Source organism: Trachinotus anak, unplaced genomic scaffold (genome assembly GCF_046630095.1).
Source record: "Trachinotus anak isolate AG129_WGS33_773 ecotype Australia unplaced genomic scaffold, CSIRO_AGI_Tana_v1 ptg000021l, whole genome shotgun sequence".
Taxonomy (NCBI): Eukaryota; Metazoa; Chordata; class Actinopteri; order Carangiformes; family Carangidae; genus Trachinotus; species Trachinotus anak.
In genome coordinates, this window is record NW_027273872.1 from 28,872,922 (window position 1) to 28,944,231 (window position 71,310).

At 42.8% G+C, this 71,310-nt stretch overlaps 3 protein-coding genes, 2 long non-coding RNA genes and 1 other non-coding gene across 15 annotated transcripts; 1 reads left to right on the plus strand and 5 right to left on the minus strand.

Annotated features, from left to right (window-relative positions):
• Positions 1–6,650: 6,650 nt before the first annotated feature.
• Positions 6,651–19,178, plus strand: LOC139605773 (tectonic-1-like). Of its 7 annotated transcripts, none has more exons than XM_071457541.1 (14): positions 6,651–6,987; positions 7,384–7,501; positions 11,235–11,368; positions 11,553–11,704; positions 11,810–11,912; positions 12,827–12,939; positions 13,158–13,178; positions 14,221–14,355; positions 15,669–15,791; positions 16,879–16,967; positions 17,116–17,253; positions 17,346–17,499; positions 18,636–18,788; positions 18,868–19,178. In XM_071457541.1, exons 1-14 carry the CDS (start codon positions 6,690–6,692, stop codon positions 19,006–19,008), a joined length of 1,872 nt encoding a protein of 623 aa, XP_071313642.1. In that variant the 5' UTR covers positions 6,651–6,689; the 3' UTR covers positions 19,009–19,178. The 7 variants fall into 7 exon arrangements, with proteins under 7 accessions (XP_071313642.1, XP_071313644.1, XP_071313646.1 ...); XM_071457543.1 differs by having other exon boundaries at positions 18,636–18,767; XM_071457545.1 differs by having other exon boundaries at positions 18,636–18,725.
• Positions 19,179–19,217: 39 nt separating this feature from the next.
• Positions 19,218–25,620, minus strand: hvcn1 (hydrogen voltage-gated channel 1). 3 transcript variants are annotated; one of them, XM_071457551.1, is made up of 6 exons: positions 25,328–25,620; positions 23,295–23,482; positions 22,923–23,027; positions 22,246–22,477; positions 20,011–20,123; positions 19,218–19,567 (listed from the first exon to the last, which is right to left on the minus strand). In XM_071457551.1, the coding sequence occupies exons 2-6, from the start codon at positions 23,469–23,471 to the stop codon at positions 19,511–19,513; spliced, it is 684 nt and encodes a 227-aa protein (XP_071313652.1). In that variant the 5' UTR covers positions 23,472–23,482; positions 25,328–25,620; the 3' UTR covers positions 19,218–19,510. The 3 variants fall into 3 exon arrangements, with proteins under 3 accessions (XP_071313652.1, XP_071313650.1, XP_071313651.1); XM_071457549.1 differs by having other exon boundaries at positions 23,295–23,508; positions 25,328–25,546; XM_071457550.1 differs by having other exon boundaries at positions 23,295–23,508; positions 25,123–25,357.
• Positions 20,294–22,227, minus strand: LOC139605775 (uncharacterized). 2 transcript variants are annotated; one of them, XR_011684471.1, is made up of 2 exons: positions 21,597–22,227; positions 20,294–21,184 (listed from the first exon to the last, which is right to left on the minus strand). It is a non-coding gene; the product is annotated as an uncharacterized lncRNA (long non-coding RNA). The 2 variants fall into 2 exon arrangements; XR_011684470.1 differs by having other exon boundaries at positions 20,294–21,201.
• A 2,032-nt stretch (positions 25,621–27,652) lies between the features above and the next one.
• Positions 27,653–33,929, minus strand: LOC139606266 (uncharacterized). The gene is made up of 2 exons (XR_011684588.1): positions 31,015–33,929; positions 27,653–29,392 (listed from the first exon to the last, which is right to left on the minus strand). It is a non-coding gene; the product is annotated as an uncharacterized lncRNA (long non-coding RNA).
• A 4,649-nt stretch (positions 33,930–38,578) lies between these two features.
• cfap96 (cilia and flagella associated protein 96) lies at positions 38,579–46,296 on the minus strand. Its single transcript, XM_071457847.1, is given in 13 exon segments — positions 38,579–38,809; positions 39,050–39,112; positions 39,284–39,396; positions 40,012–40,080; positions 40,172–40,234; positions 41,692–42,912; positions 43,496–43,584; positions 43,586–43,660; positions 43,724–43,909; positions 44,250–44,325; positions 44,618–44,755; positions 45,209–45,434; positions 45,897–46,296. Coding segments are annotated over 8 exon segments (942 nt in total). The 5' UTR covers positions 45,994–46,296; the 3' UTR covers positions 38,579–38,809; positions 39,050–39,112; positions 39,284–39,396; positions 40,012–40,080; positions 40,172–40,234; positions 41,692–42,857.
• LOC139606457 (small nucleolar RNA SNORA74) lies at positions 39,637–39,836 on the minus strand. The gene has a single exon (XR_011684625.1). It is a non-coding gene; the product is annotated as a small nucleolar RNA SNORA74 (small nucleolar RNA).
• Positions 46,297–71,310: the final 25,014 nt, after the last annotated feature.

Sequence of the window (71,310 nt, forward strand, 5' to 3'; positions counted from 1 at the left end):
GTTAAACATCATCAGTCCAACATGAAAACAGATCTCCTCACAAGTCCACCTTTACAGCCTTGTTGTGTTTCTACTCGCTCTTACAAACTGCTGTTTCATGTGACCATAGTATAGTTGGTTTAGAGCCTAACATGAGCCTTTTACTACTGCTGGTTGTATTTAGGCTTCAAACATCATAAAGTGGAGTCATTAGTGAAGATTATCCTGCTGAACAAAACCTGTCAGGATCACAAACCGTTGCTAATTTTCTCTAATCATCCAAAACACAGTGGAGAAATCCTATTGGCTGTTTGTGGAGGGAACCAGGTGATGCTGCAGATCTGTATAGAGCTGTTGTGTTTTTTCACTTTCTGTTTTCTCGACACACTTAGGCCTCTCTGTGATGATGTGAGCATCCTGTAGGTTCATGTCCTGGTCACCAGCTTTAATTATCTCAGCTTCGTGTCTGAGAGTTGATGATGTTGATGATGTTTTGTCCCTCATGTTGTCATGGTGTAGGGGTCTAAATACTACATAACCCAGGAGCCTCAGCCACCTCTGACACTGACACTGAGGTCAGTCTGAAGTGAATTCAAAGACTTTGTTGTTACAGCTGAGAGCAGAAGAACCAGAGTCACTGATTCACCCACAGCTGAGCCATTAGCCATTAGCTCCACAGATAACAGAATTCTAAGCCATATGATTGGTGTTTCCTACCTTGGCAGGTGAGTATTTAGTCCACTGTGGTGATTACTGAACAGGAGAGTTTCATGTTGATCACAGTTAAGTCAGGGAAACATGAGGAGGACTTAAGCTTCAGGAACCAGTGGCATCCAGAATAAGTGCAGGAACAACACAACACTGACCCACAGGTGATTTAAAGTGTCTCATGTTTTATCATGTGAAGTGAACTCGTTCTTGTTCTGCTTGATACCTCAGAAATGTTCTCCTCTCCCTCAGTCTTCATGTTGTTTCTTTATCAAAGACGTTTTCTGTCTCATCTTTTGTCCTGATGATTCAACCAACAGGTGGAAGACATTCTGTCAGTCATTATTTTAATGCTGACAAATGTTTTCTGACTTGGGTTTGTTTCTGTGGCTGTGGGTCCTGTTATCATGATAACACTGACCTCACTGACTAACAGCAGGTGTAACGGAGCAGGAAACAGTCAGACCATCAGACACAGGTAAAACTGAACCTGAGTTGACCTGTGGTTCTGCTAATCATGTGTCTACCTGTGTCTTTGTCCTCTGTCCATGATGTCCAATCTACCCTTCATTCCTAACCTGTCACCAATAAAGGAATTAAAATTTAAAAAAAAAATATCTGAATGTTAAATTTCAACATAATTGTTCTTTATTGTCCCTGTCACTTAAACAAACACCAGAGCACCTGCTTCACATGAGGCAACAACTACATGTAATATATGTACACATATTGAATTTCCATGTATGACATAAAATACAAACATATATGTAAAAATTGTACATGAAACACATTAGAAATCAGAACAATTTCATATGTTGACATACAGGACTACCCAATATAAATATCTATGTTTATGTATAAATGCTTATATTGTAGACATATTTTACAATTAATATATATTTAATATATATCCATCCCAAAGCCTGTTAATATACAGTATGTTGAGAATATATATATTAGAATCCAAAAGTCTGAGACCACTTTCCCAGCATAGGAAGATAGACATGTTTAAAGTTAATGAAAAATTGATAAGAAAAGACATTTTATATGGATGTTGTTTTTATGGTTTTATGGTTTTTACCTTCTCTTTTGAAATGATTGTATGTTGGGTTAGTTTACAGTTTGGAGTCTGGACTCTAGATGAGCTCTGAGGGATGTGTAATAACCTCACTGTCTGTAGGTTTGTCTACAACCTGCCTCACTGTGTGTGGACCATCAGACACAGTAATGTTATTGTAACATCAAACACGACCAGAAGAGAGAGGTCAAACAAACTAATTTTGATTTTATAACAACTGATGATGCAGTTATTCCTTTTTCTGAGAATATCAATATCAAATTCATGAAACACTTTCTCATGAAGCAGCAGGTAGACAAGAAGTGATGTCACCACTGTGAACTGCAGAGGAGCTGTGAGTCAGAGGAAACAACCAGCTGTGTTCTTCTTAATGACCAAAGGATTTATTCAATAAGCCGTTTGCCTCTTAATTAATGTTCTAATTAGACTCCTTTTCTCTCCCACACACACACACACACACACACACACACACACACACACACACGCATAACACAAGTGAGGTGGTGACCTTGTGATAACCTGTGTGCTCATCGTTCAATGACCATGCCCTGCATCAGCACACACATACACACACACACACACACACACACACACACAGAGTGTACCGGGCACACAAACATACAAAGCATACTATCACACACACTTTGGTTTTGTGTGTCTGAACATTATCCACAGAGTCTCTGGTGGAATATACTTCATCAGTGGTCCGGCCCACGCCACATTAACGGCTGATCAAAATTAATTAATGTGTGTGAGGGGTGGGAGACACTGCAGGGGAGAGAGAGTCACAGGATCCATCAACCAACCAGAAAGAGGGATAGGTGGGGGAGTCAGAGGTCAACGAGCCAGAGTTAAATCAGGAGGACACAAAAAAGTGAGCTACCCCAGTGGATGTCAGTGTGTGTGTGCAGTGTGTGTGTGTGCGCAGTGTGTGTGTGTGTGTGTTCTATAAGAACGATACAGGTTAGAGTTTCAGTGAGAACATGTCTGTACAGATGTTCATGATTTAAAAACCAGCAGCTGTTGGTAAAGTGCAGGACAGTGACCCTCCAACACAGCTGGATAAACAACCTGTCAGGACACTGCTCTGTCACAGAAGCTGTTAGTAGCACTGTATGGTCACAAGGTTGTGTAGTGAGCAGTGAGAATGTGACCTCATGTCACCTTACATCACCTCACTTCACTGTATGTTACCTAACATCACCATATGTCACTGTACATCACTTCACGTCACCTCACACCACTGTCCGTTACCTTACGTTACTGTACGTCACCTTACATCACCGTACGTCAGCATATGTCACCTCACATTACCATACATCACCTTACATCACTGCACGTCACCGTACGTCACCTCACATCACCGTAAATCACTGTACGTCACCATCTCTGATGCAGATTTCTGTGTCTTCCAGCTCACTTTTTTCATTTAGTCTCAGACAGAGGGGCACTATCAGGAGAGACAAACTGTGGAAATGCTTTGGGCCCCCCAAGAGCAAAGGGGCCCTTGATTGCCCCGCATATTGGAATTTTTTAACCTCCCATCATGACATTATACAGTGCAGTGCTGCTGCCCCAAACCCCCCATGTGAAATGGTAAATGGACTGCTTATAAAGCGCTATTCCAGTCATACTGACCACTCAAAGCACTTTACAATGTGAGCCACATTCACCCATTCACACACACAGTCATACAGTGCTTACATCTACACATGGAGCACTTCTACCATTCACACACACTCATACACTGATGGAACAGCCAATTTGGGGTTCAGTGCCTTGCCCAAGGACACTTTGACATGTGGACTGGAGGAGCCGTAGGTCGAACCACCAACCTTCTGATAAAAGTTGATGACTACTCTACTTCCTGAGCCACAGCCATGTGGGGCCCCTGATGTGCTGTGTCATTTACAAATAGTCTATATATGGGGTGGGGGGTCTTTGATGGGTTTCTTTGCCTGGTCCCCCCATAGTCTAGGATCTCCAGTGATCTCAGAGCTCCATCAGTGGGACAGCTGTGTTTGTTTCTGATGAACTCGCACACAGTGTTAGCAGCTAGCTGCTGGACAGTTAGCAGCTAGCTTCTGGACAGTTAGCAACTACAGTCACCCGATGAAGCTCAAGTTGTACATAAAGAACAAGTGTTTGCTAACACATTCACTATAACATGTATAATGTCTACAATGGTACATATTATAACATCTATAATGTTACACACATACACACACACACAAACAAACACACAGTACACAATGAATGAATGTTGCTTTACTGTTCACAGTGGTTCTGCAGACTCACAGTTGCACTTTTGAGGACAGTGATTGGTGCTAATCAGTTGTGTATTGTTTGTACACTGTGATTGTGTGTTTGACGTCACAGTAAATGCGTCAATCATCTGATCATCTGAGCTCAACAGGATGAAAACCCTAAACCTGAAAACTGAACTCAAGTTTTTCCTGGTTGAAATTGCTCCTGTCTACATTTATACACTAGATTAATTAATGTTGAAACATGACAGAAAAGTATTTCTGAACAAACAAACAAACAAACAAACAAAAAGTGATAATGATTAAATTTTAAAGCAGCTATTTGTAAGTTTTCATACCTAACATTAGCATTGGCAGCTGTTTACTCACCAGTCTAGAAGAAATGTTGTGAGTTCAGCATCAACCTTCATTCTTTACTCACCAACATCTGTCTCCAGAGGTGGAGACAAACACCAATGTTAACTCTGCTGAAGTTAGCATGCTAACAGCTAGCTCCAGCCCGTCTCCTCACTGCAGCCTCCAGTCTGTTCTGAAGATGTAGCTGCTCAGAGGACGTGTTATAACCTCTGGTCTTATAAAGACAATGATGACTGAAGCTGTTGTGAGGTGACCATCACCACCAACTGCTGCTGACAAGAGCCAGGATCAGCCGCAATTTATTAATCAAACAACCAAACACTCTGTAGTTTCAGGATTTACTGCTTCTCTGTGTTTTATTTGACTGTAAGTGGAATATGTTCAGTTCTGGTTAGTTGAACATAGTGAGCACATTCCCTGGTGTTTTATAAACCAACTAGTGACTACTTTGAAAGACACAGCTCCATTCTACCAGCTTAGCTTAATTTCATGTCCTGCATTATATCTTAAGGTCTTTGTAGGGTTCTCACACATGTAATGCGATTTATTTCGGAACTAACCAATCAGCGTGAGTTCTGAAGCTGAAGTGGAAGTAGGAGGTCAACCTGCCCTGATGCTCCTGTGTTTATCTGTCCTTTTCTGCCATCTTGTGGACAAAGAGACACTTTGGGGATATATTTATAAAGAGGTTTGAGACTGCAGACAAACTGAAGTTACTGGATTCGAAACTGTTTTTGATTTGTTTGGATATTCAGATTAGTACTCACAGTACTGGATTATTTTCAGATACTTTTTATTAAAAACTGACAGAATGAGTGAAAACAAAGTTGGTTTTGATTAATTCATTTTATTCTAATTTAATTAATTTTACTTCATCAATTATAGTTCCTGTGGTGACAATGTAAGTTGTAACATAGTCTACAACCTGATCACAGGTAATGAATTCAGAAGGATCAGGAGTCAGGTCAGTTTAAACACATCTTTTCTAACTTTATTGGAACTACTTTTTGTGGGGAAATAAATAGTCACTAACTGTTTACAGTGAGGTCTGTTTTTAGTGATTTGGGTGAACTGACTTTTTAAAACCTGTAAACCTTCAATTCAGTCCAAACTGGTTTTAAAGTCAGAAATTGGAAAACAGACAAACAATATACCCATATGCAAGTCTTAACCTTCAAGTCTCAAGTCTTAACCTATAAGTCTCAAGTCTTAACCTCCAAGTCTGAAGCAAGTCTATAGTTACTGTGATAAGAATCAAGTTGTGTGGAGTCCTGCTCAAAGTCAAGACAAGTCTCAAGTCAGGAAATAATAAATTCTGATGATCTCCCCCAGATTCTACATTAAATCTGTTAAATATAGAGTTATAGAGTTTTACTTTGAACATGAATGAAAACTGTTGCAGCTGTTTACACCTGATATTTTCTTCTTACAATTATTATCATTCTTCTTATTATCGTTGCTTTTATTGCCTCCACCTTTTCACCTATGTTTATTTTTCAAAAAGTCCTGAACTGACCTGAACCAGACTTGGTGGAGGGCTGTGGGAGGGGTCAGAGATGACCTCATTACATGCTTGTGCAGATCTGGTTAAAGGAGTCGAGCCAGGACTTCACTGTATTTAATGTGTAGGATTATTTGGCCTTGGTGGAGGTGTGAACTCTGCTGAGTGTCATTCTAGTTATTACTGTCCCAATACATCTCTATGTGAAACCTGCTCTGTGCTCTGTTCTCTTTCCTCCTGTAATATACATGTTAGTGGTCTTGGACTCAGCCCCTTCCCATGAGAGCTGGTTTGTGTATTGGCCTCTGCTGGTCTGCTGTGTCCTAGTAGGTTGCCAGGTTTGTGAGCATCACTATGGAAATCATTTGTCACAAATATAATGTAATTTCTCAATATAAAAATATGGAAATATCTCTCTGAAGTCTTGGTCATTCTCAAGCCATGAAGACCAAGTCAAAGTCAAGTCAAGTCTTTTATTAGTGTCGGTCAAGCAAATCTTAAGTCCTCAGATTTGTAAGTTATGTCTGACTTTTTACCTGAAAGAAACGAATAATCATTTATATTTCCTATTTCCTGTTTTTCTTCTTTTATATGTAGAACTCATGGATGTATTATAAGAATATTATATTATAAGGTCTTATAATACATCCATGGTAGAACTGGGCAGATAAACATTAGTCTGTGGGAGCCGCTCTGTTCTCTCATGGACAGCAGGGGCAGTAATGTGTCATTAGCTGCTGTAAGAAAATAAAAGAAGAAGAAGAAAGAACAAGAACCATAGCAACTGTCAAACAAAAAAATGGCGGCCTCAGCTGCTGTGCTGTGGTCCTTACTTATCTTCTGTTTATTTCTCTCGTTTACTGTCGCGACTACAGACGAAAATTCATCGCGCTACACATTTAACACGACTGCGTCTGTTGACCGCAACGTGACGTACACAGTTACGCAGGGTTACGGTTATACAACCAGACAGCCTCCAGAGTCTGAGGTGACAGAACCGACGCCGAGCTACACCAGCACGGTGGAGTCCGGTCAGCCGAAACCAGCAGCGGAGCCGCTGCCCGCCTCCGGCCGCCTGCTCACTCCTGCTACTAACGGTAATCTGTCGATGAATGGGTTAGAGTTGGTTAACAATAGAGTTAACCCGGTATAAATACATTCTCAGGTCTTAATGTCGTTTTAAACAGCTAGCTAACCGAGGTCCACACTAAGCTAATGTGGTAGTTAGCTGTTGTATTGACGCAACTCGGGTTTCTTTACCAGCGACATAAATCAAAACCTGGACGTTCAGAAGTCTGTAGATGTTCGTTCACTGAGTTAAACAAGTTAAATATGGTTGAGATTAAATTAGAGTTAGTTCCAATTTCTCAGTAAATGTGTAGAAATATTCAGGCGTGTGGATGGATAGGAGTGTCCCCTCTAATCTCTTTCTGTGTGTGTGTGTGTGTGTGTGTGTGTGTGTGTGTGTGTGTGTGTGTGTGTATTTGTCTCAGTTGGCAGTGTGTGTCCCTGTGACCAGTACAGAGGTGTGTGTGACATCAACTGCTGCTGTGACGGAGACTGTGGTGAGGAGGTGGCTCTGTTCACCGGCTGCTCTGTAACCACGGTCAGGTGAGTGTCCCTGCTGAACACCAGGTATACAGTCACTGATACACAGCTGAAGGCTCGTGCTGCTGTTAGCCACACCTGTGTAGCAGGGTAGGAATTACACAGTGACCACGACGGTCTTGGACTTCCTACCCCCTGTAGCTGTCCTTGGAGCTTGGACTGGCTGTGTGTATGCAAGTGCCAGTGTCACACATCGCTGTGTACTAAATGTAATAAAGGTGTTGAAAATATACAGCCTGCTGTGTCTGTCCAGGACCCACTGTCCATAACTTAGTGGAACAAAATAGCTGCAAAACATCTGTGTAGAAGGAAAACAGAAAGCAGAGTTACAGGGTGGAGGTCTCTTCCTAAACTATGATCAAATATGAAAGAACTAAAGGCATGAATCTAATATAAACCTTTTTCAAATACAGCTCTGGGTCTTTCTGCAGCTGAGGTACATGAAGGTCAGTTCATTCAGTCTGGCTTCAGTTAAATAAGATTCATCAGCACAGTTCATCTGGTGTAAACTCGCTGTTTACAATATGTTTCCTTGAACATAGATTGCTGTTGTGATGTTTAAACAACTTGATCAGATGGATGACACTTCATCTGCTGTGTATCAGTATGAATCAGAATCAGAATCAGAATCAGTTTTATTGCCAAGTATGTTTTCACATACAAGGAATTTTTTCTGGTGATTGGTGCAATTGATCAGCAACAGTGGGGCTCTCTAGCCTTGTTGATAAGGCTGATAGCAGATGGGAAGAAGCTATTTTTGTGGCGAGAGGTTTTGGTCCTGAAGGACTGCAGCCTCCTGCCAGAGGGGAGTGTCACAAAGAGTTTGTGTCCAGGGTGGGAGGAGTCAGCTACAATCTTCCCTGCACGCCTCAGAGTCCTTGAGGCGTACAGGTCCTGGAGGGACGGAAGATTGCAGCCAATCACCTTCTCAGCAGAGTGGATGATACGCTGCAGTCTGTTATTGTCCCTCTCCGTGGCAGCAGCGTACCAGATGGTGATGGAGGAGGTGAGGATGGACTCAATGATGGAGGTGTAGAAGTTCACCATCATAGTCCTTGGCAGGTTGAACTTCTTCAATTGCCTCAGGAAATACATCCTCTGCTGAGCTTTTTTGATGAGGGAGCTGATGTTTAGCTCCCATTTGAGATCCTGTGTGATGGTGGTTCCCAAGAAGCGAAAATGCTCCACGGTAGCCACGGGGGAGTCACACAGGGAGATGGGGGTGGGTGGGGCTGGGCTCTTCCTGAAGTCCACTATCATTTCCACTGTCTTCAGAGCGTTTAGCTCTAGGTTGTTCTGCCTGCACCAGGTCACCAGACGGTCAGTCTCCCACCTGTAGGCAGACTCATCGCCATCAGAGATGAGTCCAATGAGAGTGGTGTCGTCTGCAAACTTCAGGAGCTTGACAGACTGATGGCTGGAGGTGCAGGTGTTGGTGTACAAGGAGAAGAGCAGAGGAGAAAGAACGCAGCCTTGTGGGGATCCAGTGCTGATGGTCTGGGAGTCAGACACGTGCTTTCCTAGCTTCACGTGCTGCCTCCTGTCAGACAGGAAGTCGGTGATCCACCTGCAGGTGGAGTCAGGCACGCTCAGCTGGGAGAGCTTGTCCTGCAGCAGAGCCGGGATGATGGTGTTGAAGGCAGAGCTGAAGTCCACAAACAGGATCCTGGCATAGGTCCCTGAGGAGTCCAGGTGCTGGAGGATGAAGTGGAGAGCCATGTTGACGGCGTCATCTACAGACCTGTTGGCTCTGTAGGCGAACTGCAGGGGGTCCAGGAGTGGGTCAGTGATGGATTTGAGGTGGGACAGGACAAGGTGCTCAAATGATTTCATGACCACAGAGGTCAGGGCAATGGGTCTGTAGTCATTTAGTCCTGTGGGCCTTGGTTTTTTGGGGACAGGGATGATGGTGGAGGATTTGAAGCAGGCTGGCACGTGGCAGGTCTCCAGTGAGGTGTTGAAGATGTCCGTGAACACTGGAGACAGCTGATCAGCACAGTGCTTCAGGGATGATGGAGAGACAGAGTCAGGACCGGCTGCTTTGCGGGGGTTCTGCTTCTTAAAAAGCCTGTTGACATCTCTCTCCAGGATAGAGAGAGAGGTTCCTTTGGTAGGGGAGGAGGGGGGCTTGTCCCACTGTCTTTCAAAGCGGCAGTAGAACTCATTCAGATCGTTGGCCAGACGGAAGTCGTTAGTGGAGTGGGGGGGTTTAGGTTTGTAGTTTGTGATCTTTCTGAGCCCTTTCCAGACAGAAGCAGAGTCATTGGCTGAGAACTGGAGCTGAAGTTTCTCAGAGTACAGACATTTAGCTTCTCTCACCGCCTTGCTAAACCTGTACTTGGACTCTTTAAACCTGTCCCTGTCCCCACTCCTGAAAGCTTCCTCCTTTTGCCTCCTGAGCTGACTGAGCTTAGCTGTGAACCAGGGTTTGTCATTGTTATAACTCACCCTGGTGCGTGATGGGATACAGCAGTCCTCACAGAAGCTGATGTATGACGTCACAGCCTCTGTGAACTCATCCAGACTGTTGGAAGCAGTCCTGAACACCTCCCAGTCAGTGCAGTCCAAACATGCCCGCAGATCCTCTATGGCTTCACTGCACCACTGCTTTGATGTCCTCGCAACAGGTTTACACAGTTTTAGTTTCTGCCTGTATGTGGGAATCAGGTGGACCATCACATGGTCAGAGTGGCCCAGTGCAGCCCGGGGGACGGCGTGATAAGCACCACTGATTGTGGTGTAACAGTGGTCCAGAGTGTTCCCCTCTCTGGTCGGGCAGTTAACAAACTGTCTGTATTTGGGCAGTTCGTGGTTGAGGTCACCTTTGTTAAAGTCACCAAGGACAATAACTACGGAGTCCGGGTTGGTCCGCTCCACACACAGTATCTGGTCGGCGAGCGCCCGCTGTGCCTCCTGCACGTTGGCCTGTGGTGGGATGTAAACACCGACCAGGATGAATGAGGTGAACTCACGGGGGGAGTAGAAGGGCCTGCAGTTTATGATGAAAGTCTCCAGGTCAGGAGAACAGTGCTGCAGGATCACTGTCACGTCTCTGCACCAGCCACTGTTAGCATAAAAGCAGATTCCTCCACCTTTCGTTTTGCCGGACAGCTCTGTGTCGCGATCCGCTCTGAAGAGCTGGAAGCCGGCCAGCTCCAGCGCAGAGTTCGGAATCGATCCACACAGCCACGTCTCTGTGAAGCACAGAACGGAAGATGAAGAAAAGTCTCTGTTCTTCTGCACCAGTAGCTGAGGTTCATCCAGCTTGTTGGGCAGTGAACGCACCTTGGAGAGAAAGATACCTGGGAGAGGTGTGCGGAGTCCGCGCCGGCGGAGACGCGCAAGCGCACCGGCACGTTTTCCTCTCCTCCGGCGTTTCACTGCGAGAGCAACGGTCAGTGCACCTCTGACCAAAATGTCCAATAATTCCACAGGTGAGTCGAGAAAAGTAGGAAAAAAATCCACTGGAGTTGTTTCTCTGATATTAATGAGCTCTTCTCTGGTGAAAGAGCTCCGGAAACCAAAGCAGAAAACTGGATTTACAAAGAAAAAAATGCGCACCAAAACACCGAGGCAGCCATCCGCGGCGCCATGGCAACAGAATAATGTTATATATTATATTATTTTTATTTATTATTATTATAATAACAGAACAGGACTATTACAGGTGTACAGGTGGAGGTAACATGTTTCTACATAGCACACACTTATCCTCTGTTTATTCCTCTCTTTCTAGCGGCAACAAGCAGCTGTGCAACCGCAACATGGCGTTGTACTCTTTAGGGAGCACCATAGGTGGTTACTCGCAACTACAGGTGTCTGTCACCAAGGAGACCAATTATGACGTTTTCTGCATTCAGTCACAAAATCGTAAGTCAGTGAGAAGAAGTTAGCAGATTGATGTTAATGCTGAATGTAAAGGGTCAGGCTGGTGTTATTGTTCTTTAGAATGTAGTTGTATGAGAGGAGTTCATCATAAACGGATAAAGACCACTTCATGATACCAGGCTCTCCGTCTACATGTGTGTCTCAGCTGATTTTTGTTTCTGTGTAGGTGTTGATGGATTTTCTCATCCCTCACCTGCTCTTCCAACCGACAGCAGCTTTGACTCTTTGTTTAAACAGTTCACCAGATTTATATTTGACCTGGAGGAAAACAGAGTTCTGGTATCCACTAAGGAGCTGCAGGCCTCGTCTGGATACCAGGTACATCTCTGAGGTCACTGTTCACTTGTCTCTCTTTTTTTTGTCTCCTGACTTTACGTCAGATCACCCTGTTCCTTCTCTGCTCTCTCTCTGTTGTGTTCTCAGTTTGGGGATGAGATGCTGACAGTGGGGGAGGGTGGAGAGAGAGGTCTGTTCTGGCTGCCTGCTCCTGGTGTGACTGCTGACTGTGTGGACACCAGTCCTGCAGGTAGATATGACTCACCTTAATGTGTCACTTCTGATGACACAACTGACAGTCAGAAACTGACTCAGTGCTGTCAGTGACAGACACAGCAGAATGTATCTGACATTAATCTGAATTATATAAAATCATCTGCTGTTAGGAGACACGTCTCTGCTCACCTGTGCTGCATCGTGTTCTTTTGTTGGTCTCTGTCTCTGCGTCATTGTGCATGTTGTTTAAAGCTGTGCAGCACACACAAGACAAAACTGACAAACTGCAGCCCCTGACAGTCACTGGCTCCAGGAGTTTTAAGTATGTCTGAGCACTGACTGATAACCACTGTAACTTCGCTGACTGGCAGCCAATGATACAGTATCGTCTGTTACATGATTTTAATGTTGGTTTAAGTATTTTATTCTTCATGTATATTCATGTTGTACAGACATCTGAGTGTTAGGAAATAAACTGCAGAGAACAGTAAATATAGCTCATAAAGTTATAAAGTTACAGGGAAGCCACAGATGAAATGTAAACGATTCTTCCCACTCACACTTTGAACCTTCACCCTCAGAGAGGCGCCACAGAGCAGGAAAATACACAGCCTGATTTAATCTCAGCCTTCTCTCATTTTATGAGACTGTGAGGAGCTGTATATTATAATAGGACCTGCAGTGGTTATGGTTCCTGTCATAACACACACAACCACATATGCACTGAGAACGTGTAACACAAATAAAAATGAAGTTTCCTCTGACACATCAGGAGAAAACCCCTCATCACTATATTTACTCTAATTTAGGTGTTTTCATTATTATTATTATTATTATTATTATTATTAAAGTGTGTCAGTTAAAGATCCACAGCTTGTTAAACAGAACATTAAAGGAACATTAAAGATTAAAATTCACATTTTTAATTGTTAACCTCTGTTTTGACAGCGTTCCTGAAGGATCAGAGCAGATCCTGCTCCCGACGTCTGGTCCTGGACCAGGACTGCAGCACCTCAGCAGCCCTCAACATGGACACCTACACTAACATCAAGCTGTGTGCTGTGAGTCTGCTGCCCCCTGCCTGGTCCTTAAACATCCACTGTCTGAAAGGATGTCATGATTAAAGGAGCAGGCCTCACTTCACATCAGCCTGCTGATATTTACCATAAATATTTATTGATAAAAATGATAAATAAATGTTTAAAGCATCAGAAACTGAACATGAAGAGAATCAGCTCATCTAAAGATGTTTCACTAAATCTTCTTCTCTGCTCTACAGGAGAAGAGCAAAGATGCTGCAGTAAGTATCCACACTGTGTTTGACTTACTGACTGACTGGCTATCCGTTGTCAGAGTCAGTCAGTCAGTCAGTCAGTCAGTTAAGTTAGTTAGTTAGTTAGTTGACCATTAGTCTTTTGAACAGGCTCTGGCTTCTTAAAGGGAAACGTCACACTCAGTAGATTTTAAGTAGAGCTTGTTTATATCACTGTCCACTGATACTGGTTAGGGTTATGGTTAATTTTCCAGAGGAAATACAGTTTAAAAAATCTGATGTATCCAGAGGTGTGACAGGGTGGAGGGTGTGTGTTGTTAAGGAGTGAAGGAAGTGTGTTTATTACAGACTAGATGATCAATAGATTAACTGAGAAAGTAAACATTATTTTAATCAATAATAAAAATGAATGCCCACCTGATTACTGCTCAGGCTAATAACAGTAGTTATAATATACAAAGCGGTCACATGACCATCATGATAGATTGCAGTCACATCATTATTGTCAGCTGTTACACATCTTTAAAGGTACATAGATTTAATTAAGTTCCCACTAGAGACTTCAAATCCCATAATGCTCCTCAGCGCAGTGTGGATTTTTGGGATCTGCAGATTTTTAAAAGTCTGTTAAAAATCTTCACACAGCTGAACCAGGAAGTTTTGCAAGACACCGACATTTGTTTTGCGCAAAGACGGGCTCCAAAAATATGTCCCCATCAGTTTACCACATACAGTTTGCACAGATGAAACTCTGAGGTTAACTGCTGCAACACAAACTGAAAAATGACTCTCCCTCAGTTCACAGGAACAAGGAACTAATCAAATGTTTTCACATCACCACTAACAAAACATGTTTGTTTCACACTGCTGTGAACTGAGCATCTCTGCAGCATGATGAACCTTCAGAGATTATTATGTGACAGTACAGTATGAAACCTGCCCTGACTCCTGTGAGATATGGACAGTGTCTGTGACTCAAGCAACATTCAAGTCTCAGAGGAAACTGTGGTCTGAGCCTGTAAAGGACCACAGAGGGTGAATGAGTCTAACTGATGAGTCTCTGCTGCAGGTTGTTCCTGTGGAGGTGGCTTCAGTTGTCCTGCAGTCTGTAGACTGGACTCGGACTGAGCTGAGGATGACTGGAGGAGAAGACCTCAGTCCTGTTCTCCTCAACCCAGACCTCTGTGCTAATGTGGTTCTGAAGGTGAGCCCACCAGAGTATAGCACAAACCTGTCCTATTTATGGATCATACATTTAATCACTTTATCTACCAGAACATCAGAAGTGTCCAGATCCCTGCTGCTCTCATCAGGATGGAAGAACATCATAGAACACATACACTCCATGACCACTTTATTAGGAGCACCTGTACGATCAAACACAGCCCTGCCATAAGAGCTACCGGTAAATTCATAATAACATGTTAATTACTGAGCTCATTACACTGAGGGAGCGACCTCCATACATGAATGAAACAAGATCAGGTCTTCATCAGAATTACAATAATGAACAAACACAATCTATGACTAATAGCACATTATTAGTCAAACACAATCTATGACTAATAACAATTGTGTTGTTCTTGTCCACATTAAAAACATGATTCAAACACTCACAGTGTGTCTGAAACAGTGTGAAAAGCTGCCTGGAGTCAGGATTATCAGAACTGGACTCAGTGAGTCCAGACTGGAGGTTGTGGGTCAGAGACACTTTGACTTATAAAGAGGAACATCAGCTGATGCGAAGCAGGCCTCACAGCAAAGATGATGATGAGGCTGAAAGTGTCACAGAGTTCAGATCTTCATCAGTCCGCAGTCAGACAAACTGTCTATAGATGGAGATGAGGTCAGGTTCTGGACCTGGACAGCTCCACATCATGGTTTATCAGGGTCTCTTCAGGATCATGTCAGGGTGACTGTACACCTGCTGAAGCTCAGGAGAAGCTGCTGATGCAGCAGACAATGATCCTAAACATCAGAGTAAATCCACCTTCTGGAGTGGTCCAGTCAGAGCCCAGACCTGGATCCAGTAGAGCTGCTGTGGACTGATCTCAGGGCTGCTAACACCAGACATCCTGAGAGTCTGTCTGAGCTGAAGCAGCTTTGTAAGAGGACTGGTCCAGACCTCCTCCTGAAGATGGAGCAGGTCTGATCAGCAGCTACTAAAGAACTGGTGTCAGGTTCAACAGTTATTAAATCCAAGCCTCACTGACTGTTTCCACAGCACTGAGGAGGTTTAATGGCTGAGTTCAACAAACACACAAAAATTGTAACTGTGTGTGATATCAGCTCAGAGACACTCATGAAGATCAGATCATTTTATGACCAGTCAATGAAGAAAACCAAGTAATTCAGAGGTTCACTGACACAGTTGGGTTGTGTTAGACTGTAGAAGTGTACCTAATGAAGTGGACACAGTGCAGTGTAATGAGTGAAGCTGTAATTATTTCATCCTGTAATTAATCATTTATCAGCTAAAAGCAGTCACAGTGTTGTGGCCTCATTGTGTCTCCTCAGGTTGGATATGTGGTGACGTTCAGTCCAGGTGAGATAGTGAACGTGTCGGTGTCTCTGGTTCTGGGATTTGTCCGTGAAGCAGCTCTGCCTCTGAAACAGGACTTTCATATCACCTTTGTGCAGGTACTGTCACACTAAAGTTTGTCTACATGAGGAATCTGTCTGTTTGAAGACAACACTGTTCTCAGCAGCAGGTTTCATTTTTAAAAACCTGCTGGATGTTCATTGACAGATTCTAAAGGTAGTCTAAAGGTAGAGGTCCATGTGTTTTTGTTTATAAAGCAGGTCTAGGAGAGAGGCTCAGGGCCTCTCTTCTGATTGGCTGACTGACCTGTCTTTACTAGAGCTCCAGAGAGAAGCCTGGGAGAGGAGATGTAAAACTACACTGAGATGGTTTTTGGTTCTTAAAACCACAAATATATCTTCTGATGGACATCAACACTTCAAATAAAACAATGGAGAAGTTAAAATATGGAGCTTTAAGAACAACTGAACTCAGTTTCTTAAGTGCTTATATTTGATATATAAACAGAAGGTTCTGAACTTCATTTGAAACCTCCTGCAGACAGTCACATTAAGCTGTTTCTGTGGTTGTGGGCTGTTGGGAGACACCTACAGCTGTAGACTACGGGTGAGACAGGTGTTACAGTGGGCTGTGGTCTCACTCAACACCATCAGACCTGCAGCCAACACTGTCACTGATAAGATGATCAGCTCAGACTGAACAAAACCTGACCTGTATACATCCTGTTTTTAATTTGATTATCCATCCATCAGTTTTCTGACACTTCCTGTCACCTGAGGTCACTGATTAATTACATTAGTATGAATTATTGTTAAATACGCCTGGGACAGCATGTGATTTTCATGTATGTCAGCTCTGGTGTGTGTCCCAGGTGTTAAACTCTCTGATGACAACCTGTGGTTCACTAAACTGAGGACTGTGACTAACATACAAGCATCAAAGTCCAGTCTTCATCTTGGAAACAGTCATTTGGTCCACTCAGTAGCTTGTTCCTGGTCTTTCTGCTGCATGTCATGGTCCTCCTCAGGGGATGGAGTTTCCTCAGTTGTCAGCTGGTGATAGAATAACAAGACCATGTGTTGTGACTGAAAGCTCTGTGGTACTCTGAGGGTGGACCTTGAGTTACTGAACTCTGATGAATGTACCAGTGAGAGTCCAGCTCTGTGTCTGTCATCTGTCCAACAGCAGGACGTGGAGCAGCCGTCCATCCGCCTCAGTGGAAATCCAGGTTATGTGGTTGGACTGCCTCTGGTGTCCGGATCAAGAACAGCAGAATATCCTTTAGCTCCTCACTGTGACGTACAGAGTGAATGAATAATGACCTGTGACAGCACCAGTACAGGGTTCAGTACAGTGCTTGATGAGACTGGGCATTCTGATCTGCTACAAGGACCAGGATTTGTCCTTAACAGTGGTCTTCACTGGGATTGTGAGAAGTGTGGACCTCAGGGACACTCTGTCTCTTCTCTACGGGGCTGAAGACCAGGACTGTCTGCGTGGTCCACATCAGCGCTCACCTGTCCTGTTCGGTCTGGACTCTGTTTCTGGCTGCACTTTAAGGTACAGCATCCTCACACTCAGCAGTCCCACCTGTGTGGACAGGTACAGTGTCTTTGGGGTACTATGACATTGTGACTCATGTTGTTCCTCAGACTGGAGGACGCCGCCAACTGCTCCCTGGTCTCCCAGGTGGTTCTGGATGTCCTGAGAGGACCAGACTCTCCCCTGTATCTAGCCTCGTTTGGAAACTCCCCATTAAACAATCCACTGGACTGGGTACAAGTGAAGAGCACCTTCAATCCTGGGGTGAGATCAAGTCCAACTCCTGTGTCCTGTCCGTTAGATAGCTCTTTAACATCTGAGTGACACTTCATCTCAATTTGAACATGTTGTTTTAATTCATCTTTATCTCACTTCTCCCCTTTTTAATTTCTTTATCTTTAGATAGATGTCCATCTTTTGAAGTAATGTCAAAGTATTTTTAAGGATGAAAATGATGATGATTGGTCATGTGATCTATTCATCACAGCTGTGGACACCTTTGTGATTCTGCTGAAGAAGCCTGAGGAAGCCGCAGGCGAAACACCTTATTCACTCTCAATTAAAAACACATTGAAGTCACCTCAATGTGCTGTTTACTGTCACTTCCTGTGGGTTGAGTGTGTGGTTTTCAGACCACAGCTGGTTAGTTTAGATCTCACTTCTGGATTCAAATACAAACTTCAGGTTGTGATGCTGGATTTCTTTCTTTAATACAAAACCAGTTAAAGCTACTGCGTGTTAATAGAAAAGTCAGTTCATTCATTGAACTTGTGAAAAAGAACTTTAAAGATTGATTTAGTCTCACATTAGCTTTCCAACGCCATCTGGTGGTATTTTATAAATCTAAACTATATTGTATACAAGTTATTTAGGTAATTCAATGAACATGACTCCATACTGTCCACATGTACACAGTTGGAAAACACTGAAGGAGCTATTTGGAAGTTGTTGCTACTGCTACATAGCTAAATTTAGCATTTGCAGCTGTTTACTAACCAGTCTAGAAGAAACGTTGTGAACTTTATCCTTTACTCACCAACATCTGTCTCCAGAGGTGGAGACAAACACCAATGTTAACTCCTGTTTTACATCTATTTCTGTTGAATATTTTCTTCTACTGAAGTTAGCATGCTAATTAGCTAGCTCCAGTCCAGCCAGACTGTCTGGGAGCTTTCCGATACCGAGTCACTCCAGTCTGTCCTGAGGACATTGATGCTTATTGGATATTACTACCTCTGGTATTGTAAAGAGAATGACGGCTGAAGCTCTTGTCAAGACAAGTAAGAAAACAGTTGTTAGTGCTAACGTTGGCTATGTAGCAACAGCTTACATATGGCTCCTTTAGCACTTAATAATGTCATAGTGAGGCCACCGTCTAGCAGTATGTGTGTCATTTGCAGGAAGTCCAGAGCTGCAGAATCCCGTTATCACGTCATCTAGAAATCGAGTGGACCAAACATGGATCCCTGGTGAACCCTCAGTCTCAGATTGTGAGCATCAGAGAAGTCATCCAAACCAACACCAGCAGCTTGGTGACACTCACCTCTTCACAGGTATTGACAGGGAAATACAAACTTGCCACAGAAGTCTGATCTCCTAATCACCTGCTGTGTCTGTCTTACTCTTCTGCAGTTGTCTGGTGGCAGCAGCTTCCTGTCAGTCACAACCTCAGTGGGCTTCATACCTGTGTCTGCTGCTGCTCTTCCTGGTTACAGAGCCACACCCACCATCAATGCTAAACTACCCTTCGACTTCTTCTTCCCTTTTGTCTGATCCAGCAGCTAACTCACCTGTGTATGCTAACATTTAGCATGGACACTGCTATGTGGTATTCATGATCACCACTGTTTGTGTGATCAGTGTGTTACTGTATATTGTGAGTAATGTATATAGGATTTTTGTTATTATTTAACATTGTTTAATAAATGAAATCACTTGTTTTATTTTAGTCTGATTTCTTACACAGCACACAGATCCTCTGATGAACGTTCACTTGCAGCTTTATGGAGTGATATCCAGGAGCATCTGAATATTTGACATTCATTAGATCAACACAGATTTTTAACAGGTTTTATCACTACAGTGACAGGAAACCTGGAGATGGATCCACAAACCTGTTTCTATGGTTAATGCTCTAACTGTAAAGCTTCTATCAACAGCTGGTAGGATACTGGAATCAGGTCTGCAGTGAAAGGTTATCATGGGATGTACAGTATAGTGTGAAAATTAAAAACAGTGGTGCAGAAAGGAACATGCTATAAATGACACTGAACAGTCAGAAGTCTATGCTGTGCTTCTTCAGGATGGCTTCAAGTTTCTGTTTCTCTTGTTCCTGTGATGATGGAGACAGAAGAGTCAGTCAGAGCTCGAACACAAACTGAACACAGACTTCTGTGTCAGCTCTGTTGTCCTAATATTATAAATACTACAGTCCACATCCCCAAGCTGTGGGGCAGGGAGGATGAATGAGGCACATGATGTACCTGTTTGATCGTCTGCTTGTGTTCATCAGTGGACCTTTGTTTACTGATGATGTTCTGAGCTCAACTTTTACTTTGTTGAGTACAACATTAACAGAACCAACTGCCACAGCTACAACAACAAACCCTCAGTTATAACAATCTGTAGTTTTTACCTCAGCTGAGTTAAGTTGAACAGATCATTTTTTCAAATGTGAGTCTGAAAATCAACTTGTACAAGTGTAAAGTTTTAACTGTAGGATGTAAATTCAATGTGTGTGAATGTTGCTCTGACCTGTGATGTGAAGTGACTCACCAGTTTATCACTGCGCTCCTGGAGCTGTGTGACTCTTTGAACCAGGTGGTCGTAGCTCTCCTTCAGCTTGTGGATCCTCTGGTCTGCTCGGGTCTTCACGGACACCAGGATACCTGCGACACATTCAAATACTGTCACCTCCAGAAGTAGCAACTACACTGACCTCTTCCTTTGTGAGATCTACATTTTCACTTTCAAACTGACAGAGAACATGGCCAGTGGGTCAGGTAGGCTAGGTAGGTTAGGTAGGTCAGGTAGGAATGGGGCCATTTAAAGGAGTTAATCAATAATTTAATTTGTGAATAATTTATTATTGTGTATCCAGTCTGATTACTCAGCTTTAAATGATTTTACCTGCATGACGTCTTCGGGTGTTTTATTTTGTGGTGATGTTTCCTGTCTGAAAAAATGCCTCCAGCCTTTCTAGCTGCTCTGTGAGGCTCTACTTAGACACAGCAGTGTCTTCAGTTTAATGCTCACATTAGCATGCTAACATGCTGGTGTTTAGCAGGCAATGTTTACCTAATTAGCTAATTAGCAACAAAGAGTTAACTGAGGCCAATCAGCAGTTTATTTCGTCATGAACCAACTGGACAAAGTGTGAAGTGATGATGAATTCCATGTAATCTTATGGTGAACAGGGTTAATGTGTGAATGCACCAGAGTGAATGTCAAATTATTCAACAGTTGGAGAGAATTCAACATTACCTTATCATTACCTCTACATTCAACAAGAGAGCAACACTGTTGTTTACTTGACTCCAAAACTGTTTAAAGTCCCATGATCGAATAAACTGTGAACACATTTCCTGGTTCTAAACTGTGGAGCACAGATTTATTTTCATTGGTAAATGACAAATAACCAAAACAGTAACAGTATTTATATACAATATACATAAATAAACAATACATGTACAAAAGGTTTCATCATCATTCATGTTTAAAAATAAATGATGTCATACAGTGGATGTCAGTACAAAAGTACAGACCTCAACTGTAATGGCCAGAGACTGAGAGTCTGTCAAGGTCTGTGTTGACATCAGCCTGATAGCTGCAGACAGATATTAGCTGCAGACAGGTGTTGGCTGCAGGGAAAAATGTTGGCTGCAGATGGAGATGTTAGCTGCAGACAGATGTTAGATGCAAACAACTGTTAGCTGCAGACAGATGTTAGCTGCAAACAAATGTTAGCTGCAGGAACAGATGTTAGCTACGGACAGTAGCTAACATCTGTTCCTGCAGCTAACATTTGTTTGCAGCTAACATCTCTGTCTGCAGCTAACATCTGTCTGCAGCTAACAGTTGTTTGCAGCTAACATCTGTCTGCAGCTAACATCTGTCCGTAGCTAACATCTGTTCCTGCAGCTAACATTTGTTTGCAGCTAACATCTGTCTGCAGCTAACAGTTGTTTGCATCTAACATCTGTCTGCAGCTAACATCTCCATCTGCAGCCAACATTTTTCCCTGCTAACATCTGTAGCTAACATCTGCTTTCCCTACTTATAAGGTAATGTTGAATTCTCTCCAACTGTTGAATAATTTGACATTCAGCTGCAGAGAGATGTTAGCTGCAGACAGATGTTACTGACTGGGTCCACCCTCCATTCACTGACGTCTCTACAACACTCACTGAGCTGAGATCAGTCGGTCCCTCTGGTAGAGTCCAGAGTCAGGCCCACATGCTGTAGGGGGACCATCCTGATCCACCACAGTCTGTAAACTGCAGCAGGTCCACACACTCTCTAGCTGTTCACCTCACAGTTTACAGGACTGTGGCGAGTCAGGGCGGCTACAGCAGCTGTCAGCTATGTTCCCTTTCACTTTGATGATAATAACAGCTAGTAAGTAGATAATTTACACAACATGCAGCCTAAAGGCAACCAACAGGTAACAACTAAAGACACACAACATGTTTTAAAAAAGATCAAAGATCTCTGTGATCTGAAGAATCGATTGGATCATTCAAATAAAAATTACAATTAATCATTAAAGTTTTTATGCAGCCCAACTACTGAGAGTGCCGTCGCTATAGCAACTCTGCTAGCCTGGCTAAACATGTAAATTTGGTTCAGTTACAGTGAAGTCACAATAAACTGGGAGAAAAGACAAAACCTTTTCATGTGATGTGAAACATGCCAACTGTCCTCCTCAGGGTTTACCTGCATATATACCTGCAGACCAGGTGTGTTTGTGTATATACACAGGTACACACACAGACTCACTGTGTTACGAACCATTGATGATTCTGGCCACCCTCCAGAGTCGCAGTAGGATGAGGAGACCCATCCCATCAAAGGCATCCTCATGGAAGATGAAGACGACATCCAGCACGAAGGACACCACCACCACCAGACCGTCAAACACCTCAAACTTATGGTGGAAGAACTCCAGGCGGTAAGCAAACAGCTTACCTGCCAGCTCCACCATGAAGAAAGTGAGGAGAGCCAGGCTCAGGTAGTGAAACACCTGCGACAACACACACGGCTCAGGCTGCGTCCACACCACTACATCTACGCTTTTGTAAACAGGAAGCAGATTGGCTCCTCTGCAGTTGGTTAGTTACAGTAAATACTCTGAATGAGGAACAGCAGTGTGTCTGAAAGTCTCTGTTTTAGTGGCTGAAGACTCTGGAGGGGAGCGGACGGAGGAGGAAACAGAAGAAGAGATGAGTTTAAAACTGAAATGTAGAAGAGATTAGTTTAAAACTAAAATGTAGAAGAGGAGACGAGTTTAAAACTGAAATGTAGAAGAAGAGATGAGTTTAAAACTGAAACGTAGAAAAAGAGATGAGTTTGAAACTAAAACGCAGAAGAAGAGTTTAAAACTTAAAGGTGCCGTGTGGGCGGAGACTCAGTCACATGACCTACAGGTTGTAATGAGAACTGACGGTTTCCTTTGACAAGAGACTCACCTCAGGTGCAATGTGGTCATGTTCCAACTTGATAACAGACAGGTCTATGAGCAGCTCTGCCAGAACAAAGATGGCGTCCAGGATCACCAGACACACGACCAACACCTGGAATCAGTACCCTTGTTGAAGTACTGGTGTTTCCACTTTAAACTTTTATCTTAGAGGGAAATCGTCTTAGTACATGACAATCTCACAAAATAGAATTTCACAGATTTTTGTCTGTAAATCAGAGTCTTTAAGGTTCTAGACTGTTTTTTGGACACAACCAGAAACCTGAAGACGGCACTGTGGAGAGGCATGATGGATGGATGATCACTGACATTGTTCTCTCAGGTGTATGAAGTGTGTGTGAAGTGAGGACTGATGAGTCACCTGGAAGCGCTCGGAGCTGTAGAGCCTCTTCAGTGAGTCCCTGAAGCTCAGGGTTGTTGGGAGCTGTCCTGTGGCCGGACTCAGCTCCTCACTGGCCACGTGTAGCTCCTCCTCTTCCTCCCACTGAGGAGGCTGCACATCCCCCACGGTGGTGAAGTAGCTCAGGTATCGAGCCATGATGCCCGGCTCTATGAAGGTAAAGACGCCGTCCCACCTCAGGGGAAAATACAGGTGTTGATTTCAGTGCACAGGTGAAGATGCTTCACAGAGATCACACCGCTGTTTCTGACTCAGTTTAACTGTAGCTGACAACATGTTTCACTGTTGTTTCAGTCATTGATAAAGATGAACATTAGAAGATATGCGGACAACTGAAGGCCAGTGACTGCCTGTGTTTCACAGTCTCTGTGCACATTTCTCCAAAAGTTAGACAATCTGAGTTCACTTCTGCTTTCTTAGCTTTGCAACGTTATGAAGAAATCCAGCCCCTCTGAGGATGGGGTCAGCAGGAGGCTGCAGCGTCCTCCCCCAAGAGTCACCACCCACCATCCAAGATGTGTTGACAAGGAAGTCATGAGACTGTGTGACATGTCTGAGGTGGAAGGCATGGGTGTGTGTGTGTGTGTGTATGTATGTATGTGTGTGTGTATGTGTGTGTGTGTGTGTGTATATGTGTGTGTGTGTGTTTGTGTGTATGTGTGTGTGTGTTCAGGAGACCGTGCAGGACGTCTCCAGTGAGTTTAGTCAGTCATTCAAAGGCACCTTAAGTTTTGAGTACAGCAGGCCACCCCCCCTGCACCCATCAGTATGGTATCTGAGATTCTGGTAAATTCTGGTCCCAGAACATGTTCACCTGAACAGATGAGAGTCTGTTTACTGAGAATGTTGCTGTAGACCTGAACCGGGACTGAAGGATCCAGGATTACTCTTCTTTGTGTCCTAAAACGCTTCTTGTCACTGAAGATCAAATGGACTTCTCTCAAAACTGATGCTGTTCCCAGCCTGGTCTCCAGTCTGTCATTATTAGATTGTTAATGATGCATCATCGGATTAGCAGCAGTTTGTGTTGTAGCTGGTTAAGGTACTAGTTTAGCGAGGAGCTAGTTTAAAATGTGAAAACAAGGGGAAAAGTGGAACTGCACCACTGGAAGAAGAACTTAATATAAACATGCTGATGATGGATAAAACATATTGTTATTTCTTCAGTAATGAGTAATTTCTGAAAGTTCACATTTAGTCTTTGATCTGTGTCTGTGTCTAGTTTTATTTAGATGTAAATACAGATCTTATATCTTGATAAACATCCAGCTGACAGCAGTAAAAGTCCTCTTTGTTTTGTCTGTACTGATGTTGAGACCAAACCTCTGCCCTTACTGGTGATGGTAAACTGGTTTATCTGCTGTTTGGACCAGTTACATGTTGGTGTGGAAGAGAGGCATAAATCACCATGAGGATTACTGAGGTCAGAAATCTGCACCAGGGAAACAAACTGAAACCTATTATGACTGGAGTCAGCTGACTGCACTGTCCTACTGACATGTGCAGAAAAATCATTAAACTTTAACAGACAGCACCAAACTCCAGTCAACCAGCCAACTGATTATCTGCTGCAAGAGACTGAATATCTGAAGATCCGCAGTCAAAGACCAGAGGTGCAACAGCTGAGAGATGTTGTTATTCTGCATGCATTCCTCCATGGAGAGATGGAAGAGGACTGAGATTATAAACTACATTAAATAACTTCGGTCGACCTGAAAGTGATCTGCAGCTCCTATAAACAACAAAACAGTGAACTGGCTTCAGAGAGAAGATGTTAAACTGCTCCTACCACCGTGAGAGCAGTCAGAGTCTGTGTTAGCAGTTAGCCTCTGCTCAGGTCCACAGCTGAGGGACAGCAGCCTCAAACTCGTGATAACAACATCCGTCCGACTGTTTCTGCCAACCTAGCGTTTCACGGTCAGCGCCGTTATCTAAGTGCAACATGCATGCTAGCACTCAGGAGCGAGGCTGGGGATCCAGGTGGACTCACTCACCTTCTATCTGCTTTACTCCTGAAGTCTTTATGTCTCCTCAGCACAAACTCCTCGACCCAGTTTACTTCAGTCTGACAAACCCCGCCTCCGGCTGAGACCAGCCCCTAGTCTGGTCTGGTCTGTCCACACAGCATCCAACAAAACTACGTTCAAAATCCTGAGGTTGTACTATGTCTCTCAGCGGGAGACATCACTGAAGAACCTTTATGGCGTGAATCGTTTATTTACACACTGTTTACACTACAACACACTGCTGACAATCACAACTGTCTCTACTGATTCACGGCGGGAAGCGTTTCCAAAACAGGCTGTAATCAAATGAAACTCCTGTAAAAGTCTCTTGGTGGATTATATGTGAGCCGAATTAAACTGTTGCTCATAATAAATACCCCGCAAGCTGCCGGTCAGTGATTACAGAGTGTGTGAATAGTGGAGTGGATACTTGATAGTTACCATTAAATCTATTAATTCGTGTACGGAGTTTGCTTTGGAATAACGGAGCTGAGGGAGGAATGACTTTAACCACGTGATGTCTGTTTTCCTCCGTCCAGGTAGTTTTCAGTGAACTGGACCCAGGTTAAATTCTTCACTGTGCTGCTGTTTATCTCCATTGATAACAATGATAACAACGTGTTTCAGGCATAGCTGTCGAAGCTAACAGGTCAGCATTTAAAGAGACTCTTGTGTGGTTGTATCAGACACCACTGATGGTCTCTCCTCTCTCTCTCTCCAGAGCCCAGCTCAGGTACAAACTCCCTCTGTCATTCCAGTAACCACACTGCCACCTGCTGGTGCTACGTCACATTTTACATAATGTAAATCATATCAGATATTTTATGTGTCTTAATGACTGATCCTTCACTGTGGAAACCTGCACTATCTATCTATCTATCTATCTATCTATCTATCTATCTATCTATCTATCTATCTATCTATCTATCTATCATTTTGAGTGCATTGAACTATGGAGCCTTTTGTCAGGAACTGATTCAACGGAACCTCAGGGTTTTATGTTTTGAGAGGAATCTCTCTCTCTGTCTCCCTCTCTCTTCTTCTTCACTCTCTCTTTCTCTCTCTCCTCTTTCTCTCCTTCTCCCTCTCCCTTTCTCTCTCGCTTTCTCTCTCTCCTTCTCTCGCTCTCTTTATCTCTCTCTCTCTCTGAGTGAGTGGAGCGTGCTGAACGGTGTCAGAGCCTTTGCGAGCGAAAACTTTGAGGTTTTCCATCTTTTTCTGTCTTTTTTCTTTAACGTTCTTGTTGGTGTAGTTGTGTTAAGTCTGGCCAGGTGGCGTCTGGGGCCATGGCGGTGAGCGGCGGCGACTTCTCCCGGTTGACGCGGAGACACGGCATCAAAGTGGGCGCCGGGTCTCCGCACACCGTGGAGCAGATCGCTCTGGCGGTGGGAGAGGTGACCGGGCATGGCTGTGTGAAATCAGCCGCTCGGATGGGGCGGTGGTGATATTCCTGGAGAAGGTGGAGCAGGTGAACCGGCTGGTGGAGACCGGGATTAATGTCGGCGGCAGGTTTGAATCAGGGCTGCCGCTGAGTCAACCTGCCACCAAGGTCACTCTGTCTAACATCGTTCATCAGCGATGACTTTCTGAACAGGGAGTTATCCGGACATTGGAAAATTGTGTCACCGATTTAAAAAAGCCCTGTTTGGATGTAAATCTTCGCTGCTAAAACATGATCCTGAATAATCGCGATGAGGACTTAAATGTTTGTTTCCGCGTCAGGGTCGATGACTTTGACGATGTGCTCTTTGCTACTTCAGCACTGATTAAATGTTTCGGATGTGGTGAAGAAGGACATTTAGTAAAAGCTTGTATAAACGGAGGCCCGGAGGGTCCGAGCGGGTCTGAGCAGAGCAGAACTGCAGATGGCGCTGCACTCTCAAAGAGCAGTGAGGTAGACAATGGAGTGAGTGGACAACAGGGGAGTGAGACAGGTGAAGTGAGTGGAAAACAGGATAAATTACAGGTAAATTAACTGAGGAAACTTAAGTTCCGGAAGGTGAGGTGCACTCAAAAAAATAATTGTACCAAAAACGTTGACTTCACGTATTTCAATTACATGAGGTTTTTCCATGTAATTTTATTAGGCAAGTTCAATGTAAGGATCCCATTTAATTCAAAGTGTTTCTACCATGCTGAATCAGTGAATAAATAAAGTTAATGCAAACATACACATAAACTTTATGTGTTTATTCAATTAAAGGTAAGGTGAACTTTCACATAAACACTATGTGTTAAAGTATATATACAATAGTAATGCATTTCAAATATGTTATCCTATCTCCTGTTAAAATCACAAAGCAACAGACAGCATAGATCTGACAACTTTATTGACAGTAACTTCAAAATTGCAGTAACTTTTAAATGTGTCTGTACCACATGGATGCCGCTGTACACCTGTCATGTTGGCACTTGCGCATCGTTCAAAGACTCGTCACAGTATGTGTCTATCTCAACACAAAGACAAATAAGTACAGAAATCATGAACGCTATTCAGACTCTGGGCGCACTGGCACATTATGACACAGTATAGCATGAACTTGTTTGACATTTTGCAATTAGAAAAAAGTCAAGGCTGTTAATATGACAGATGACAATGAAAGCAGTGGCCATCTCATTAGGTACACTTGTAGAATCTATTTCAAGTAAATACAACAGCTCTGCCAACTTATGAAATTCAAAATGTTTCTGTTTTGGGTGTCCTTGATTATAGGAGGCATTATGCAAATATGCTTTGGAACAACATGTATTGGACTGCATTAGAGTGTACACATGTACCTAATAAAATTAGGTAAGTTAGGTTAGGTTCAAATGAATAAATACATAACAATAAAAACGTAAGTCCTAATTCCAAGGACTCTCTTTTTAGCCTCACCACAAGAGAGGCCCAAGCAATAAGGCTAAGGTATGGTAACACATGCAACAGTTACAAGGTGAAATAACAGCAGAACAGCAGTAATGAGCTAATGAGGGGTGGGGGTGGGAGCAATCATGACAGAACTGTGCACATCCACATTGAAGGTAACTGTCCACCTGACTCCCAGGGATGCAGCTCCAACAAGCCAAATGTGGCTGGCTCAATTATCCACCAACTTAACTTGTGATCTCACTGAGGCATCTTTATTTTAAGTGCTTGGACCTTTGGGGACAGTCTGTTATCATCCAAGTTCATCAACACTTTCTGGAAGAACTCAAATGTGAATTTACAATCAGTCTCTGAAAATGCAGTCTTAGGAAATGCTGTTGACATGAAGAAAAAAAACTGTTTGCCATGGATGTATTGAACAAATAGATGTCCATATAGAATAAAATATTCTTTTCCCCAACTTAATTATTACCTGAACATAATTTTGGAAAGCAGTTATACATCGGCAGAGCAGTGTGCAGAATGTCAATCAGTAATGCTCACCTCACTCACTGTGAACAAGGCAGGCCATCTGTTCACAAATTGAGAGACTAAAGGTGAGTCCTGGACAACCTCCTGACGTCTGTAGGAGAAGGTCTTCTGCATTTTCTCCTTGACCACAGCCTTGTTGTGTTTTCACCTCTGTCAAGAGAGCTTCTCATTCTCAAGACTCTTTCTTGTTTCTCTCTTGCAGCTGCTTTTTCTTGTCCTTTGCGCTTGCTCTTGAGAGAGTTTACACTGACTTCTGGGTGTCCGATTTTGCACAGTTTAGTGCGAAAATTGGCAACTTCTGTCTTTAGATACTGTTTCCATCCTTCGTGGCCGGCACGAGTTCCTCTTTCCCTCAAACATGGATGGACATGCACCAAGACCTCAGCAGCCTCTTCACTTTGGGAATCACTCAGATATGCTGTGTATTTGAAGATCTGTTCAGCCATGCCTTCAAGAATATCCATTCTTAGCTTTGGGGGAGGGGTAAGAGGCATGCCGTTTACTCTGAATTCTGCATTTGCTCTTTGAAGTTGAATTTCAGGACAAGTTGATCCACAGATGCTGGCATCACTGACATCAGGCTAAGTTTTCTGGCATCATCTCCGCCAAACACAACTCTCAGGTGGACAGGACTTGACATCTTTCACTTTTTTATTCTAGGGAAAAAATACAGGACACAAGGTTATGATAATACCGAACAATTACTGCAACTTCATTTAAGAACTTCAACTAATGGTCATTTTTAGCAGTTAATCAAAGGATTTGGTTAATTCTACCATGTCTGACTTGAAAATTATGGAAGACAGAGACAGACAGATAGATAGATAGATCAATAGACAGACAGCTAGATAGATACAGACAGACAGATGTTAGTTGAAATCACATAACCACACAGTATATATTGTCACTGAATATCTAAAAACCTTTAACATTGATAACATGATGAAAACAAGATTAATACAATTCAACAATTTTTCATATAACAATTGATCAAGTGATTTTTTGTTACACCCCTACTTTATGAGATAGTGAGAAAGAAGTTTCATTATAGACATACCTTAAACAATAATGTGCCTTTTCAAAGTAACCATCCGTTTCACACCCACAGTGTAGTCACAGAGTGGATAAGCATCGGCCGGGTTTTCAAGATCAACTAGGGCAACCTCTCTATTAGGAGATGTAGTCAGCTCATAAGCTCTGAAATACTCATGATACCATGCACACAATATCCTTACAACAAAGCTCAAACTGTTTTCAACAATGCTGATTTGAAGGATTTCTGCAAACTTAGGAAGGCCACCAGCTGAACCAAATGGAATTAGCATGCCAACTCTGTAGGAGATCCCTTTGATGGTTGTATTTTTGGCAAGATGTACATCATTCATCTTGGGGTATTTCTGCCTGAGGCTGCCCACTACTTCCTTGTTCAGTACATCCACAGGAAGTGTGGAAACATTTTCAACTTCCAAAGCAGGTTTAAGATGTAATGCACTGATATGATATGCAATCATTTGCTGATGTTTAGTTGCTAATGTGAATGGTATATTCTTGAAACAATTTGTGTGACAAGCAACTTTCTTAAAGAAGCTATGCTTCGCCTCAAACCTCATAGTCCACTGCCCCACTAAAGGCCCAATACATTCGATCAATTGAGGGTAGTGTTCAAGGAAGTGATGCTTTGGTAATAGTCGTGCAGGAAAAAGCTCCAAGAATCTGTCCCTGTGTTCTGTGATTTTGCAGTCCAGGTAGGCAATGGTTTCTTCATTATGAAGAGGGGCAACAGTAAGTTCAACTATTTCTTTTAAATCAAGCAACACAAGCCAAGCAGGCTGGTATCAAGTCTCCTATTATAAATGGGAGCAATCTCAATGGATTCCAATTTTCATGGGCGTTACCTCCTATGGTCCTTCTAGAGGCGTAAGTGCGTGGTATAATGTGCGGTTTATTAGTTCTATCTCCCCACTTATATGGAAAGTTCAGGGTTAATTTGTCAAGAGTGTCAAGAGACAGATATTATTTGGAAATTATTTCACAAATGCAGAGGGCAATTTCAACTGGAACAACACCCTCAAATAAGTCATGGACTATGTCAGGAGCGTAGCCTCGGGTAACATGAAAATTAGATAAATTCTTTGTAAAATAAAACACTCTCTCTTTACTCCAAAACAGATTGTTGAGTTCTCCCTTGCAAACTTAATGTGTGTCTCGTGTACATCTTTTGTTTGAAAGTTAAAATGTCCTGACTGAACAGCCTTATCCTGAATGTCTGATCTCTCACCTGTACAAAACCTGCAGAAGTACACACCAGAGAAGCTTTCAATGAAGCCTGCTATCCCGTGGGCTCCTAAATTATCTGCAATGACTGACTCTCCAAGACCTGCAATAAAAACACCATGTTTCTCTAAAATTATCAAATCCTGTAAAAGGGGCTCTAAAATGTTTTCATACCCATACACCTTTACATCTTTACTCTTGCATAATACTGCCAAGTAGATGGAAGAAAGAGCTGAATGAGATCCAGGTGGTAAATTGTTCAAAATCCAGTATACACCACAAAGTTTGAGTTTTTCTGGATGTGCCTAAGGGATTGCAAACCTCAAAGTCATCAACATGCAGTGACACTGAAAATTTCAAATCCTCCCCGGTGAATAAACTGTTACTTTCAAGTAAATGCCATCCTTTATCGATTTATAATGCACTACACCCAAAGTATTTTTCTGTGTCTTGTGTGTATGGATTACACTTTCTAAAATGTCTAAAATTACTTAACAAATGCTGACAAGAAAGCAAAATAGGAATATACTGGAATGTCTTATTTGTCTTAGGCTCAAGGATGTACTCAACTGGGTTTACCACACTGAAATGTGTTATTATTAGATGTGATCGGAACAGATACAGAGCTTAACAGATATTGTAATTCATCAATAGCTGTAGCTGGTACAAAATTAATATGTTCCAATTTTAATAAAACTAAGGCAATATTCTGTTCAGTAACTCTGGGAAGATCTTCAATACTGGAAGCATGCGCATCTACATCAGTTTCAGATTCTACATCTGTGTCTGCAGCACAAGAAACATTATCAATAACAGAAGTGTTTGATTCCTGTAACCTAGTAACAACAGTAACAACCTCAGATTTAAAATCATTTAAAGTATGGGGATTATATTTCCTGTTTTTATGGGTATGAAATGTATTGTAAATGCTAGTTTTAAACGCACAACCTTTAAACATGCATGTTACAGTTTCATTCCTCCGTAAATGTTCATTTACATGACTGAGGTAATCTCGTTCATTCGCAAGTTTAGGACATGTACACAACTGACATGAAAATATAGATAACTCAGATGCTTCTTTAGATGTTTGTGTTTTGTGAGTACGGTATATATGACTCAAGAGACTGTTCCATAGTCTAAATGTGCATGGACAATTAGAATATGGGCAGAGATGCCTGAACCTGTTTCCATGATGGCCGTGTTTTAGCTTACAATGTTTAAGCAATTCATACCTAGTTGATACTGATTTTCCACACTCCTTACATTCCCACACACCCATTCACATGTTCTACCTAAAAAAAGAGAGAGTAAAAACAGATGAAAATGTAATTTAAGATAACATTTTAGCAGAAAACTATGGCTTAATTAAGCTTCAACAATTAACAATGCTATCACATGTACTCACCTAATTTGAGAGGTTGCCCATACAAAATGGGAGTTGATCTTTGTTGATTTGGCCCTATGATGTTGTGCCCTAAGTAATAGGAAAAATGTTACATTGTTAGCTCCCAATTTGGATGAGAAACAGCTGCAGAAATGTGTGCATGCATTTGTGTGAGTGTGTGAGCACATTATAGCCACAGAATGTAGCCGTATCAAGTCAAAATTCAACACTAATTGATAAAACAAAAGAAAATTAATAATTTAATATTTTAATATTCTTCTCAGTGTATTAATAACACCACCCACCTGAATTTAAATGGTTAAGTTAATCAATCACTTCATTTATACAGCGCCAAATCACAACTTAAGCCAGCTCAAGGGACCTTACACTTAGAGCAGGTCTGGACCGTACTCTTTAATTTAAAGGACAATTTCAGGCAAATTCAACCTAGTGCTCTAGTTTCCTGATATTTTAGGTCTAAAAGAATGAATCTGAAGATTTTTTTAATTGCTCCTGTTAGTTGCTCTGTCTGTCCCCGCATCGCCACAGCAGTGTATAATGGGAGTGGACGGATCTTAGGCTGTTTAGGCTATTTACATTAGGCTATTTACAACTGCATTATTTTTTCATAGACAATGTCTGATGGCTATTCAAACATACACCGAGGGGTTTGTTTACTTCAAGAAAGCGGACATTTGTTTGTAATGCGTTTTGACCGACGTCGAGTAAAGCGTGAAACTCGCTAAACCTGTTATAAACCTATGCTCTGTTAGCCTAGCGCTAGCCCTTAGCTTAAGTCCGTCACGTCCCGCCTAACGGAAAAGGCAACACCGGCCTCGTCTCGGACGCGAGGTCACCGAAAGTAGTAAATAACGCTGCCTGGGTGGCAGTAGCCCAACCACTAGCTTCATTCAGCTATAACCGGGGTGGAAGTAGTACTACAAAGAAATTTAAGAACTGTTTAACGACTTCTGTGCTGGGCTGCCACAGGTCTCTGAAAAGACCAATAACCAGTTACAGCGCCCTCCTGACGGTACAGGAGCCACATGCTGCCCTCCAGACCATGCAGGGCCGGAAGGCCCCGGTCATCGATGGCCTCAGCGTGGAATTTTACAAGGCTTTCTGGTATATCCTGTCACAAGATATCCTGGAAGTATTCAACGAGAGCCTCGCCACCACTGCCTCTGTCCTGACACATCACCCTCCTGCCAAAAAAGGCAACCTGCAGGACATTAAAAACTGGCACCCTGTGTCTCTCCTCTGTACTGACTATAAGATCCTCTCCAAAGCCTTGGCCATCCAACTGAGAGGAGCCATGGAGCAGATCATCCATCGGGACCAGACGTACTGTGTACCCAGCAGGTCCATGGTAAACAATGTCTACCTCATTCGGGACGTTTTGGAGGTCTCCAGTTCATTGGGGATAAATACAGGACTGATCGCACGAGATCAAGAAAAAGCTTTTGACCGCGTTGAACACCAATTCGTCTGGAAGACCATGGAGATGTTTGGGTTCGGCGCTCGTCTAAATGGTAGCTTGTGTGCTCCTTTTAGAGCGCACAGAGGTGTCTGACAGGGCTGTGCTCTGTCTGGGATGCTCTATGCGCTCTTCCTGAAACCCCTCCTCAACAAAAAAGTGTGTTCAAGGTTTAATAGTAATGTGGTTTTATCTGCTTATGCTGACGATGTCATTGTTTTTATAAAAGATCAGCATGATGTCGATACAGTAGCCTACATTACGAACAGGTTCTCTGTTGTCTCGGCTGTGAGGGTGAACTGGGGGAAGAGTGAGGCTCTTGCTGTTAGTGAGTGGCGTATGGGTCTCCCAGTTCTCCCTCAAAGCCTGACCTGGAAGAGAGACAGCCTCAAATACTTCGGCATCTATCTGGGAAATGAAAATGTGGTGAAGAAAAATTGGGAAAACATCACTGCAAGCTGTCAAAATGGAGATGGCTTCACCCTCAGATGTCTTAGAGAGGAAGAGTTTTGGTTTTAAATAATCTCGTAACTTCTCTGCTGTGGCACCCGCTGGCCTGTGTAGATCCACCATCAGGTCTGTTGGCTCAGATCCAGGCAAAAATGGTCAACTTTTTCTGGGATAGTTTCCATTGTCAGTACTGTTTTTATCCAGGGAGGGGGGGGGGGGGGGGGGCAGACTGGGAGGACACAGTGGAGGACTCTCTACAGACCTCCACTAAAAAAACGGACTGCAGACCTTCAGTGGAGGATTTTACATGGTGCTATTGCCACTAATGCTTTTTTTATCTGTTTTAAACAGCAGTGTTGTAAATGAATGTCCTTTCTGCAGTCTGTCTGAGACCATTTTTCATGTTTTTACATGAAGTGCAGTAGACTCACAGAGCTGTTCAGTGTTTTAACTGGGATTTTTAACCTTTTAAATGTTGTGTTCTCTGCCCCTGTTTTTACTGTGGGAGTAACATACAACAAAACAAGAAAAGCAAAGTGCCAACTTTTAAATTTTTTAATAGGAGAAGCCAAATTGGCGATCTACCTGACACGCAGAGACAAACTGCAGGATGGGCCCACATGTGATGTTGTGACCTTGTGGAGGCAGAACTGCTTCCACAAGGCCACAATGAATATGGATGTTTTCAAAGAGCAGTGGGGATGTGACCAAATTATATGCAGAGTTTCTGATCAAGGAGAGCTCATATTCACCAGTCATCTTGAATAGATTATCTATGTCTGACAGGTTTTAATGTGATTGACGTATTGGAAATAATGTATTTTCTAAAAGTAAAAAAAAAGTCTCTTTATCCCTCTCTCTTTCTCCCTCTCTCTCTCTCTCTCTCTCTCCTTCTCTCTCTCTTTTTATCCCCCTGTCTCTCTCTTTCTCCCTCTCTATCGCTCTCTCAGGGAGCTTACCTGGACCAGGACAGGAAACAGACTGCACTCAGATCTGTACAGGTGTGTTAGTTAAATGTTGTGTGTCACTGGGTGAGAAACAGCTTTATCAGGAAGCACCTCATTATGTTACGCAGATGTCATGCAGCTGTACTTAACTGTGAAGCCAGGTGAGACTAACCAGGTGGTCAAACTTCAGGTGTGTCTGAGACATAAAGAACTGGATGACCAGTGACCTCAGAACACATTATCTGATAATATAATGACTCTGGATGACATCACCTTGGCCTCCAGTGCTACAGTCACAAACCTTGTCCTTTACTTCAAACAGAAAACAAGTCTCTAGGACAGCCTCCTTACACCTGACCATTATTGTGAAAATCAGAAACTTCCTGTCTCTAAAGGAAGCTGAAAAATTAGTCCATACCTGTGTGACCTGCAGAATGGACTACTGTGATTTTGTATTATCAGGACATCCCAGTGACTCAGTAAGAAGCCTCCAGCTGCAGCTTCAGGACTGACATGAAGTAGATCCTCACTTCTCCTCCTGGTCAGGGCTGTGGTGACCAGCCACTCCAGAGCCCACTTCTGCACCCAGACCTGGGCGACCTGACCTGACCCTCTGAGGACATGGCCGATGAACACCTCACAGACTATAGTCCAAAGTGAAACCAGGAGGTCTAGTCCTCGGTGGATTTCCTATTTATCCTCAGCCACTTTTATTTGCAGAATCTGCTTTATTCTCCTTTGCAATGCAATGAATCTTGGGATAGTTTGGGGCGTGAAAGATCCACCTGTTGGATCTTTTGTTGCCCGGGAGGTGAAGGACATTTTCCAGCTGCATTTGAAGGAGCCTTGGAAATAGGACGGTCTGGTCACACCACACTGGTTCTGAGGTCGAAAAGTCTTTTTTCTGAGGAAGGTTCACACTGAGCAAAAAATGATCTGAAGTATCTGAGCAGCAGATCTGAGGTCCCAAGTCCAGCACCATCATCCCTGAGACCACCCAGGAAAGACTGTGCAGAGCTGAATGCACTAACATCTGAGTTCATCACCAGCTGTCAGGCAGCTGTAACAACAAAAATGATCCAAATCAACACTAACATCACCTCTGTGATGTCATATCTCAGCTTTGGCTTTAAGTTGATCTGAAATGTGTGAACAAAAACCCTGTAGAACGTGTGACTAAGTGACGAAGAGTTCAGCAAGGATCTGATTAAAGTCCAAGGTCCTTCAAGTTCATCGTCCAATGTCTGTGGGTGCCTGGTCCATTGAGACTAGATCCACTAGACTAGACTAGATTCAGCCAGTTCTCCAGACTAAAGCAGGTGGGTCTCCTTACTGTCCAGTGCCTGAGTATTGTCCTTTCCACAGAGAGACATGCTTGTCCAATCAAACGTTGTATCAATGGAGAATTACTTCCCACTACTTTACTGCCCAGTATACATACTATGGGACATATTGGGATATTTCCACAGAAAATAGAATTTAAAAATGCCATTAACTTTGTATTTTTTTTCTCTCCCGTAGTTTGTGCTTCTCCTCTCTCTCTCTCTCTCTCTGTCCTCATTCTGCAGGTCTCTCTGCCTCGGGAGCAGCAGGATCCAGATCCACCACTACTCATCATTACTATTAACCACTGTTATCTGTTATTATTATTGATAACACCATTACCGACACAGCTGTTCCTGGTCTCTCTCTCTCTCTCTTCTCTCCTCTCTCCTCCCCCCACCCCCTCTTTTTATCTTCTCCTAAACCCAACCGGTCGAGGCAGACGGCCGCCCACCCTGAGCCCGGTTCTGTTGGAGGTTTCTTCCTGTTAAAAGGGAGTTTTTCCTCCCCCCTGTCGCCAAGCGCTTGCTCTTTGTGGGAACTGTTGGGTTTTTCTCTGTAACAAAGTAAGGTCTTGACCTGACCCTGTAAAGTGCCTTGAGATAATGTATATTATGATTTGGCGCTATACAAATAAAACTGAATTGAATTGAAAATCTCACGTCAACTTTAACCCAAAATTGTTGTACTGCTGGGCAGTGCCACCGCAGCCTGTCAGCATACGCTCAGAACACTCCAGTTCATTTTATTTAATCTTAGTTAAATTTGATTGACATAATATTTTTAGCTGGAGAACTTTGTATCTCACACAATTTGATAAGTAATTTGAACGGCACAAAATCTTTTTAAGATATTTTAAGATCCACTGGAGGCAGTTTTTCCTCCACTTATTGCTTCTTTTAAGTTATTATCCACCATCCATCTTTATGATGTAGTATTACACCCATATTCATGTAATTCTCAAACAATGAAAAACAATCTCAGGAATATGTTCATTTTAATTATTTCTGCTCTCCCCCATGACAGAGGCATCATTTCCACTTCCTAAGATCTTGTTGAGGTCCATTTAACTTATAGAGCTTTTCAGCCAGAGATCTGATTGTGAAGCCAAGATGCTTCATCCTGTGTCTTCCACACAATGGGAGCAGGAGCGAAGTCTGCTGGGAGTGTGAGGTGGTTTAGAGGAATGGCTTCGCTCTTATTCCAGTTTACTTTATTACCAGAATGCTGGCTGAAGTTCTCTTTGTATATATCTACAAGGTGTGGGCTGAGCTCAAGTTAATAAAATGTCATAAACATCAAGGCTGGCTTTAAAATCATAACCAAAAAGGTTAACAGTAGAGATATTTGGACTTGCTCTGATGGAACAGGTCAGAGAAGCTGGACATCCCTTTCTGGTGAACTGAAGCTGACATGGTTTTAACAGGTGTGATGGGTTTATGATAAAGACCTTTAAACCAATGTGAACAGATTGGTCCAAACCAAATGTGTTGATGTGTAAAATAAATGAGACCAATCTATCCTGTCAAAGGCTTCTTCTACAGCTGGAAGCTCTGGACATGACATGAAAAAGTCTCCTCATGTCACTGGAGGCAGGACTGCCAGTGATCACAGCCATCTGATCAATGTGGATTAACAGAGGTGCCAATCAATTTATGATCATTGTTCAGAAGGCCTGTTCGTAGTCAGTGGTCTTTCATTGGTTTTGGTTACACAGAAATCTCAGCGGAGCACTTACTGCAGCAATAATATTATTCATTTGTTGTGTTTGTGACATGATCCAGAACTGATGGAAATCCTGGTCTGAGTGCCCTATCAATAAAAACAGACTTATTCTCTTTAAATCTGTCCAGATTTATAGAAACATACTATATAAATATGTCACTAAATCCCCTCCCATTGTATAAAACAAACATTCATTTTCGCCACTTGACAAACGTATAAAAGTGTCAAAGCATCCATATCAGGAAACACTTATTTTGATTTATTATTATTATTTTAATGGATCAACTTTCTCAACACATTCTGAAAATGAAACAAACTTTATTCACAATGGAGGAGAAAGATCTAGACGTTCCAGAGACTCAGACTCATCAAATTCATGTTGGTGACATCTTCAGACATGATCCACAATATTTACAGGCTCAGGCTGAAGCATGTCAGCAGGTGGACAGAGACTGGATCTTATCCACTCATCCAGACCATCCACAGGATTTCACTGTGAACAGAGATATTTATTATTAGACAGCTCATCTCCAGGGTTTGTGCAGCAGACATCAGAGTAACTCTGTCTCAGGTCTTCAGTCAGGTTCTGGTAAACTGGATTTACGTGAACCTGTGCCAAGTCCTGAGTTTCTCTCCCAATCCAATGATTCCACAGCAGAGAGGGGATGTCTCTGCCACAGCAGTACTGATTGGGCTTCACTGTTTCTACACATAACACTGTTCACCTCTGTACCTGCTCTGACAGCTCATCACACCTGGTGTCCAGCTCCTCAGGTGTGCTGTCCCCTGCAGGCTCCTGTAGAGACAGACCAGTGAGTGAAACTGGAACCACAGTCCTGATCAGAGCAGACAGTCAGCTGTGCTCAGAAGTCAAAGGTCACCATGTGTTTGTCAGCATGATGTGTTATATATTCACTCATCACAGCAGGTGGATGGAAGAAACTACAACTGTTTCTGTCAGACTTACCTTCAGACACCTGCAGTCAGCTCAGAAGCTCCGTCTACAGCAACATACAAACAGTGGAGTTCAGAGGCTCTGCCTACAATAACCATGGAAACAGTGTAGTTCAGAGGCTCCGCCTACAATAATATAAAAACAGTAAAGTTCAGACAGTCACTCTCAGCTCAGAGTCCAGAGGAAACCACCTGTTCTCAGCTCCACCTGTTAACCTCCTGTTCTTGGTTCATGTTGTTGAGGTTTAAACACTTGCTGTTTACACTGATTTTAGGACAAAGTCAAACTTCAAACTGTTTTTAAATCAGACTTAACAGACTCACAGCACCAGGGTCCTAACACCACCCCCTGGTGGGGTCCATGTGGATGTGCGGCCCTGTACTAGGTCTGCCCTGCTGTGAACCAGGACAGACCACTCTCGTTGGGCCATGCTCTGCAGCAGCTCAGCAGCAGCAGACTCTAAAACAGAACCAGCTGAGCCAAGGCCAGGAACAGAGACTTCCTCTACCAGCACTGTAACACTGAGCCAGACACACACTGTCTGGTCAGCTGACTGAGAGCTGGGGCACAACCTAACAGTTTGTGTTCCTTATGTCAGTGATCTCATGGTTTTCTATCAACTTCAGGTGTGTGTGTGTGTGTGTGTGTGTGTGTGTGTGTGTGTGTGTGTGTGTGTGTATGTGTGTATGTATGTATGTATGTATGTATGTGTGTGTGTGTGTGTGTGTGTGTGTGTGTACCTCTGTTTCAGGACATTGTGCAGCTCCATCCACAGCTGACAGTGTGTTACCTCAGAGGATGCAGCATCTCTGAAACATGAAGGGCACATAAGGTCACGGTGGAGGACGGGTGGTCTACAGGTCTGAGGTCTACAGAGGGTCTGATCAGGTCCTGACTCACCTGCAGAGTCCTCACTGGCTCCAATGACCACATCTCTGCACACGTGGGCTGGTCTCGTGTTACCTGTGGAGAACAGAACCGATGTGAAGAATCTTGTTTTTAAAGTTCTGCATGGACCAGGACCAGGTCTCATCTGAACTCCAGACCCGCAAAGCCACTGACCAGTCACTGCTCTGCATTCAGACACATCAAGGTAGAAACAAAGGTAACCAGGCAGCATCTGTTGGAACAGTTTACCACCAGGTAGATTATCCCCCAGCACTGATGTCAGTGAACACACCTGAGGACCCGTCTGTTCCTCAGCCTTTGACGACTGACTGATCACTGTTTACTATCTGTGGTTTTAATGATTGATCTAGATATTTTATCTGTATTAACTCACCTCTATCCTCCAGTTTTTATTTCATCATCAGTTTTATCTGATTGTTGAACAATATAATCTTATCATTACTCTTTGTCTGTGGCTCTACAAACAAACTGACCCAATACTTTCTGATAACATCCTAAAGCTTCATAAACTGCAGTTATTAATGGTTCATGACTTATTAACTAATGTTTTGTAGGTTGGTTACAAACCATTAATACAAACCTCTTGGGTTGCCGGGTTGAAAATCCTCCAGCAGACACTTTGTATAAGTAGAGATCTCCTGCAGGAGATCTGGACCAGGACACATTTGGAACCGGATTATTAATAATCACAGCTGTAGACTGATTATAACCATTATTTAATTAGCTGTTGGTTTTCAAACAAAACTAACAGTAGACAGAACAGCACAGCAGATGTGGACACAGACTCTTCGCTGTGTTGTGTTTAAATCTGATGTCTTTGTACTAACATGGTGCTGAGTGTGCTCAGTAATGATTCAGTTATTAATGATAAACATTAAGCTTTGAGGTCTGACAGGTTACTGAGGTATTAAAGTCACAAGCTTCTCTGGTTCTAATGGGCTGTTAGCCTTTAGCTGCTAACCTCCACGTTAATGAATCAGTGGGCAGTTAGCCTTTAGCTGCTAACCTCCACGTTAATGAATCAGTGGGCAGTTAGCATTTAGCTGCTAATCTCCGCGATAACTAATCAGTGGATATACAGTCCGTCTGCAGTCCTACATGTTGATCAGGCTCTACGTGGATTGTGGTCCACGTGTCCTGCTGACGCTCTCCAGAACATAACTGGTCTGACAGAGGTCTCCATACTGGATCAGAGACCTGAAAGACTGAGTCTGCAGGTGGAGCATTCTACACAACCTGGCAACACAAACGTTTCTCTGATATTAACAACCTATTAATAAATTATTTATTATTTATTGATAACGCCATTGCTTAGAGCTCTGAAGCACGTGAAGCTTTAATCAACCCGCCATTTCTGTTCAGACACAACGTTTGAACTCTGTTTCAGTTCATTAAACAGTTAATTACTCGGTTAATTAATCACTTCACCGCTTCACTTTCTCCGGAGCTCGTTAAAGCAGAATAATTAACGTCGTTATAATAGCACGTGGTGATGCAGCTGAAACACTCACCAGGTTCCACACAGACTCCATCGTACTCATGTACTGAACCAGCAGACTGAGAGGCGGAGCGGAAGTCAAGCATAACTTTATAGACTGCGTGTGCCGCTGAGCATTGTGGGAAGAGAAGCTCGCCAAAGATCGTCCAATGAGCACATGTGCCATCCGCCTGTTTCCCCCGAACAACAAGAGTACATTTACGCAACACTCAAAATTCAATACAAGAAAAATTGAATGATAAATATTAGCTGAACAACTCAGGAAAGTTTCTTTCTGGAAGTTCAGCTGCAGATCTGACAGTGTTATTATTATTATTATTATTGGACTATAATAAAATAGAGACACAGAGGACCAGCTGAACCAACAGAAGATGAACCAGTGATTAATACTGTTCTAATAAAGTCCTACAACTCTCTAACAGAGTCCTACAAATGAAATCATTCATTAAAAATAAAATAAATTCAACAAACCCAACTGTTCCCAACAGATCATGACATATTCCACACCAACAAAACTCTGTCACACTTATAAACTAATCTACAATATAGACAGCAATAATATAGACAAAAATAATAACAATAGCATGGATAACAATAATATAGATAACATTATAGTAGTTAGTAGTTATTATCATCTATACATTAAAGTATAGATGATAATAACACAGATAACAGGGAAACAGACCTCAGCAAATAATCACTTTTATACTTTTTAAGTAAAAATTAAATTAAAAGAATTATCAATTAAATCATGATTCATCAAAGTATCTGTCAAAATGATCCTAAATTTACTGTTGTCACAGTGAATACAGATCATCATCATGTTTTATTACTGCATCTGCACATCAGGTGTGTGTTACACCTGATGTTTGTTTTTTATGACAAGATCCAGTGTGTGTTTGTGCTGACTCACAGCTGTCTCCATCACACAGGCGTGTGAAAAACACACGCTGTCCTGATCATCAGGAGACATTTTCAGAATAAAAACTGACTGAAGAGAAGAAGCTGAGACTGAGTTCCTGTTTAGTACTGTGAAAGCATCATAAACATCCATTATGAAGACTAACACACAGTCGATGTTTAAACCTCTGCAGACGACAAAGGCTGCATCCTTTTCCTATATCTTTATGTAAGTGTGTATGTAACATGTACACTGCTGGTGCAGTATGGGTAATGAAGTCAGAGGGTCATCACAGCTGGGACGGTTGAGGTGTAGTTTGTAGAGTGAACACTCCTGAAACAAGAGTCAAAAATACACATTATATACACACATTTACTGTGAACACTCAGATTCAACACAAACCAGCACAGGTGACAGGTGACAGGCGACAGGTGAGTCGCCAGGCGACAGGCGACCGGTGAAATGTTACAGGCGACAGGTGTCACTGTAGTGAGGGCGATCAGCAGCTCTGCTGGCTCAGCCTCATGGAGCATTTTAGCTGCTTTCAGCTCATTGTTTTGACTCTGTCACCTGTAGGTTTACTGTTGAGGTCGTCTACCTGCTGAGGGACACAATCAGAAAACATCTTCATCAGCGCAACAACAAATGAGCTGCAAATATTGACAACACAAGAGTTTCCAGAGGACAACAAACAGTGATGGACCTGCTTGGATAAGGTGTTATAACGTGTTATAACACATGTGTTATAATATTTTGAGTTTGCTTGTGTTTTCTTCAGTTGCAGTGTGTTGAGCTCTCAGAGCCACTGTACTTCAGGACCAAATCTGACACTTTTCTTTGAGGAATTATCTTAGGGTAGAACCACAGAGAAAAGAGAGGGAAGGAGGGAGAGGGAAGGGGAGAGAGAGGATAACACCTGTTGACATTGATGGTGATAATGCTCTTCACAGGTGTGCTCTTAGGTCCAGCAGTTGGACGAAACACAGGCTTGTTGATGGAGGGTTTTATGACGGTGAGTGATGAAGGGATCAGCAGAGTGTGAAGGGTAAGAGTCAAAGGTTCCTGCTTTCATTCCTCCAGCCTGAGAGGGAGAGAGAGAGAGAAAGAGAAAGAGACAGAGAGAGAGATCGCGAGAGAGAGTCACCCGTTTGCTGGGGGATGGGGGCTTGAAGGGAACAGCAGAGAGACTCTGAGAAGGCGGGGTCGGTCTATGTGCTGGAGGCAGAGGCTGGTCACCGTGGTACGGGTTGACCTGGAAATAATCAGTGGGGTGAAGGTTCAGCTTGAAGGGACCATCTCTGAACCTGGAGTGTTGGATCACTGCCTCCTTCTGAAACACATACACACACACACACACACACACATTAACAGTGAAGATCTACAGTTCCTTTAATGGCCACTAGAGTCCGGCTCCAACAGTGAGTCAGTCCCCATAGACTCCTATGTTAAAACGTTCAACTTTACAACAGAAATAAATAAAGTTTACACCCTGGTATAAAAACTGTTTTGGTCTCTAGAGCTAATCTCCTCCTTCAGGTTCATCTGGTGGAGGGAGCGTTAAACTGAGCTCCCTGAATCAGAACACGGCATCAGGTTCTGTACTTAAGTCCTGATGTGGTCCATGGTGACCTGACCTGAAGGAGAACATTAGCTGTGATGAAGTTCAGTACCTTCAGAGCCTCTCTGGCTCTGTCATAGGGCTCGGACACGTACAGCTCAGGCCTGGACAGTGTGACGTTGGGATAGCTGCAGAGGAGGACATGGTGTCACTGTCATCAGTCAGTCAGAGTGTCTGAAAGATCAGTACATCTACATCTCATTAACATAAAGTCCCTGTTCCCTGATCTCTGTGACGAATCCAAACATAGTCTGAGAAACGACAGTGACAATCAGAACAGAGACTGAGATCACTGCTCATCACAACCCTCGACTAAAACAGGGGGCAGGGTCAGTCAGCACCCTGCTGGTGACAGGTCTGATGAGGTCAGAGGTCAGAGGTCAGAGGAAGTTACAGTATGCTGTGTGATTTGTTAAGAACCTGTAACCACTTCCTTTCTTGGGTGGTGACGTGATGATGTTGCGTCCAGGTGAGCGATGGGCCTTCCAGGTGACTGTCAGAGGACTCATGGCTTCGAGAGGCCCTGACAGTGTCCCATAGTAACTACCTGAGCCACATCTGGAGGCAGACATAGGTGCAGCAGATGAATAACACGTGTGTGTTCAGTCATAAGATAAGATAAGATAAGATAGCCTTTATTAGTCCCACAGTGGGGAAATACACAGTGTTACCGCAGCAAAGTGGCAGTGCAGAGAAAAGAAAGCTGCAAAGAAACTTCAATAACTGATATTTAAGAAAGATAAATAATAACAATATAATAATATACAAATTATATATAGTGTACAAAAATGCACAGATGGGTGTGTGAGGTTGTTGCAATTCACAGCTTCAGCTCAGGGTCATTTAGATCAACTGAAAGTGTTTCATCTGAGACCTGGACCTAATCCTGACCCAGATCAGTACTCCACTGAAGGTCACACTAACCAAGACTGCTCCTGTAGCGCCACCCTAAGGGCAAATCCTCAATTTTCATACTCCAATGTGTGTGCGTGTGTACGTATGTGTTCTCACGGCTTCTTGACACTGTTACTGGGCAGGAACGCCTTGCCCAGGTTCTTCTTGGCCTGCTGGATGTGGTTCTGCCGGGCAAGTCTCAGGGGGTCACTCAGTGCTTCACATTCAAAGATCCGTTTGAAGGACTTGTTGAAGAAGCCGCTCTGCAGAGCACAGCGCTGTTGGGCCATACAGGTCCATCGCAGCCTCTGCTGGCTGCGATAAAACGACTCATTGAAAGGACCTGGATTAGGAGGGATTAGGATTAGGAACTCTACCAGAATATAAATGTGTCATTACAACAAACAAACAAACAATAAAACAAACAAACAGAACAACTCCTCTTCCCCCTCTTTCAGTTCAGTCCTGAATGTTCCTCATTAAAATAATCTGAGAAGACACTATTTGGCCTCCATATTGATATGTGGTCAGATGTGGGCTGACAACATTTTTGAGATTTTCAAGTGGGCCATGAGTTGGAAAAGGTTGGGTAGTCCTGGTCTGTGGACTCCCCCAGGTATTAAAATAAATTACAGCCACAAACTGGAGAACAAGTTACAGCTTTACAAAAATAAAATCTCTGACACTCTGGACAAAAGAGAACATGATCTTCCAATCCTGGAGTGAAACTGTGATTAATCTTTAAAGTCAGTGAGGCTTTTATTACGAATGAGTCAGGAAGAGAAATAATAAACTTTATTTTCACAGGTGGGAGGAGTGTAATTGTCTCCTTTAAAGATGTAGCTCATCTCTTTAAAGACACCAAGACGCTCCATGTCAGTCTTTCCCTCAGCTGATGGCATCTTTACAACCTGGAAACACACACACTCACACACACACACACACACACACACACACACACACACACACACACACACACATTCCTGTAACACTTCAGATACTAACAAGACCAGGACTAAACCCAATGTCTAATGTCAACTGGTTTCAGTCTAATGCCAGCTGGTTTCAGTCTAGTGTCAGCTGGTTTCAGTCCAGTATCAACTGGTTTTAGTCTAGTGTTTCAGTCTAGTGTCAGCTGGTTTCAGTCCAGTATTTCAGTCTAGTGTCTGCTGGTTTGACTGTCAGGTTTGAGTTGACCTGCAAACCTTTACATGTACTATACTGATAAAGTGTGCTGTTAACATGTGAACAATGACCGAGAGAGAGAGAGACAGACAGACAGAGAGAGAGAGAGACAGAGAGAGAAAGAGAGAGAGACAGAGAGGGGGGTGGGGGGGCAGTCACTACTCCCTGCTGATGAAACACAAAACAATCCATTAATCCACTGACCTGTTGATGAAGGTGAGTATTTAAGAGAGAGGAGAAGGTCAAGTGTGAAGTTTATATATATATATATATATGTATATATATATATATATATAAAACGATATATATATATAAAACCAGAAGTTTACATTAGGGTTGCACATCTCTCTGTGATAAACGATTCGATATGCATCTAGATACACAGGTTACGATTCGATTCAAAAACAATATCCTTTTATTACAGACCGATTCGATACGAATCGATTCCATACAGTGTAAGAACGATACGATTTGATTCTATGGTTAATATTTGTTGTAGATATTTTATATAATAAAGAAGCCAAGTCTATGAAAGTGACAGTACAATAGTTTCTTTTTAAATATGTAAAAGACTGGCACTGGCTAACATTAAATCAGATTAAACTTTTTTTCTCACCGTCTAACATTAAATCAGATTAAACTTTTCCTGTTTTTGGTCAATTAGGATTACCAAATTTATTTCTATTTGCTAAATACCAGAATAATGAGAAAAGGATTTTTTTAGACAATTTTTATTAGTTTCTTCAAAGTCCGAAGTTTACATACAGTAAGATTACTATGCCCTTAAACAATTTGGGAAAGCCCAGATGATGATGTCATGTCTTTGGAAGCCTCTGATAGGTTTATTGACAACATTTGAGTTAATTAGAGGCACACCTGTGGATGTATTTTAAGGCACACCTGAAACACACTGCTTCTTTGTGTAACATCATGGGAAAATCAAAAGAAATCAGCCAAGATATCAGGAAGAGAATTGTGGACTTGCACAAGTCTGGTTCATCCTTGAGTGCAATTTCCAGATGCCTGAAGGTGCCACGTTCATCTGTTCAAACAATTATACGCAAGTATAAACACCATGGGAATGTCCAGCCATCATACCGCTCAGGAAGGAGACGGGTTCTGTGTCCCAGAGATGAACGTGCTTTGGTCCAAAATGTGCATATCAACCCAAGAACAAAAGCAAAAGACCTTGTGAAGATGCTGGCTGAAGCTGGTAAGAGTGTGTCATTATCAACAGTGAAATGAGTCCTGGGCTGAAAGGCCACTCTCCCAGGAAGAAGCCATTACTCCAAAAGAAACATAAAAAAGACAGATTACAGTTTGCAAATGCACACAGGGACAAAGACCTTAATTTTTGGAGACATGTCCTGTGGTCTGATGAAACTAAAATTGAACTTTTTGGCCATAATGACCATCGTTACATTTGGAGGAAAAATGGGGAAGCTTGCAAGCCTGAGAACACCATCCCAACTGTGAAATATGGGGGTGGCAGCATCATGTTGTAGGGTTGTTTTGCTGCAGGAGGGACTGGTGCACTTCACAAAATAGATGGCATCATGCGGAAAGAACATTATGTGGAAATACTGAAGCAACATCTCAAGACATCAGCCAGGAAGTTAAAGCTTGGGCGCAAATGGGTTTTCCAAATGGACAATGACCCTAAGCATATTGCCAAACTGGTTACAAAGTGGCTTAAGGATAACAAAGAAAATGTTTTGGAGTGGCCATCACAAAGCCCTGATCTCAATCCTATTGAAAATTTATGGGCAGAGCTGAAAAAGCATGTGCGAGCAAGGCGGCCTACAAACTTGGCTCAGTTACACCAGTTCTGTCAGGAGGAATGGGCCAAAATTCCTGCAAACTATTGTGAGAGGCTGGTGGAAGCATATCCAAAACGTTTGACCCATACAGTCATACAGTTTAAAGGCAATGCTACCAAATACTAATGAAATGTATGTAAACTTCTGACTCTCAAGAAAGTAATAAAAAATTGTCTAAAAAATTATCTCTCTCATTATTCTGGCATTTAGCAAATAGAAATAATTTTGGTAATCCTAATTGACAGGAAAAAGTTTAAAAAAACAGGAAAAGTTTAATCTGATTTAATGTTAGACGGTGAGAAAAAAAAGGTTATGTGCCTTTTTATATTATGTATGTAAACTTCTGGTTTCAACTGTATATGTGTGTGTGTGTGTGTGTATATACGTATGTATATATATGTATATGTGTGTGTATGTATTTAATATATATATATATATATATATATATATATATATATATATATATATGACGCTGAGTCCTATTTATTGTTTATGTAACTAGTTAGTCAATGTATAATCACTTTAACAAGCATGCGATGTAAAACACACTTAATAAACACATAGACTGAACATACAGGTTTAAACATACTGTACCTGTGGTGGACTTGAAGCAGTCTATCATCTATCTATCTATCTATCTATCTATCTATGGCTCTTCATGTTCTCTGTATGTGTATACATATTATCCTGGTTACCATGGTAACTCTGAAGGGGAAGTAAAGGCCACTTGTGTCAGATCCTTTCCTGAAGAGGTTTGCCTTCAAAATAAAAGCCTCACAGGTTTAAAATGTTGTACTGCTCAGACTGTGTAATATCTCTGTAATGAATGAGGACAATGAAGCCAAACACTCTGGTTTAGAGGCTCTGCCCTCAAACAGGACAGATTCTTAGTACAAGACAGGTATTAATCACTAATGACTGACACAGGATAAAGGCTGGTAATCGGGCCAAGAGCGTTAACTAGCAGCTGTTTTTGTGTGGTTGCCTTGGTGACAGGTCCTGTACTTTTTGACCCTGGTTCTGGTTCCAGATGTTCCTCACAGTGAGTTTGTTCTGTACAGTTGTTATGTCTCAGTTGAGTGTCTGATGGGGTCATTTGTGGATCCTGAGTGATGTGTCTCAGTGTCCACCAGATGGCAGTGCAGCCTCAGAAGGGAATGGATGATGACGGCCGTCAGCTGTTCAGTGGTTCAGATGTTAATGAACCTCAGCTAAACCTGCAGCCTTGTTTTCCTCTGAATGAAGCTTCACACTGTTTAAACATGAAGAGACAGAGAGAGAACATGTCATCTTATAATGTTTTATTATATATATTATATTAGAAATCAAACAACGGGCTGTATCAGTACGTGACACATCTGTTAACAATGTATGTGAATCTCTTAACTGCTTTTGATTTTTGTTCCAGTAAAAAAAAATAATAAATAAAAACAATAGATAAATATATTTTTTTTCAGAAAAAAACAAAGTGAGTACATTATCATTGATTTGAATTGAATCAAGAGAAAAGCAGGAAAACAGAGAAAAGCAGAGACACGGAGGAAGAGCAAGAGAGGAAGACCTGCAGAAACACGAGGACACAAGGTGACAAAGACATGAGGATACAAAAAAACAAAGAGACACAGGCAACAAGGTGGACAGACACAGACAGACATGGGGGTTAACTATGTCCTTAGAGAATGGGGGGAGGGCAGCTCAGCAGCTGGGTGACACACACACACATACGTGCACATGCACACGTAAACGCACACACACACACACACACACACACATATATATATATATATATATATATACACACACTGAACAAAACTAAACAGCCAACACTTCTGCTTTTATTTCCATGAGTAGAAATTACAGATTTCTTTCTCTTCTTGTGAGCAAATGTGTAGGTGATGATCCCTCTACCTGACAGGTGTGCTGTTTCCACATGCTGATTACACAGCATGATTATCACGGGTAAGTCACAATAAAAGGCTACTTTAAAATGTGCAGTTTCATCACACAACACAAACACACAGATATTGTGTTTTCAGGTGTTTGTATTTGTCAAGCTGAATGTCTGTTGTGTGTGTGACTCTTTTCCCTTTGCACTTGTCGCAATAACTATGACCACTAGGTGTCACCTAGCAACGACCTGCTGACAGACGACCTGTGGACTTGTTTGTTACAGGACAGTCGTGATCTATGACAGGTTCAGTAATTACTACTGAACCTGTTTCAATTAGTGTTCACACGTGTTTCCACAAGATTCTGGCTTCGTCATGTTCCAGGTTTAGGATCGTCCTGACACATTACTGAGCACACACTGTACAAACACAGTGAAGAGGTCACCAGTTGGTTTATCCCACCTGTAACCTGGACCAGTCCACAGACAAGAACACAAGCCCCTCCCTACCTGACAGGAGGAACACACCTGTTCCTGACCTTCGGTCAAACACAGTCAACAAATCCTTCACAGAATAAAAGCAGCTTCATTTCCTGTCTGTAACAGAGTTTTACTTTAATACTAGATGAGGTGATTGTTACCATATAAACACCTTCATATACGTCCAGTGATCACTTTATCAGGAACCTCAGTATTAGCTCCTCAGTTCTTCAGGTCCTGGATCCAGATGTTGAAACTTTCCTTTGAGACTCTGGATCCAGGTCTTAGACTGAACTGGACTCACTTTCATGTTGATGAAACCAGTCTCTGACATGGAGCATTATCCTGCAGGAAGTAGCCATTAGAAGATGGTGGCCACTGTTGCCATGAAGGATAAACATGGTCAGCAACAACACTCAGACAGACTGAGAGCTTCAGACCAGGACTGATTGGTGTTAAGACCCAAAGTGAGTCCAGAAAACATCCCCACACCATCACAACACCACCACCACCACCTGGACAGGTTGGTCCATGGATCCAGACTCTGACCCTACCATCTGCTGCCTCAGCAGAAATCCAGATCCATCAGACCAGGTCTTCACCTGTCCAGTGCTGGTGAACCTGAGTCCATTCTCCTCAGAAACCACTTGGACCAGTATCTTTTGGAGGACTGACTATTAAAGTTAGAGTTCAGTCAGCAGTTTGAATCCCATGACCAGACTCAGAGTCTGACTCTTCTTTTTCTGTCTTTATTGACGCTCAGTGCAGTGTAGCAGATCCATGTCATTACCAGTCCAAGAGGAAAATCATTGAAGAATTCAGTTTGAATTGATTGTTCTTTGTCTCAGTGTGATTAAGATGCAACCACTGTCACAATGAGAACAGGTGTCTGAGAACAGATGATCTGTTAGGACAGACAGGAGGGAACAATAACATAACAATAACAATAAGAATAACAATAACAATAAAAAGCAATATACAATAACTTGCTACTACTAAACTTATTAATATTATTATTATTATTATTATTATTGATAACACTATTACCAATGAGTATTACTGTTCTTATTATTCTCACTGTTACAACCAACAGTAATACAGCTGCTCCTGGTCTCTCTTCTCCCTGATTACAGTCCGACTTGGTTAAAGTGCTGAGCTGGACGGACATAGTTCACCACTTCTATACAATGGAGACATTCACATATTCACTCAGAGTACATCAAGATAAAGTTATCAATATATGGTCAAGGTGGACTGGTTATATGATATTACTTTTCCTCACAGGTTTTATAGCTCTTTTCTTAGGTACCAGAAGTGGAAACATGAAAGTTTTCATCGGGAAACTTGATCATATTTTATTGTGTTTACTTTACTACTTACCTTGCCTTTCACTCAGGGGTGCCACTTTAATTTGTACAGACGATGGAGACTGTGTGTGTGCTGTGTTCTGTAGGCCACAGCAGTGCAACTCCACTGCTCCTGAGTCTTGATAGATAATGTTTCCTCCTGAAATGCTTTCCTGTCCTCAAGAGGATGTACAGGAGAAGGTGATGGTTGATAAGGTGGGGGATGGTGGAGGAAGATGACTGCAGCGTCCTGGAACACAGAGCTCTGTCATGCTCAGAGTTTGGTGCCTCAAAAAGTGAAAGATGTGCAGGAGGTTAGAGACAAAACATTGAGGCAGGAAAAGACAGGATTGTGTCACTGAGTGAAGTCATACTTAGTCTTCCAGCGACACCAATTGAATTTCAGGTTTGATTGCAAGAACCATGTTACACAAGATAAAGAGCAAACAAACAAAATCCTACTGTTCACAGCTTCATCTCCACCTTCACTGTTCTGAGCAGAGATATCAAAGTGCAGCTGTCCTCTCCAACACCTGGAAACACTGTGATGTGTGAGGTCAGTGTTGGACGGACGACTGACTGAATGACTGAACAACCACCACTGCTGGGTGTATTAACAGTCCTGTAACAAATGAGCCCACAAGTCGTCTGTCAGCAGGTTATCATGACCCATAGTTAGGTTTTGTTGCTAGGCGACATCTAGTGGTTGTAGTAATGATGACAGGAGCAAAAGTGCAGTGACGTAGTTTATGGAATGACAAAGTCCACGTCAGGAGGAGGTTGGGGTGGATGGATGGGTCAACAAAACACAGGAATATGACACAAGAGAGCGGTGTTTGATTCCCATGTGGAAGTAGTAGTTTATTTTTTTCTAGTCTAGATCTAATGTTGAGGAAGCACTTATTTTAACCCAAATTGCCATCTTTTCCTAAACCTAACCAAGCCATGACCATTATTATAGTAACCATGGTGACAAAGGTCGTCACAAATGCTGGTGTAGGGGTGCTGTTTCAGGAGGGTGGAAAAAAATAACCTACATGTTGTTCAGGTTGTAGAAGTGGTTGTTCTGTTGGTATGATAATAAATCAATGATTATTGATCTTTATCTATATATAAATTCAATAAGAACTCATCAATACACCACAACAACAATAATGAACAGACCTGAAGGATGGGAGCAGAGGGAGGTCAGGAGAATCACTCATTTCATTTCCACCACCTCCTTCACTTCACCCATCAAGCAGTCTGATGATTGGCGATGAGGAGAGAGCTGCTCCTCTCTGCTCCTGTCTCTCCTCTCTCTGCTCTGTGCTCCTCTCCCTGCTCCTCTCTCTGCTCCTTTCTCTGCTCCTTTCTCTGCTCTTCTCTGCTCCTCTCCCTGCTCTCTGCTACTCTTTGCTCCTCTCCGCTCTTCTCTGCTCCTCTCTGCTCCTCTCTCTGCTCCTCTCTGCTCTTCTCAGCTCCTCTCTGCTCCTCTCTCTGCTCCTCTCTGCTCTTCTCAGCTCCTCTCTGCTCCTCTCTCTGCTCCTCTCTACTCCTCTCTCTGCTCCTCTCTCAGCTCCTCTCTGCTCCTCTCTCTGCTCCTCTCTGCTCCTCTCTCTGCTCCTCTCTCTGCTCCTCTCTGCTCCTCTCTCTGCTCCTCTCTCTGCTCCTTTCTCAGCTCCTCTCTGCTCCTCTCTCTGCTCCTCTCTCTGCTCCTCTCTGCTCCTCTCTCTGCTCCTCTCTCTGCTCCTTTCTCAGCTCCTCTCTGCTCCTCTCTCTGCTCCTCTCTCTGCTCTTCTCAGCTCCTCTCTGCTCCTCTCTCTGCTCCTCTCTGCTCCTCTCTCTGCTCCTCTCTCTGCTCCTCTCTGCTCCTCTCTCTGCTCCTCTCTCTGCTCCTTTCTCAGCTCCTCTCTGCTCCTCTCTCTGCTCCTTCTCAGCTCCTCTCTGCTCCTCTCTGCTCCTCTCTCTGCTCCTTTCTCTGCTCCTCTCTGCTCTGCTCTCTGCTCCTCTCTCTGCTCCTCTCGTTTTTTCTCTGCTCCTCTCTCTGCTCCTATCTGCTCCTCTTGTTTACTGCTGTACAGTATAATTCTGCCTCATATCAGTGCAGTAACTGATCTGGGGTCAAATGTTTCTGCTGTTGCCTTCACAGTGACAGTGTTTATAAAAGAAGAGTCTGAACACACCTGGTTCTCTGCAGCCAATGATCAGGTGAGCGACGGAGTGTGAATCAATAAAGATGGTTAGTTGTTTCACTGATCATTTGATTTTATTGATCTGTGAACTTAAAGTTGATTTTGTGTCATTTTTTTCTGTTTAATCTTCTACTGTTGTGATGGAATTTTAGCATGCATTGTAGTAACAATGAGATAATCTTATACTTGTTGTAATTAGTCTGTAGCCTTAGTTGTGTACTGTTATAGTACTGTTAGGATGACCTGGTGAACACTACTTTTATGGCCCCACTTAAAATAACTTCCTGGATATAGGGAAGATGGCAGGATGATATCTGAGATAATTCCTGAGATAGGGGTCACGACCTGCCTTTTATTGTACCCCAATTGTTAACCTACACCATCTGTACAGGAATGTTTGTGAAGCTTCACACAAAGGGCCAGAGGTATATCAGAAAGTATAAAAATGGGGTGAAGCCTTCAGTCAGCACAACTCTGAACTGCTTACTGCCATGTGGTTCTGTGTGTTGCTTCCTCTCTATAGAGAATAAACATTTTGGTGCATACTACCCTTCCAGTCTTGTTTTTTGACTCTCTACAGGCAGACCGAGAAATTTCCATAACACTGTCAAACAGAGAAACTACATCTCCCTCATGTGTACAGAGGTAATGAGATGTCGCTGCAGATGATGGTGCACAGGTACAGGTGTAGTGGTCCTGTGTAGCTGTTTGAACACTTTGAACCTGCTGAACCTCAATGATCAAACACAGTGAGTTTGTGTCTTCAGGTACAGTGATGGCATGCAGCTTCCAGCAGCCTCCTGCGCCTCCTGCAGCCTCCTGCAGCCACTCAGGTGTCATTGTGCCTGAACACAGACCTCAAAAACTTCAGGTCTTTTCTTTTCCAGTGTTTGTCAGAAAGAGACAGCATAAGGTGGATTAGATCAGTGGATCTCAAACATTTTCACATCAAGGACCTAAATTGACACAAATTTGACCACAGACCATCTGACATGTTTTATTACACAATGTGTTTAAACCCAAGACCAAAAAATTCACACTCTGTCATTGTGTTACTTATGATGGATTATAGTGAACATGAATGATTCTCCTTTTTGCCTGTCTTGGAAAACCACTGTATTTGGGGCTAAATCACAACTTCTGTAGCTGCTGTGAAGTGTGGTGAACATTCAGACTGATACCCTTCATTCCCCAACATTAGCAGGTATAAGCAGGTTTTTTGACCAGTGGAAAAGGGGCTGGAGTCACAGTTAAAGCTCTGCCCACTAATGACGGGTAAAAAGTGGACCATGATCTGAGGCTCAGTGGGAGCAGAATTAGAGTACAGCCCTTTAGATCATGAATTATGTTAATGAATGAACCTTTAGATTGGAGGAAGAAGTAGTGCGGTTCAAACAACTGCAGGCTGAATTGGCCTGATGATAGTGAGATGTTGACCTCATACAGATGCTGCTGTTGTCACCATCCACTGCTCCATTTTATGACCCTGTGACCTTCACCGTTTCTCTGTCACCCACTGCTGTTCCCTCTTTCAGGACAGTATGATGTCATGTCTCAGCCCCCCCCCCTCCCATGGGACCATAACCAATCAGCCAAAGTGCTGCACCCCCACTGAACCTCTTAACTCTCGAACCCTCCCTCAACTCCTGACCTGTCACCTCGCAATTATCTGCCCAACGACACCTACGCTGACACTCTCAGTGTGTGTGTGTGTGTGTGTGTGTGTGTGTGTGTGTGTGTGTGTGTGTGTGTGTGTGTGTGTGTGTGTAGACATACTTTACATATGTAGGTGGGTTCAGTATCTTTGCTGCTGGAGTGAATCAATCTGTGTTTGAGGATGTGATGGACAATCTTTTAGTCACAGTCAGAGGTCAAAGGTCACACTCATAGCTCTCCATATCATGATAATCATTCAAAAGTGACACACACACACACACACACACACAGATGGCAGCTTTAACTGGCAAAGTCTCTCCATCACACTTAAAGGTCTATTAATCATACTAAGCTACATGGTCACAGGGCAGGCATTACACACACACACACACACACACACACACACACACACACACACACACACACACACACACACACACAGAATAAAATCATGCACTTATGTGTTAAAAGCTGTACTGTAACGATGAACACAGACTAAGTAATAAATGACATCTGTTGAATAAAGTGAAACGAGTCTTCAGTTAAATAATAACAGTCTGAACCATCAGAGTCTGGTAACAGGAAGATGTCCATGTTTTACACCAGCTACAGTCAGGATGTGGTCAGAAACGAAGACACCTGGTCCAGGGCAGAGGAAGACTAGTTTCTTCTTTTACTGTTTTAATTTAAACTAGGGCTGTCAGCATTAATGCGTTAATCGCGATTAAAATTTTTTTTTAATCATGTTAATCGTGTGCTGCCAAAGATTCTTTATTTAACACTGTCACTGGTGCTGTTACCAAATATTCTACAGCACTACGTTCTAGAATCTTTGGCTGGTTCTATTTTGACCCTTACTTGTTTTCAAGCTGCCAGAGACACTGCCACAGACACTTCCCACAAAAATTTTACATGGTGGAGCAAGATACTTCATGGCAAGTCATGTCTATGGCAGCAAAAGGGGGACGGTTCCAGTCTGCATAAAGGGGCGTGTCGGGAGATCTAAAGTGTTTAAATCCAGTGCCTGAATCGTCGTTGGTGAAGATTGAATGAGGTGGAAAATAAAAATATAACTTACCCAGAGCTCGTCTACAGATAAATAAATGATCATACATCTTCATAATTACACGTCAGACATGCTAATGTTTGCTTCTAGTTCAGACTGACTGAAGGTTATGTGTTGTCAAGCAAGAGAAAACAGTTTTGAAATGCAAAGTTTTAAACTCATCTCTTCTTGTACGTTTTAGTTTTAAACTCATCTCTTCTTCTACTGTTTAGTTTTAAACTCATCTCTTCTACGTTTTAGTTTTAAACTCATCTCTTCTTCTACTGTTTAGTTTTAAACTCATCTCTTCTACGTTTTAGTTTTAAACTCATCTCTTCTTCTATGTTTTAGTTTTAAACTTGTCTCTTCTTCTGCAGTTTAGTTTTAAACCCACCTCTTCCTCTACATTTTAATTTTAAACTCATCTCTTCATCTACGTTTTAGTTTTAAACTTGTCTCTTCTTCTATGTTCCAAACTTATCTCTTCTTCTATGTCTTAGTTTTAAACTCATCTCTTCTTCAACAGTTTAGTTTTAAACTCACCTCTTCTTCTACATTTTAGTTTTAAACTCATCTCTTCCTCTCTGTTTCCTCCTCCGTCCACTCTCCTCCAGAGTCTTCAGCCTCTAAAACAGAGACTTTAAGAAACGCTGCTGGACCTGTTTTAGTCTAAAGCTCCAGGGTTATGTTGTAGTCTGGATGGACACAAACAGAGACCTTTGGAAATGATGACGTAGACGCCCACAGTGGCTCCTGATTAGCTCTTATCAGCCTCGACTACCAGTGGTGAAACAACATGGATAATGAATGAGTGTTACTGACCTTGTTGTCTTTGCAGCAACTGTTGCTCAGTCTAGTTCTGTATTTTAACTCTACAACTGTCTTTGCTGTTCCTGCTTCAGAGGATTTACTGGAACTAACCAACTGAGAGGAGACAACCTGCTCCCTGTTTACACCAGCTCGCACATGGTCAGTGTAGGTAAATAGTCATGTGATGTGTTTTCAGGTGTGTTATTGTGGATGCAGCCTGAGCAGATCCTCACAGATACATGACACAGAAACTGTTCTGATCTCATCCATCACCACCTCTGTCTGTCTGGAGGAACAAACATTTTGACACTTTAGTTTCTGTCAGGCTGAAACAGCAGTTTGATCCTGAGCTCGTTCATTCATCTAATTTAAAGGGGGTCTTCCTCTTCCTTTGAGGATGTCATGAGACTGACATCATGTAATGTGTTCTTGTGAAGCAGCCTTTCTCAAAGAGTGGTCCGTTAAAATGTCACATGTTTTATATAGTGTGTCAGTCAATACTGATAATAATAATAAACTTTACTTATAGAGCACTTTTCAAACGCTGCATCACAAATGCTTGACAAAGACAGCAAAATTAAATCAATTAAATCAATAGATTTCAAAAAGTGGAAAAAGAGATAAATTAAAACACTCAGGTCTATAAAAATCAATACAGAGTCATTATAAGTATAAGAGAAATAAAACAGTTCAAGGGAAAGTAAAACAAGCAAAAGCCCTCTGATAAAGGTGCTTTAAGAAGAGTCTTAAAACAGGTTACGGACTCAGCCAACCTGATGTCCTCGGGCAGATCGTTCCAGAGCCTCATGGCCCTGACTGAAAAGTCTCTGTCCCCTTTTGTTTTTAGACCCTGGGACAGACAGAAGACCTTTGTCCAAGGATCTTAGGGTGAGTATGGAATTAAAAGGTCAGAGATGTAAGTGGGAGAGAGGCCATGGAGATCAATAAAATTTTTTAATCTATTCTTAAACGTACAGGGAGTTGGTGTAAGGAGGCTAAAACAGGAGGGATGTGTTCAAGTCTCCTTGTTTGGTTTAAAAGCCTGGCAGCAGAGTTCTGTACAGTCTGGTTTAGACAGGTAAAAGAATGCTGCAGTGGTCCAGGCATGATGAAATGAAAGCATGTAAAATAGTCTCTGTGTCTTTAAAAATTAAAAATGATATTGATATATAGAAATATTTTAGAAATACACTGCCTGGCCAAAAAAAAAGTCGCCACCAAAAAAAAAGGTCACACACTCTAATATTTAGTTGGACCGCCTTTATCTTTGATTACAGCACACATTTGCTGTGGCATTGTTTCGATAAGCTTCTGCAATGTCACAAGATTTATTTCCATCCAGTGTTGCATTAATTTCTCACCAAGATCTTGTATTGATGATGGTAGAGTCTGACTGCTGCGCAAAGCCTTCTCCAGCACATCCCAAAGATTCTCAATGGGGTTAAGGTCTGGACTCTGTGGTGGCCAAACCATGTGTGAAAATGATGTCTCATGCTCCCTGAACCACTCATTCACAATTTGAGCCCGATGAATCCTGGCATTGTCATCTTGGAATATGCCCGTGCCATCAGGGAAGAAAAAACCTGGTCATTCAGTATATTCAGGTAGTCAGCTGACCTCATTCTTTGAGCACATACTGTTGCTGAACCTAGACCTGACCAACTGCAGCAACCCCAGATCATAGCACTACCCCCACAGGCTTGTACAGTAGGCACTAGGCATGATGGGTGCATCACTTCATCTGCCTCTCTTCTTACCCTGATGCGCCCATCACTCTGGAACAGGGTAAATCTGGACTCATCAGACCACATGACCTTCTTCCATTGGTCCAGAGTCCAATCTTTATGCTCCCTAGCAAATTGAAGCCTTTTTTTCCGGTTAGCCTCACTGATTACTGGTTTTCTTAAGGCTATACAGCTGTTCAGTCCCAATCCTTTGAGTTCCCTTCGCATTGTGCATGTGGAAATGCTCTTACTTTCACTATTAAACATAGCCCTGAGTTCTACTGTTGTTTTTCTTCGATTTGATTTCACCAAACGTTTAATCAGGATTTTTTTCTGGCCACATTTCTTCCTCGAAGACAATGGGTCCCCACTATCCTTCCAGTTTTTAATAATGCGTTGGACAGTTCTTAACCCAATTTTAGTAGTTTCTGCAATCTCCTTAGATGTTTTCTCTGCTTGATACATGCCAATGATTTGACCCTTCTCAAACAGACTAACATCTTTTCCACGACCACGGAATGTCTTTCGACATGGTTGTTTAAGAAATGTGAAGCAACTCATTGCACCAGTTGGGGTTAAATAACTTGTTGCCAGCTGAAAGATAATTGCCCATGCAGTAATTATCCAATAGGAGGCTCGTACCTATTTGCTTAGTTAAACCCAGGTGGCGACTTTTTTTTTGGCCAGGCAGTGTATTTCTGAGATGGTAAAAACAGGACCGAACTTGGCGGTGTGCTGCTTAAAACTGAGATTACTGTCAAACCATACGCTGAGAATTTTTACTACAGGCTTAATGTTATTTAACAGAGAACTAGCAGATTTGGACCAGACATTTGGTTATTAACATCACACAGACAGTCATTCAGACAACTCAACATACCAGCCAGTGGATCTAAATGGCAGGTACAGTTTTGTGTCATCAGTATAAATATGGAAAGAGACACTGTGTGATGTGCCCAAGGGGAAGCATGTATAAGCAAGATGAAACTGGTCCTAAAACTGACCCCTGATGCACAACATACTTATCATATGAAAAGGAAGAAACATGGTTGTTCACAGAGACACAGATCCTCCTATTTGACAAGTAAGATAAAAAACATTTTAAAGCAGTGCCAGATAACCCTGGCCAGCTCTTCAGACTGTGTAACAGGATGTTGTGATCATCTGTGTCGAATGCTGTGCTAAGGTACAGGAGTATGAGTATTGAGCACATGCCTTGAGCAGAGCAGTCTCTGTACTGTAATACTTCCTGAAGCCTGACTGAAACTTTTCAAAGATGTTTTCTAAAATTTTGGACATAAAAGGCAGTTTGGAAATTTGTCTAAAGTTTTCAGGGAGAGGGGGATCCAGTCCAGGTTTTTTTAGTGGAGGGGTCACAGAAGCAGTTTTAAAATAGTCAGGGACGCAGCCATTGGACAAGGAACTCATGAAAACACAGAGCAAACTGGGATGCACAGATTCTGTTACTTTACTGTTACCTAGATGGTAAAATGTCTAGAGGGCTGGAGGACACTGATATATCATATATCAGTGTCCTCCAGCCCACTACAGCTCCACTGTATGTAGTGTTCAGTGTCTGATGAGCTACAGCAGTGTGAGCTGTGTGTGTATGTGTGTGTGTGTGTGTGTGTGTGTGTTCAGACCTATATGGTTATTAATAGTAATTCCATTGAATTGCAGCTGTTCTGTGTGTTTTCCCTATTTAAACCATGTCATGAATAAACAGCTGTCTGATGTCTCCTTTACTTCTGATCACATCAGTCTCACTGACTCATCAATGACTCATCACCCTCTGTATTGACCTTGTTCTATAACCCAGAGGTTAACAGCTGCACTGAAGACACATTGTTAGTTGAACCTCTACAGTTTACATGAGACCACAGGACCCAGATCCCTGTAGAAGGATCCAGTCCTCCAGGAACAGGAGGGACAGTGTTTCTCTACAGTAAATGTTCATGCTCTGCCTCACCTGCAGATTCTTTATCAAACAGACGCAGCCGTCTGGAAGCAGGTTTTCATGTGAGCTGAGATGCAGCTGCCTGCAATCAGTGAAGTACGGTCAGAGGAGGATCAGGCTGCACACAGCAGGAGATATGAGAAGTTTCTGCTGGACTGAGCTGAGTGCAGAGGCAGAGTCAGCATCAGGTCTGTCCCTCTGAACAGCAGGTCCCCATCTAACTGAGTCTACTGAGAACTGACAGCAGAGGACAGCTGCACCAACAGGCCACAGTAACAACATAAAGGACGGCTCTGCTTCACTGAAGAGTTCTGGTGAACCTAAATGTAACATAGCCAGTGTTAGTGATGGTGTGTACCCTGCAGCTCAAACAGAGGAGGAATAAAATTGTATATTGATCCTCAACTACTTTTTTCATTGTTAATCTTTTGCTAAATTTGTGCTCATCATTCCATCTTTCTCTTTTCCCGTTGAATGAAAGGAAATGGAAATCATTTCTATATTCTTTTTTTATTTTATTTTATTTTTTCTGCAGCAGCTAAATCTGACTCCTATGGGAGGAGCTGGAAAGTGTTGCTGGAGAGAGTCAGAGACCAGAAGGTCAGACTCCAGAAAGTCAGATACCAGAAGGTCAGGTACCAGAAGTTCAGACACCAGAAGATCAGAGTCCAGAAGTCAGAGACCAGAAGGTCAGACACCAGAGGGTCAGATTCCAGAAGGTGAGATACCAGAAGGTCACACACCAAAAAGCTACCAAAAACATCAAGAGAAGAAATGTGTCAGTTCAAACAGTGCAGCTAGCACTACATCAGTTCCTCTGTGCAGGTCGTTCTGCAGCAGTGAACAGTTTCATTCAGTGTGTGAAAATGACTGAGGCTGGCTGTGCATGGTGGGAGGAGGTTCTCCTGAAGAACAGTCCCTCAGAACATTTCATCAATAAAAAATGGGACCAATGAAGAATTAGTTCAGTTAATCTGTGAACTTAACAACACTGATTATTGAATCAGTTCATACCTTACCTGCCTACTGTCCTCTAGGCTCCACGTAGCAACCCACCACGTCATTACCCTTTGGTTTGTGACCTGCCTTTGAAGCCTCGATTTTGTCATCGCCATGTTTTTTGAAACCAGAAGAAACCATATTTGAACGAGAGGTTGGAGTGGGGGAAGAGTGAGGGGTGGATCTGACAACCAGGAACATGCTTTATGCCCCCCTACACTGACTACCTGACCACACCAGGCTCCTGACTGATGGCACCATGCTAAGACCCTGCTAATAAAGGTTTCATGAGTCGAGGTAAACTTTATACCTAAGGGTTCAAATAATGATAAATACATGTCCATGTGTGGTAAATATCACATATGTGAGGAGAACCTTGTAATGTTGTAGCTGAAATTCCTTTGTAAGCTAACCACACATTCAATTTTTTATCACAAGAATCACTGAACGTCTCAGACATAAAACAAGACTGAAGACTGACTGCAGTCTAAGCTGATAAGTCCATGTTCCTGTACTGACTATTACAGGTAGATCAGACAGAGAGCCTGATATGGCTTTCAAAGTTAGTCACTATGGTAATTAAATTAAAGTTAGCTACAATAATTAGTGTGAAGCAGTGAGACACCACCTAGTTTTGTTGTTTGTTGTTGGGCCAAAAGAAACAAGACCAGAGGAATAAAAGAGGTGATGTGTTTTTGTTCTGCCACCAGCCTTCACAATGGAAACTGATGACGAAGATGAAGATGAGTAAACCTTATGAGTAGTTTAGATAAGGACTGTGAAGATGATGGTGATGGAGGTCAGGAGGCAGTGGGATGATGCTGAGACACAGACACCTGAACCCTGTCAGAAGTTGCAACCAAAAAACAACACTGTTTACTGTGAAAGGATCAGAGAGGAAGCCAGAAGAGACAAAACATCTTTTCAAATTATTTTTCAGGCTTTTGCCTTTATTACAGTCAGAGAGAGGGACACAGAGAGAGACAGAGAGAGACAGAGAGAGAGGGAGAGATGCAGAAAAGGGCCACAGAACAGCCTCATTACCGATGACTTCTCTCTCTCCCTCTCTCTCTCTCTCTCTCCCTCTCTCTCCCCCTCTCTCTCCCTCTCTCTCTCTCATGTTTAGTCCTTCCTCTGCCTTCTTCAGTAATAAAACACTGCTGGGCAGTGGTGGAAAAACCATCAGTCAGTCAGTCAGGGACATTTACCCTGCTGTTGCAGTGCAGCCAAAAACAGCCTGCACAAAACATTACGTTGTCCAAATTAAACACTGGGTAAAAACCTCACCGAGCTGAGATTTCACTGTTTACTGTGAAAGGATCAGGAGGTCTGGTTGGAGGAGTGGTTGGAGGTCTGGTTGGAGTGTGAATATCTGATCACTGATAACCTAACAATGCCCAGTGTGTAGTGAATAATCACACAAGTGTGTGTGTGTGTGTGTGTGTGTGTGTGTGATAGGTTGGTGAGAAACCCCAGTCATGAGTCACTCTGGAGTTTCAACGAGCGGTCTTTTGCCTCTGTAATACTCTTCTTCTTTTTCTCTGCTTTCTATTCATCTGTAGCTCAGTTGCCCTTATTAAATCTCTCTCTATGTGCCCCCCCCAGCACACACACACACACACACACACACACACACACACACACACACATACACACAAGCCCACCCACCCTTCCTCTGGTCCCTGCTGGCAGTGAGTTCTAATGAGAAAACACAGGGGACCAACAGAATAATTAGGTTAACGTAGATTTGCATGCCCCCCCCCCCCCCCCCCCCACCCCACCCCCCCACCCTCTATTTCCATGCACTTGCACAAATACACACACACTCACACACACACATGGACACAGACAGACACACTACGGAAATATGATTATTGCTGAGGAAGGGACAGTTTGAGTCTGTGTGTGAATTGTACACATACAAATCCCCACATGCAGATAGATGTGTGTGTGTGTGTGTGTGTGTGTGTGTGTGTGTAACTGTGCAGGTGTGTCACAAAAAGCTTCCCTGCACCTTATCACTCTCTCTCTCTCTTGCTCTCTCTCTCTCTCTCTCTCTCGCTCTCTCTCTCTCAATCTTTAAAGAGACTAACAGATAGCACCCATTACTGTCAGGATCATCTGCCTCTAATTGGCTGTGATCAGAGCCTGTGGCCCCGAGAGAGAAGGGCCTCAGATTCAATTAACCCGTGTGATTGGTCCCTTTAAATATTTAATGTCCAGGACTAAAAACAGCCAGAGCGACACTTCCTGGAATCAAACTCACAATGACCAACGAGGACAGAACCTTTGTTTGTGCATCTGTATCCACAGTATCTCTCTGTGTGTGTGTGTGTGTGTGTGTGGGTGTATCCATGTGAATGTATGCATAGACAGTTGGCAGTTATATTGTGCTGTGTGCATACTACTGTAATTGTGTTTGTGTGGTTTGTCTGTTTGTATGTTTGTGTCGCTTGTGTGTGTGTGTGTGTGTGTGTGTGTGTGTGTGTGTGTGTGTGTGTGTGTGTGTGTGTGTGTGTCCCAGTTAATCCGGCAGGCTCAGGGGAGAGTGACTGGAGCCATCAGGGGCTTTTCTCCTCTTCCAGCCAGTGCCACAACAAACGCACACAAAAACACACACACACAGATTACTGTAGTCAATCGACTACCAACAAGACAAGGAGAGGAAGAGAGAGAGGCTTTGCTCTCAATGCCACTTAATGAAACATCTTAATACAAAAAAAAAAATGCAGACACACACACACACACACACACACTCAAAGAGAATGGAAAAGGCAAAACAAAAAAAAAACAAAACGATTTGATTAACAGGATGTCTTATTTTGAAAGGCATCTCCAGAACTGATGGAGTGATAGACAGAAGACTGAGAGACCGACATTAATGACACAAACTCAGAGGGAGAGAGAGAGAGAGAGTGGGAGGGAGACACAGAAAGGGAGAGGGAGATGGACTGGAAGAAAGAGAGAGTGGGAGGAAAAGAAGAAAGGAAGGATGAAGGAGGAGTGGGAGGAGATAACAAACACTGTGTGGGGATGTAAAAGAGCTGGATGCACAGATGTTAGAAGACTGGACCAGCTGAGGATATATCCCTCTGTCTGTCCATAGACCTGACCCCCGTCAACCAGAGTAAAGTCCATTAACTGGTGATGGAGGTACATCAGAAATCATCATCAGATGACCTGGTTAATCACATCTGATTATGTAACTATAGGAGCCTGGAAAGGTCTCAGGGTCAGTTATGGATGTCCCTCATTTCAGAGAAGAGATGCATACGGTTTCATTTTTAAGCAGTGAGTGAACAGCTGGGGGTTTCACTGTTTCTGTTGCTATCCCAGTCAGACAGGTGAGTTAAGGTGAGCTGAGGTGGACATCAGGAAGTTCAAATTAGGAACATATACTTATTTTTCTGTTATTATATAGAGAAGGTGTTACTATATTACAATAATTATATATATGTTATACCTTCTCTATATAATAATATAGCAATAAATATATGTTACTTTATTAATCAAAATAACAGCTGTAACAATTAATAGTTATTAATTGTTACAGCTGTTATGTCCTTTTGAAAATTATAATGAAGTAATTTATTTTGACATAACATTTTTCTTCTTAATGCTTTAACTCCAACAGCTAACCATCTGTTAACCATCTTTTAACCATCTGTTAAAAAGTTAACAGTTAACCCTCTCTTAACCATCTGTTATCCAGTTCATAGTTGACCATCTGTTAACCATTTGTTAAGCAGTTAACAGTTAACCATCTGTTAACCATCTGTTTAACAGTTAACATTAACCATTAACCATATTTGCATTAGCTGTGACTTAGGGGCGGAGTCAGGCACTGCCAGGTCCATCTTTATTTCCAGAATGTGGATGTAGCTGAAACCACTGGAAGTCAAACATCTATCTGCTGACGATGGTCAGGAAGTTTGGCTGAAAGCTTTTTGAGGTTTTAATTTTTTTTAAATTGACTGTGTCCAAGTTCAAATGAAGCTTCAGCCCAGATGAGGTTGATCTTGTGATTGTTAGATGTTTAATGTAAAAGATGTGCATATGAAGCAGTTTCATGGACTACAGAAGCAGACCACATAAAGCTGTTAGACAGGAAGTGAGAATGAGATGTGACTCTGCCATTGATGGACAGTAATGAATGAAAACACGAGTGTTGAGTTACATTAACAACAGATAAAAGCTAAGGAAAACACCTCTGATGAACCTGGTTCCCTCCACTCTCTCCATGAAGTAGCAGAACATGAACATCAGCCTGTTTTCATCAGTGTGTTTCATCATGCAGTGGGCTGCAGTTGTCTGCCAGCACATGTAAGACAAAGCCACAGTGGGAAAGAACACAGGTTTCTGTCTCGTCAAGTTAATAAGAAGGAGTGGAGTCTGAATGGAGACAAAGAGCGTTCTGCTGCCCAGATAGAGCTGAGACGGACGGACGGATGCAGATACAGCTCTGCACAGAAGACGAAATAACAGAGGGAAAGCTGTGCCTGTGTGCAACTGTGTGATAAAGTGACGGGCTGGGAGGGTAAAGAGATACAGAGAGAGAGAGAGAGAGAGAAAGAGACAGTGTGAGTGAGCAGTGAAGCAGGTTCTCCTGCTGTGATGTGATGTGATAGTTTTAAGAAACAACCTCTGTTTGACTGAATTGTTTTGTTCTGAATACCAACGAAGAAGAAACATGTTATTTACTCAAACAGAACCACTGCAAGAGAGAGTGAGAGACAGAGAGCGAGAGAGAGAGAGAGTGTGTGTGTGTGTATGTGTGTGTGTGTGTGTGATTAGTGACTTAGTATCTCTGTCAATGATTTGATGTGAACACACACAGTCACACAAAGATACACTTATTACTGTGTTATTTACATCTGTCTGTGTGTTTGCATTTACACAAATTATAAACACAATCATACATGCACTGTCTGTGTGTCTGTGTGTGTGTGTACATGCAGTAATGTGCTGCTGCTCGGTCGTTTAGCTTGTTGACACTTTGGGGTCAGAGCCATGCAGGGTGAATGGTGTTGGCTGACAGCGTGGAACCTCTTCATTATCTAGCCATAATGTTCTCATCGCCGTCGGCTCCTCGCCTCCCTCCATCCCTCCCTCCCCTCCCCTCCCATGTCTCCACGCTGCCACCAGGCTTGTGCACACACCACCACTGTCCTCAACCCCCGTTTTATCACAGACACAACTTTAAGAAGCAAAACAGACCATCGGGGTCCGATCTGGTCTGGTCTGGTCTGGTCTGGTCTGTCTGGTCAGGTCTGTGATCAGACAGGCTGCTGCATTCTGGACCATCTGGTCAGACCTGATGTTTCTGATGTTGTACAGAACAAGGAGTCAGGACCTGGAGACAGAGACAACCTGGTCTGAGAAGGAAAGTTGGTCCTCAAACATGACTCCAAGTTTCTCTGGACTTTGGTTGGGGTCAGAGATGAAGAGGAGATGATGATGTTGATATGATGATGAAGAGACTGATGATGATGAAGAGTTCAGTCTTAGAGTGTTTCAGTTCCTTACTTCAAAGCAGTTTTTGGTCAGTGGAATTTTCTTTTATAACATTTTTTTTGAAAAATCTAACAGGCTATACACTGCGTTCATCAGGAGAAAAACCAATCACAGCCAGCTCCTCCACTGTCAGTCATGTTGTCAGTGTCCTAACGAAACTGCGTTAGATAAAGAGGAGGCAGAAGATTCTTCACAGAGACCATAAGTCCATGTTTGAAGTTTAGACATAAAGAAATGTTTGCTGTGTTCACCACTACCAAACTTCATCATTGTCTCAAAAGAGAGAAATATGAAAACACCAACAGCACCTTGAGTTGATTCAGTGTGTTTTTATGTCCTTGTCCTCAGTATTTGTATCATGTTCTACAAGTGTTTTATTCTACAGGTTCCACATGTTCTACTTGCTCTACAGGTTCTACGGGTTGCACAGGTTCTACAGGTTCCACAGGTTCTACAGGTTCTAACTGGAACTAAAGTTGATATAAAAAAATACTTTAATAAGATAATATGATTTAAGTATTTCTAAAAGTAAGTACTCGTGTACTTTAAATGCAGTACAAATGTGACTGAACTTGTATTGCAGTAATATCTGACCTGGAGGATCTGGACTGTGACTCAGGTGATGAAGCTCTGGACTTCAGCTTCCTCTGCCCAGAGCTGCTCAGAGACAGTGAAGTCGTCTGGTGGGAACAGCAGGTAAAGTTTGGTGTTGTCTGCATAGCAGTGACTTGAGAAGACAAGAGAGGATAACTGGACCCAGGGAGGAGGTAGTTAGAAAGAGGAGGGTTCCCAGCACTGATCCTTGGGGCATGGCAGTGGGGAGGTGATGGGATAAGGAAGTTTGAATGGCCAGTGAGACAGGATTCAGACTCAGAAATTAGACTCAGTCCTTATGGACCTTGCTTTTGCACTGGTGCACAGTCATGTTGGAAGAGGAAGGGGCCATTTCCAAACTGTTCCCACAAAGTTGGGAGCATGGAATTGTCCAAAATCTCTTGGTATGCTGAAGCATTCAGAGTTCCTTTCACTGGAAGTAAGGGGCCAAGCCCAGCTCCTGAAAAACAACCCCACACCATAATCCCCCCTCCACCAAACTTTACACTTGGCACAATGCAGTCAGACAAGTACCGTTCTCCTGGCAACCACCAAACCCAGACTCGTCCATCAGATTGCCAGATGGAGAAGCGCGATTCTTCACTCCAAAGAACGTGTCTCCACTGCAGTCCAGTGGCGGCGTGCTTTACACCACTGCATCTGACGCTTTGCATTGCACTTGGTGGCTTGGATGCAGCTGCTCAGCCATGGAAACCCATTCCATGAAGCTCTCTATGCACTGTTCTTGAGCTAATCTGAAGGTCACATGAAGTTTGGAGGTCTGTAGCGATTGACTCTGCAGAAAGTTGGCGACCTCTGCTCCGTCAGCCACTTTGTGGCTGAGTTGCTGTCGTTCCCAATCGCTTCCACTTTGTTATAATACCACTGACAGTTTACTGTGGAATATTTAGGAGTGAGGAAATTTCACGACTGGACTTGTTGCACAGGTGGCACCCTATCACAGTACCACGCTGGAATTCACTGAGTTCCTGAGAGTGACCCATTCTTTCACAAAGGTTTGTAGAAACAGTCTCCATGCCTAGGTGCCTGATTTTATACACCTGTGGCCATGGAGGTGATTGGAACACCTGATTTCAATTATTTGGATGGGTGAGTGAATACCTTTGGCAATATAGTGTATATGTATATATATATATATATATATATATATAGATGTGTGTGTGTGTGTGTGTGTGTGTGTGTGTCTATATATATATATATATATACACATATATATTAGTAGCAATACTTTATTTCAAGCTATTGAGAGTATTTATTCTGAAAAGGTCTGACAGGAATTTCAAAAGGCTCTGTTGCTCACTGGAGAGGCCTCTGAAATATCACACATGATGACGTGATGTGTGGTACGAAAAAAAACACCAGCTCAGTAAATCATTCAAATACACAACTGTGACCACAGCAACACACACGAATAGAATACCAAACTTACCTGCCGACCCCTTACCTGTCTCAGTGGAGCGGCTGCTCTGAAAGCCAGATTGATGTGGATCAAGGAGGTCATTCTGTGAGAGGAATCCTGAGACCTGGTTAAAACAGTGAGACAGGTTGATAGTTCTGCACCTGAGCAGGGTCATGTGTTTGAGCAGAGGAGTTACATGAGCCTGTCCAGCTGGAAATGTCCCTGAAGCCAGTGAAGTGTTTATCATGACTCAGTGTGACCTAACAAAACACTTTTTAGCCATAACTCCAGACTTAATACAGCAGTTAGAACTCTGGATCAACAGGATGTGATCTGAAACTAGTCTGAGAGGAGGAGGGAGATGGATGAGGAGGTGTATTATTCCTTTGATAAAAACATAAGATAAGAGATAAGATAAGATAGGACTTTATTGATCCCACCACGGGGAAATTTGTGCATTACAGCAGCCAAAACACAGAAGTAAAGAGCGCAGAAATAAGAGCAGCAAAAAGACATTCGTATAAAGTACAAAACACTATCAACAAGAGAATACTATATACATTCATTGAGTTCTCTGTACAGCATACACAGTATGCATTATGGATGTATTGTGGAATGTGCTGATAAATAAGCAAAACAAGTATCCATAAGCAATGCGTATATACATACATACATACATATACGCACATATATATACATATCTGCATATATATACATACACCTGTACACGTGCATATACCCATGCACACTTAAGGTGCAAGGTGTGTGCATAAAGTGGCGAAGTGGAGGTAAAGTGACTTAGTGACTCATGATGCGTTATATAGTCTAATTGCTGTCGAGATGAATGATCTGCGGAAGCGCTCCTTCTTGCAGCGAGGATGTTTCAGTCTCTGACTGAAGGAGCTGCTTAGCGCACCCACGGCCTCATGCAGAGGGTGGTGGGGGTTGTCCATGATGGATGTCAGCTTTGCCAACATCCTCCTCTCACCCACCACCACCACAGACTCCAGAGGACATCCCAGTACAGAGCTAGACCTCCGCACCAGTTTGTCGATTCTTTTTCTGTCCCTGTCTGTGCATCCACCCCCCCAGCAGACCACTGCGTAGAAAAGGACAGATGCTACGACAGAGTCATAGAAGGTCTTTAACAGGGTCCTGCAAACTCCGAAGGACCTCAGTCTCCTCAACAGATGGAGTCGACTCTGGCCCTTCTTGTAGAGGACGTCTGTGTTTGTAGTCCAGTCCAGTTTATTGTTTAAGTGAACACCCAGGTACTTGTAAGAGTCCACTGTCTCAATGTCTTTTCCCTGGATGCTCACTGGTGCGGTGGGTGGTGGCTTCCTCCTGAAGTCCACGACCATCTCCTTTGTCTTGCTGGCGTTGATCTGGAGAGCGTTGGTCTCACACCAGCCGACAAAGTCATTGATGACCCCCCTGTATTCCTGGTCGTTCCCATCTGATACGCATCCGATGATGGCCGTATCATCTGAGAACTTCTGTAGGTGGCAGTGGTCCGAGTTGTACCTGAAATCTGAAGTGTACAGACTAAACAGAAAGGGTGAGAGTACTGTGCCCTGCGGCGCCCCTGTGCTGCAGACTACCACGTC

What these genes read in the sequence shown, in the direction of transcription:
- LOC139605773 (XM_071457541.1), top strand. Translation starts at nt 6,690, where the DNA reads ATGGCGGCCTCAGCTGCTGTGCTGTGGTCCTTACTTATCTTCTGTTTA. An exon ending in GCTCACTCCTGCTACTAACG is followed by an intron (nt 6,988 to 7,383) that starts GTAATCTGTCGA and finishes TATTTGTCTCAG; the next exon opens with TTGGCAGTGTGTGTCCCTGT. An exon ending in TGACACTCACCTCTTCACAG is followed by an intron (nt 18,789 to 18,867) that starts GTATTGACAGGG and finishes ACTCTTCTGCAG; the next exon opens with TTGTCTGGTGGCAGCAGCTT.
- hvcn1 (XM_071457551.1), bottom strand. Translation starts at nt 23,471, where the DNA reads ATGGCTCGATACCTGAGCTACTTCACCACCGTGGGGGATGTGCAGCCT. An exon ending in ATGACCACATTGCACCTGAG is followed by an intron (nt 22,478 to 22,922) that starts GTGAGTCTCTTG and finishes GTGTTGTCGCAG; the next exon opens with GTGTTTCACTACCTGAGCCT. An exon ending in AGGAGCGCAGTGATAAACTG is followed by an intron (nt 19,568 to 20,010) that starts GTGAGTCACTTC and finishes CCATCATCACAG; the next exon opens with GAACAAGAGAAACAGAAACT.